The sequence below is a fragment of the Typha angustifolia genome, chromosome 10 (assembly GCF_048772165.1).
Source record: "Typha angustifolia cultivar Huaian chromosome 10, ASM4877216v1, whole genome shotgun sequence".
In the NCBI taxonomy this organism is placed as follows: Eukaryota; Viridiplantae; Streptophyta; class Magnoliopsida; order Poales; family Typhaceae; genus Typha; species Typha angustifolia.
The window spans coordinates 4247632-4306691 of NC_133248.1; the positions used below are offsets into that span (position 1 = coordinate 4247632).

The 59060-nt window shown below is 38.9% G+C and overlaps 1 protein-coding gene across 4 annotated transcripts; it reads right to left on the bottom strand.

Annotated features, from left to right (window-relative positions):
* Window positions 1–1844: 1844 nt before the first annotated feature.
* Window positions 1845–28632, bottom strand: LOC140769328 (snRNA-activating protein complex subunit). 4 transcript variants are annotated; one of them, XM_073110000.1, is made up of 11 exons: window positions 28445–28632; window positions 28311–28360; window positions 28167–28233; window positions 28034–28089; window positions 27256–27460; window positions 24416–24504; window positions 21389–21479; window positions 19250–19345; window positions 5175–5300; window positions 4813–5073; window positions 1845–2304 (listed from the first exon to the last, which is right to left on the bottom strand). In XM_073110000.1, the coding sequence occupies exons 1-11, from the start codon at window positions 28586–28588 to the stop codon at window positions 2020–2022; spliced, it is 1470 nt and encodes a 489-aa protein (XP_072966101.1). In that variant the 5' UTR covers window positions 28589–28632; the 3' UTR covers window positions 1845–2019. The 4 variants fall into 4 exon arrangements, with proteins under 4 accessions (XP_072966101.1, XP_072966102.1, XP_072966103.1 ...); XM_073110001.1 differs by having other exon boundaries at window positions 1846–2304; window positions 28034–28086; XM_073110002.1 differs by having other exon boundaries at window positions 1846–2304; window positions 28167–28207; window positions 28445–28585.
* Between the last annotated feature and the right edge of the window lie 30428 nt (window positions 28633–59060).

Sequence of the window (59060 nt, forward strand, 5' to 3'; positions counted from 1 at the left end):
TGATGATTTATTGTTGTTACAGTTAGGTTGTGTTATTATGTTTTTATGATTTACTATTTTATGTTAGGAATAATTTATGGTGTAACATACTCAATAATGATTTTAGTATTTTTGTTCTAAATATTAATGCAAATTTTTAGAAGATACGTATATTCATTTTGTTAAACAGATGTAGACCTTTTAATTCACGACATGATATTATGTTGTTCTTTAATTTTTGTAGCTAAAAAAACAGATGCAAATTTTTGTAATATATTTTGTGCAATCTTAGTGCATTAATTTCTAGAAGATTAATACATTATATTTTGATCTTTTGTTAATTTTTTTTAATTTCTAGAAGATGAGTGCATTCAATTTGTTAAACATATGCAGATTTTTAATTTGTGCATATATGTGTTGTATAGTATAGTGATATTTTCGTTTTCTTTTGAGTCTCATATGTGTATCTTGTTAAAAATTATAATATACATTTTGCCTAGTTAATAAATATAAGTTACATAAGTAATGTGGCATTTTTTATGAATTTTAAACTTAAGCATATATTTTGCATAGTCGATGTATATAAGTTACATAAGTGATGCATAACATTTTTTATTAAGTCTCAATACATACCTTGTTAAAAATTACATCATATATTTTGCATAGTCAACGTGTATAAATTACATAAGTGATGCGTCACATTTTTTATAAAATCTCGATGTGTACCTTGTTAAAAGTTACAACATATATAGTCGATACATATATATTATATAGACGATATGTAACATATTTTATTTAATCTCGATGCATACCTTATTAAAAATTGTAGCATATATTTTATATAGTTGATGTATATATATTATATAGGTGATACATGGCATTTTTTTATTAAATCTCGATATGTACCTTGTTAAAAATTGTAGTATACATTTTGCATATTCAACGTGTATAAATTACATAGACAATATATTGCGTTTTTTATAAAATCTCGATGCATATCTTGTTAACAATTGCAGCGTACATTTTACACAGTCAATATGCATAAATTATATAGGTGATGTGTTGTGTTTTTGATAAAATCTCAATTTAAAATTGCACCGTATATTTTGCATTGTCGATGCGCATAAATTACATAAGTGATGCATTGTATTTTTATAAAATCTTGATATGTATCTTATTTAAATTTGCAGCATTTATTTTGCATAATCAATGCATATAAATTGCATAAGTGATGCATTGCATTTTTATAAAATTTTGATGATTACACCATGTATAAATTAAACCGGTGACACATGGTATATTTTATAAAATCTTAATGCATACTTTACAACATATATTTTGCAATAGTTGATAGCATATAAGTTACATAAGCAATGTGTGAAATTTTTTATAAAATCTCAATGACTTGTTAAAAATTGCAATGTACATATATAATCAATACATGTAAGTTGCATAGTCCACATATAAAATTTATAAATGCTAATTTATTAACAGGATTGACTTCTATTTTTTTTAATATCATATTAATTTTTTAATTAGTAATTTTTTATTTTTTGGTTAAAAAAAAGACGATCTTTCAAAATATCAAAGAATATGAGTAGTGAACAAGATAAGAGAAATATTGAATGAAGAAGCTATCTGCTAAGATTGTCATAAAAATAGAAGATGGAAGAAGAATAAGAAATGTAAGATTGTCATAACAATAGACGATAGAAGAAGAATAAGAAAAACATGGTAGAATAAGAGAAACATGGCAAAATAAGAGAATAGATAATCTCACAAATCACCCTAAGGAGAAGGCCACAAAAGTCTTATTTTAGTTTATAAGGCTTAAATTAGTAAATAAGATGAGATAATTTAACAAATATTAATTCTCTGTTTTAGGACACAACAATTTCTTTTAAATTTGTTAGAGCTAAATTAGTAAATAAAATACCTGAAATTGCAATTTGATAATAAGAGGACCTATTTCTGCCGATTGAAAAACTTAGGGACATTTTACTCCAAATCGCCCCAAAAGGGATTAAAGACAAATACTTTCTATTCTTCGTGATAATAATCAAATACACTATGCGGATACAATAAGGAGTTATCTTCCTTGTAATGAAGGAGGAAGTAGCATTTGATGCAGAAATAACAAGGGTTCTTCGGGGCCCACACATCATCCACCGTCATCTTTGTCGCAAGATATATCTTGCAAACGGAGCATTTTCTATACCGAGGGCGGAGTTGAAAAGTGAGGAGAGGATAATCTGCCCGATTTTGTGCATCTTCAGGGTGTATTAATCTCATGTCCCTTATCACTAGCATATGCTTGCAATTTCCCTGCACCATTTTATTGCACCATGAATACCATGAGCTTGTTATGACAGAATTGAATATTCATTATTAACAAACTGTAAATAGAAACGTTAACTACTTTTTCTTAGCAAATTCAAACAAAAAGAACAAAGTTAACATAGATTGTAAAAAGAACAGTGTGATGTCATTTATAAGGTCATCTAAAATGGTGTAAACCTATTGGCGACCCAGGATTATAGGTTTAATTAAATAAATCTTCCTATCAACTGAAAATTTTGTCCTCTCAAAGGAAACTTGAAAGTCTGTCGGCCACTTGAAGTAACAAGTGGCCAATGAATTTCAAACAAGCATAAACATACAAGCGGTTCACACAGGATTACAGCCACCGTAGCAGGATAAATCAGATTAGCTTATGATGGAAATCGCAGATCACACAGGATTACAGCCATTTACCGAAGGCCAATGAATCGGACTAAGGTCTTCCCTGATATGCCTCCTTTGAAGTTTATACATTCACTCTTTTGCTACCCTCAGACTTTCCTTTTCATTAAATTATTTTGTTCAATAATTTTTATCCTACTATAAAACAAACAAAGTTTGCAGTAGTGGCATTATCAAGCAGTCAAAAGTTCTCCATAGAACTACATCACACAAGTGGTACAGGTCACAGGAGACAGTGATTGATTAGGTGGTTTCTAGCTATCAACACAAATAGAATGTGTCCCAGTGCACAAGGCTCCTGCCTATGTGGATCTGGCAAGGCATGGACCTATAATCTCTTGGATGCAAGAGATAAGCGTTAACATCACACTGAACCATACCTTCTAGTTAGAAACACAAATATAAATTCAAATGTCGAGCAAAAACAGGGAAAAAAGAGAGGATAGAAATACAAAAAAAGAAGTATTCTGATCATATTCATTGTCCATATGGAAATAAAAGAGTTCCTAATACAAAATTATTGATGACAAAATAGAGATGTGCACCATCTCAAAGTAGGGGGGATCGATAGGATACAAATACAAGAAAGCGAGGATTATTATCTCAAATAATTGATAAAAAAATATGAATTATCAATACAGGAAGTTTCATAATCATCGTTAATTGATTATTGTCTGAATCGAATATCTTCACAAAAGCATGCATGCCCAAGCAAATACCTCCAGAATCTTGCACAGTTGCACCAAGCTTTTTCCTGGGATGAAAACCTACCCCTTGCTTCATGGCCATTACTCTTTTTAAGTTTGATATCTCAACCATAAAAATCATTTTCCACGTCTGTATTGGGTTTACCTAAAATTTTGAAAATTGAAGTCTTTTCACGGACTTCAGAGTTCGGAAGAACTATGAAAATTTCCACTCACATACTTCAGACGAAAATCCTAGTTTATCAGAGCTAACTTCTCTGTTCAAAAGCATGCATGCCCAAGCATATACCCCTAGAATCTTGCACAGTAGCACCAAGTTTCTGCTTGGGATGGAAACCTACCCCTTGTTTCATGGCCATTACACTTCTCAGATCTTTCATACTAACACTTAACATTTTCTAATCCAACCTAGTTGAATACTTGAATTAAGACTTAAACACCATTATTTTCTTATTATTTGGTAATGCAGTCATAGAAACTAATCAGATTTACAATTTCAAGGAAAATTACAATTACCATATCATATGTTTATTATTAGAAAAAAATTACAAATAACGCCCTATATTGACTATATTACAAATAAAGCCATCTGTTTTCATTATTTACAAATAGGGCCCATGTTTGCTAAAAAATACCAAGTTAGACCCTACTGTTTCACAAATAGATATAATTTAACCCAACCATTATCACTAACTTATAGAGCCAAATTAAGACTCCAAAACCACATAACGGCTTGGAGACAAACCAAAACATCAACTTCCCACAAAATAAAATCAATTCAAGCCTCCAAAATACTAGTATTATATCCAAACACCAAATCCAACAAGATCAACAGATACAAAACTACCATTGTTTGATCTCAAATGTCATATTAGATGAGTAAGATAAGAGTAGTTTAGGAAATCGAAAAATATCATTTGAAATGGATGAAATAGTCTAATTTTTATTCCATTCTATCAAGTGCTTGTTAAATTAAACTTAGCTCAAGGTGTTGCTCATTATTATTTAGCAAATAGGAGGCTTTATTTATAAGTAATGAAAAGAGAGTTTTATTTATAATATAGTTAAAATGTAGGGTGTCATTTGTAATTTTCTCTTATGACTATAGTTCATGCTAAGCAGTTTGGGCATACTCTGATCGAGCCATAAACTTTATTTTCAATACCTAAGAGTACCTAAAATACCCTTTTGTTCCTCTGGTAACATTTAGAAAGTAATGGTAATTAGGTCATTTTGCAACTATGGTTAGATTAATCACAAAACTTGCAGTAAAAAGGAAGAAAATAAAGATGCAGTCTGTCTGAGTGAGAATATTACCAGTATAAAACTGTAAAAATTGAAAGAATGTGAAGTTTTACTGCACTGTTAAGAGAGAAGAATGCACCTGATGACAGTATAAATATCCAGCACCAAGTCGAAATCTCAGGTCAGAAAATTGAGTTTTATGCATCTCCGCAGCTTTAAAGTTAGGTATCTTGGATATCTCTAAATCCCCTAACAACTCCTTTTGCTTTTTCTTCAATATACCAGACATTATAACTTCCCACTTCTCTTCTGCCTCAGACTTGCAACTCTTAAGCCAGTCAAATATAGGTTTACTATAGTCAATAGCAGAAGGATTTCTCAAATCATTGCAGAAGGTATCCTGCATTGAGAAAAGAGTGACAAACAAAACGAGCATTAGTAACATTAGTAATATATCTGGAATAATCAATAATTCGAGTTGAACATAAACATAGGCTATACTTCAATGAGGAAATAACCAGAAGGATCATGTTGCCCTGCTGTCTCCATCAGTTTATCCGTCAAACAGTAAATATTGTCCCTTAGCTCCGTAAGGAGTTGGCTACCCAAAACTAGAAATTCTTGGGTCTGCATCAAAATACCACAATAATAAATATTGAGAGATGAAAAATTGGATATGGTTAACATTCAAACAAATGATATGCCATCTAGCATGTAGCAATTATCCTAATCTTACTAGCTATGCAGTTTAGAAGATACATACATCTTGAAAGTAAAAGAAAAATGAGATACTTTTATTCTGTGTTAAATCAGGAATCACTGTCTTCATTAACATTCAGTTTTAAATTTTCTCAGGATCAGAAGGACAGTTTCTACTTTCAACCTGACATATTTTCTGAAATGTAATTAAAATACTATGATGAGCTAAAGATATTAGTGTAGTGTATATTCAGGAGACTTGCTATAGTAGTAGAATTAAAAAATTCAATGAAGTGGAAGCTAGTTTTTTCAGGAATGGACTTTACTTTGTTAACTATCTGCTTCAAGCATGATGTTATGAGTCTCATGACCACATAACTCAAGATAATCAAGTTGTAGGAGGCAATTAAGAACAATGAATAAACATATCCATGATCTGGATTAGTGTCTATTTTGCCAGGCAATATTACAATTGACAAAAATGAAGAGCGAATAACAAGGATGAAGAAGATAAGTTCCAATAAGCCACAGCTCATCACATGATCCAATCCTTTCAGCAGAGTAGATAAATCAGCAAAAATTGGAAGGCTCCATGAAAAATTGATAGGTGTCATCATAACTAAACTCTGGCACATGTAATCCTGGTAAGTAGCCCCAATCTAAACCAAATGAAGACAATCGAAAAGGTTTAATTAGGCAAGGAACTTATTATCCATCATAGATGACGACTGTAATATGTAACCTAGAAGTCTCCAAAAAAGCCTTCAGATATGAAAATAGTTTAAAAAAAGGAGGAACATGATGAAGTTAACAGTCGCATTAAAGGTGTGATATGGACATCACTGATAATACGCGATGGCGTGTGTACCAGCGCAAGAGGCGTCGACAGTTGATGATCCCTCCTATAGAGATCTGGTTCTAATTTTAATTTATTTAGGGTGTTTTTTGTTTATTTTCTATGTAGGGTGTTTTTTGTTTAATTCCATTATAAGTCTATATATAGACCCGTTAGATTTTCTTTGGAGGTTAATAAAAGTTCATGTGATTTTGTTCTCCGGAGAATTTTAGTGTGAAACCATTTCTTAGGGTAGAGGCGTGAAACCCCATTCTTTTCCTTCTTATTTTCCTCTTTCATCTTTCTCCACCACGTTTTGCATCATTTTTGATATCAGAGCAAAGAATCCTAGTTTATGGACGTCCCTCTTCCCGGTTTCTACGTCACTCCACATTCATTCTTTGCATGACCAATCGCTCCACAAACACCGGAACGTCAAGAAATCCGGTGCACGACGAGCAAGAAAATTACCATCGACGAAGAACAAAGAGTGTTGTCATAGAGGAATCACCACCGCATAAGATTCCAAGTCCATCAAAAAATTAATTGTTGTTGTATTATTCAGTGATCTACTATTCCATTTTTATTTAATTTTTATAGATTGAAAAAAAAAAGAAGAAAAAAAGAGAAAACAGTGCTGAAAAAAAAAGAAAGAGAAAACAACACGTCAAAAAAAGAAGGAATTTTTAGTGTTTCAAAATTTTGAAATTTTTTATTTTTGGCTCTTAATTTCTGTTAAATCCTAACCAATTCCTTCTTTCCCTAAACTTCCTACCAAATTTCCTATTTCTTCTCAACATCCCAACAAATCCTATCTTTTCTAAACCTCTACCAAACTGTTTCTTTTTTCTCCCTCCAATATTTCCAATTTTTGAAATTTTCCCTCCCTAACTTAAAACCAACCCCTTCAAATCAGCTCCAAATCCAAACCTATTAACCACCCTGTTAGGTTTTTAGTGTTGGCAATTGTATATAAAATATTCTAAGTATTTTTATACATGTACATGAGCACTTATACAAGTCTAGGAAATATTTGGATTGAAGAATTGCAAGATCAAAGGAGAAAAGTTTTCACGTTCACACCACGTTCACACCGCTTTCACAGCGCATTCGAACACGAGCACTGGCGTTCGCACAGATAGAGACTGGTGTTTTTGAGCGCATTCAAACGCGAGCACAAGCGTTCGCACAGACAGAGAGTGCTGTTTTTGTGCGCGTTCGAACGCAGTCAATAGAACGTTTCCCCCCTGCTTTTTTCTATCTTATTCCAGCGGTATGCCACCGCACCTCGAAACTAGTAATGTCAGTGCTAGGATGATGGTTATCACGACCCGAAATAAGAATCATAATCGGCCATGCATCTCAATATGCTTAAGATACACGAAGCCTTATTAATACTCTCTACGTGTACGATGGAAAAATAAATAAATAAAATGAAGATCTACTTTATTAAATTTTAAAACTAATTGCAATAAACATAAGACAATATTAATGTTTTTGAGTCTTTAAACGAAATAAATAAAAGTTCTAATCTAAAGTATAAAATCCAAAAGAGCAGAAAAGTAAATAGGTAAATCCTAAGTGGAGGTGGAGTCCGGATACATCTCGCTCAGTCACCCCGCTGACTATTACCTGACATAGATAATAAATAAAAGAAAAAAACAAAACCATGAGCCAACAACTATAACTCAGTGAGTTGAATCCACTCGAAAACCAAATAAATTCTAAATTATATTAATACTGAATAAAATTAAACTAAAAGCAATAATATCTATAACAATATGCAATAGGCATGCTCTTTAAATATAACAATGATAACAATATAGAGAGAGTCACAACTTGTAACCTTACACGGTTTCAACATATTAATATCTTTTCAATATTTATAATGTCATATGTCTCAATGGGTCTAAACCCTATAGCATTTGATGAAGAGAACTTGGGAGCCGAAGATAGTGAGAAAGGCGGCCTTGGCTTCTTAGAAACTACAGCTTTTTTAGGCATTCTATAAAGAAAAATAGATCTCATCATTCAACACATGCCCAAAGCATACAAAAAATAACATGAAAACCAAAAAATCCTAGAAACCATGAAAGCCCTAAGTGAAATCCATCTTCCACTAAAAAAAAACAATTGTCACGTTCAATCACTCAAGGAACATCAAGATATAAACTTTATTGTGATCAAAACTCAAAAACACATGAAATCAACAAAGATCAAGAGGCTAATTTGAATAAAACAATATTCACGATCATACCTCGCAAAAAGTGATGAAAATCTTGAAGATTCGACCAAAAAACTCTAGATCCGGAGGAGAAATAGCCTTTGAAAGAGTTTGGAGTGAAAATTTTGGTAAAAAATGTGAAGATCTTGAAGATTTGGGAGAGTGGAAAGGAAGGGGTTTCAGGGTTTGAAAGGAGGAAGATGAAAACCCTAGGTTCGGATGCAATATTTAAAGAACCCCCGAGTGCGTTCGAACACACCAGTCTGTGCGTTCGAACACGCTAATCACTACGTTCGAACTCAAGAAGCCTGCATTCTAACGCTATTTTTTTTAAAAAAAAATCTAAAAAATATTTTTGGAGATGCACTTCTAAAAATTCAAAATAGATTCAAGACATAAAATATGACAATCAAATGAAATAAGTCATACAATATCAATCAAATCATCAAGAGCATATTATGATCAACTATAATGCATCACTCAAATTATAAATTAATCTTGATTGATCATAACAATATACTTATGCAAGTTGAGCATAGACAACATGAAACAATCTTCTTAAACAAACTTTCCTATTTTTTTTAAGAAGATTGTTTAAGAAGACTGTTTCATGTTGTCTACGCTCAACTTGTATATGCATATTGTTATGATCAATCAAGATTAATTTATAATTTGAGTGATACATTAGAGTTGATCATAATATACTCTTGATGATTTAATTGATCTTGTATGACTTATTTTATTTGATTGTTATATTCTGTCTTAAATCTATTTTGAATTTTTAGAAGTGCATCTCCAAAAATATTTTTTAGATTTTAAAAAATAAATAAAAAATGGCGTTCGAACGCAGGCTTCTTGAGTTCGAACGCAGTGACTGGCGCGTTTGAACGCGCAGACTGGTGCGTTCGAACGCACTCGGAGGTTCTTTAAATATTGCATCTGAACCCAGGGTTTTCATCTTTCTCCTTTCAAACCTTGAAACCCTTTCCTTTTCACTCTCCCAAATCTTCAAGATCTTCACGTTTTTCACCAAATTTTTCACTCCAAACTCTTTCAAAGGCTATTTCTCCTCCAGATCTAGAATTTTTTAGTTGAATCTTCAAGATTTTCATCACTTTTTGCAAGATATAATCGTGAATACTTTCTTATTTTTTTTATTCAAATTAGCCTCTTGATCTTGGTTGATTTCATGCGTTTTCGAGTTTTGATCACGATAGAGTTTATATATTGATGTTCCTTGAGTGATTGAACGTGACAAAATTATTTTTTTCTAGTGGAAGATGGATTTCACTTAGGACTTTCATGGTTTCTAGGATTTTTTCGCTTTCATGTTATTTTTTGTATACTTTGGGCATGTGTTGAATGATGAAATCTATTTTTCTCTATAGAATGCCTAAAAAAAGCTACACGCAAATTCCTCACTATCTTCGGCTCCCAAGTTCTCTTCATCAAATGCTACACGCAAATACAAACACAATTTTGAAACTCGTCCGATAATCTATGAAAGGCCTGTTGTTATCTTAGATTTTGCCACCTTGGGGATTGAAACGCTATTCACTAAGCGAGGATGGCTGTCAGTGTGTAGGATGGATGGGACAGCGTATGTGGAGGTTGTCCGAGAGTTTTACACTAATGCCACTATTTTGGAACGGTGTATACAGTCCACAATCCGAGGTGTATCCGTGTACTTGGACGCTGACGTCATCCGTGCAGAATTCCAACTTCCAAATGGCGAGTTCGAGTATCCCTCTTCTGAGCCTCTTCCTGCTGTTCAAAATTATGTTGGTGATGTCTTAATACAAAGGGAAGAGTGGATAGATAACATGATGCCACATGCGAAAGTGACATCTGTGGCTCGCATGTTACATCTTATCTGTTTATATAACATCACTCCGAAGACTCGGCATTTCAGTATCAGTCCAGGAATTTCGATTGATTTGTTTACTATTATATATGATTTCATTGTGACAGCTCTATAAAAGGAAGCCCCTCGTGAAGGTTTGCCGTTTGGAATTTTCATCACCAAACTGTGCACGTAGAGTGGTGTGAGAGTGGACACTACAGAAGCATCAGTTACTGCCCAGAAACCATTGGATCGGATCACAATTAAGAGTCAAGCTCATGATCCACCATCTCCTTACAAGTCAACCTCCTCTTCCACCGTTGAACATCAATCACACCGAGAACTCTCTTCTGATGACAGCTCTAACGATGACTCATATCACCCTGAGGGAGAGTTTCCGCATTTCACTGAACGGTTTGATCATCTTAGCACTCAAGTGCAGGACTTACAGTTGGTCGTGCATGACTTACGGGCTGAGCAAGCTCATCAGGGGACAGTGCTCGACTCGATGTTGTCAATCCTCCATCGTCAGTTTCCTCCTAGTTCTTAGCCTTTGGTAATTTGTGTCAAAAAGGGGGAGAGTTAGTTTAGAAGAGATCGTGTGTTTAGGAAGGAGTAAGGAGTGAGTTTATAGTTAGTTTAGATTTTAGAAGAGATAGTGTGTTTAAGGGGAGTAAGGAGTGAGTTTAGGAGTTTAGGGGGGAGTACATTGTATGTTAATTTGCTTAGTGACTTGACTTGCATTATTATATTTGCTTGATGACTTGATTTGCATTATTGTGTTTGAATTGGTGACATGACTTACATTACTGTGTTTGAATTGTTTAGTGACTTTCATTATTGTTTAGTGAATGTATGATCTTATACTTCAAGTTATTTTCATTTAATCTTGGATTAGTATGTTTTTTATTTACAGGGATTGAAGTGTTAAAACTTTTAGACTTGTTGAATGCTCATTTAGGATTCTTTGTAACTATTGTAAACTAGATGTTTTGTCACAAATTGCTAAAGGGATATTATTAGGTTTTTAGTGTCGGCAATTGTGTACAAAATATTCTAAATGTTTTTATATATGTACATGAGCATTTATACAAGTCTAGGAAGTATTTGGATTAAAAAATTGCAAGATCAAAGGAGAAAAGTTTTCGCGTTCACACCACGTTCACAGCGCGTTCGAACGCGAGCATAGGTGTTCGCATAGTCAGAGAGTACTGTTTTTGCATGCGTTCAAACGCAGTCAAGGACCGTTCGAACACACCCTGTTACGTTCACAGCGCGTTCACACATGTAGAGGAGTGTTCTTGCCCGTTCGAACGCAACTTGTGAAAATCAAGCCGCTGCGTTCGAACGCACTTGGGCTCGTTCGAACGCACCTGAGATTAAATCAGATCGTTCAAACACACCCAAGCCGCGTTCGAACGCACCTACGTAGTTTGCAATTTTTAAACTTTCGTGAGTTTGGATAAAACTTGGATTTGGCTCTATCTTGGATATATATAAAAGCATTGTGATGCCCTAACTCTAGGATGGTTGGTGAAGCAATTTGAAGGAGAATTCTTGAGGCTACATCGTTTCTTCAACCAACAAGGTCCGACTCTTCTACAAGGTTTACCACTTTCGTCTTAAGGGCTATTTAGACAAAAAATCAATCTAGAGGGCTACTGAGGTTGGATATCAATCACAAGAAGCGATGAATCGTGAATTTTAGTGAGCAAGACTAAGAGGAACAAAGTCGTGGGGATCGACGGGTTGTTTTGTGAGTCAGTCTTGTAACTGCCATTATTTTAGTGATTGGTTTTAATCCGAGTTTGGATCCGTGGTTTTTTTTCATTTGAATTTTTCCACGTTAAAATCTTGGCGTTCATCTCTGCTTTCGCTTTTTAGTATTTATTCTGATTTTTACTTAAGCAAACAAGTGATATCATTACCTAGGGTTTAGATACATACGTGTGTCTAGGTGTTCTTTCACACCCAACCCAAATTCACTCACACCCATTAACCCAAACACTTCCAACTCAACCCAATCCCATTAAACCCATTAAACCCATCAAACCTGAACTCAAAACCTATTAATCCAAAACCTAAAACCTGTTAGACTAAATCCTCAACCCGTTAGTCACCATCATCCCAACCCGTTAACCATCTTCATCCCCAACCTCCCCCTCACCTCACACCGAGCCCTAGCCAATTTCCCGTTGCTGCTGCTCCGATGCCACCCCGGTTCAGCCCAGCCCCAACGATGCCATCCGACACCGTCACTCCACCCAACGACGCCGCCCTGGTTCTGCCTCGCCCCGACGACACCACTCGACACCATCGCCCCACCCAACGACGCCGCCTCGACGCCATTGCTCCACGACGATACTGCATCGGCCCGTTCACTCCACCCGACAACGGTGAGGCCGCATCGACGCCTCCCACCGACAACGCCGCTATCAAGGCTTCTCGACAGCGACGCCCACCTTCTCCACCTCCGACGACTACATTCTTCACCGACGACGCCGTCACTTTTGACGCCTACAGCCATCACTCACGACGCCGACGCCCGTGCCTTGATCTCCCGTGCCTCATTCCCCGTCGTAGCTGACTGCAACCATCACCGTCGGACTATCTGATCTATCAAGGGTGAAAAGAAAATAATTAAATTTCAATTCTTTTTTTTTCAGATGGTCAGGTACATGCTCTTTTCATCGTATTAAATATTTTTGGGCCATTCCTTTCTAGTATCATCTCTAAACTTTTATCAGTTCCTGCTGTCCATATATAGTAAGGAAGAGATTATATAGAAATCTTATATGCTTTAATCCTGATATTAAGAGCTGAACTTTGCCGAATAGAATATTAGTATTATGTTAATTTCTGGAAAGAAATTTAAAGGGTTTGGCATTTATTAAATGTGATTTTTGTTTAAAAACCATTAAATCTTGACATTAGTCTTTGAATCTCCTGAATAAAAAATGTAAATTCAATTAAGTACTCATTTTTAAGATTTTCTTGACTGCATAGCATATCATCTCATATCATTTAGATCAAAACATTTGTATTTGGATTAAATTTAAGAGACGTCTGCATTCCATTAGGTTAGAACACTATTTAATTTTGTTTAAATTAGCAAGCATAAAATAAAAAAAATAAAGCAATACCTAACTCATTCATTACATATTAGTATATGCCAACACGTAAAGGTAATACTCATCTCCTCAGTGATTTTAGTGAGTCCAGCGGTAGCAGTATGGATCCCAAACTTATTAAAAAGCTCGACGATATTATAGAACAACTAGGTACCTTAGCTCAACAAGTCAGAGATACTTAGGATACTTTACTTGGGTATTAACGGGTGACCGATCAACGACTATATAGGGTAGAAAGACCCCGTGAGCACACCGCTCCTCAAAATAATCACCGCCTTGACCTTGAACGTGGTAAATCTCCCACTCCTTTACCTCGTCAACACTTTCAAAGAAATGAACAAGATTCTGATGAACGGTATCTCCGAAGCATTAAAATTGATGCTCCGATGTTTGATGGTCGTCTAGATCCACAGTACTTTTTGGACTAGATCAAAGACATGGACCGTTACTTTAAATAGTATGATATGTCGAAAATCCGCAAGGTCAGGTTTGCTGCCATGAAATTGACTAGGAAAGCAAATCAATACTGGACCAACGTTGAGACTCTTCGTGAGATTAGAGGTGAGCTTTCAATTGAAATTTGGGTTGACATGAAAAATGAGCTAAAACGTAAATATCTCCCACCTTTTTATCACCCTAAACTTCTAGATGGATAGAACCAACTTACCCAAGGGAGTAAGTCAACTAAGGATTACATTGCGGCTTTTGATGAATTGCTTGTTCGGTGTAGCGTGATTGAATCAGAAACCCCTATGCAAATCTTGTCCAGATTTAGGGTTGGCCTGCGCGAAGAATTGAGAAGTGAACTTTTTGCCCGTAATATTGATACTTTGGAAAAGGCCTACAGCTTAGTTCAAGACTTAGAGAAGTCTAGACCTAACCACATCTCAAGAAATTACGAAACAAGACCTCAAATTCATAAATCCTCTACAAGTCCTCATCAAGCTAAATTTACCAATCAATCTTTTGACCGATCTACCCCTAGCCCTTCACAATCCAAGGTAGAATACAAGGGTAAGAGCGTCAAGAAAGACTTTCTAAGGTTAATCATCGGGTCAAATGCTATAAGTGTCAAGGCTATGGATATGTTGCTGCCAATTATGCGAGCCCGTATAAAATAAGTTTAATTGAGGAACCCTTCGAAGAAGACTCTAAACAAGACTTTGATGGATATGTTCACCATATAGACGGTGAAGAAGGAGATTTGAAGATGAAGAGGAAGAAAATACCCTAGGATGCCTGAGGCACATAGACTCCACAAGGTTCCATGTTGTTAGATGTGCCCTCTCTCAACCTAAAGTCAATGATGATTGGAAGCGTAGCTCCATTTTCCACACGTTCAAGAAAATTGGAGGTAAAAATTGTAAAGTAATTGTGGATAGTGGGAGCTGTATAAATGCTATGTCCTCTATTATTTCAAAAGTAAACCTGAGAGCAGTTTCTCATCCTAATCCTTACAAGGTTTCGTAGATTAATTCAACCACACTGGAGATAAAAGAGCGTTGTTTGATTCCAATTGAATTCACGACTTATAAGGATAAAATCTGGTGTAATGTATTGACCATGAATGTGGGTCAAATTATCCTTGGATTGGAAGGCCTTGGCTATTTGATAATGATGTGCATATTTATGGTCGTTCAAATATCTACATGTTTGAACACGAGGATAAGATCAAAATTCTTCAATCGCAGCCTAGAAGTGGTAAGATGGAAAAGAAGTATGATCCCATCCACTCGAATAGTAAAGTCAACTTGATTAGTGCGAGAAGCATTGAATGCGAGATAAGTAAAGGAACTCCTATTCTGATTCTTGCTGCTCAAGAAATTTTGAACGAGCCTAGTAAATCGATTCCTTTTGAAGCCACTGCTGTGATTGAGGAATTCTCGGATGTCTTTTCGAAGGATCTCCCGGATGAATTGCCACCAATGAGAGCTATTCAATATGTTATCGATTTCGTCCCGGGTGCATCTCTTCCTAACTTGCCTCATTACAGACTTAACCCAACCGAACATGCTGAACTCAAACGGCAAGTTGACGAGTTATTGAGAAAAGGCTTTTTAAAGAAAAGCCTAAGTTCTTGCACAGTTCCCGCATTGTTAACGCCAAAGAAAGATAGAACCTAGCGCATGTGTGTCGACCACCGTGCTATTAATCAAATAACGATAAAATACCGTTTTTCCATTCCTCATTTGGATGACATGCTGGACATAATGACAGAGGCCACGATCTTCTCAAAGATAGATTTAAAAAGTGACTATCACCAAATTCGTATACGCCCTGGCGATGAATGGAAGATTGCGTTTAAAATAAAAGATGGGTTATATGAATGGACGTTTATACCTTTTGGCTTGACTAATGTTCTGAGTACTTTCATAAGAGTGATGACTCAAATATTCCGACCTTTTATGGGACAATTTTTAGTCGTATACTTTGATGACATCCTTATCTATAGTCGATCTTGGGAGCAACATATAGATCATCTTCATCAAGTCTGCGTTGTCTTGAAGAGAGAGCAATTGTATGCAAACCCTAAGAAATGTACCTTTCTGACAAATAAAATTATTTTCTTGGGTTTCATGGTTTCATCAAAGCTATTAATGAATGGCCTAAACCCCGTACCTTAAGAGACGTGAGAAGTTTTCATGGGCTCGCTACCTTCTATCATCGGTTCATCAAGAGATTTAGTACCATTATGGCTCCGATAACAGAATGCCTCAAGAAAGGTGAATTTGAGTGGTCAGCAAGTGCCACTAAATCTTTCACTGAAATCAAAAAAAAAATGGTGGAAGCCCCTGTCATGCGACTCCCCAATTTTACTAAAGTTTTAAGGTCACTTGTGACACTTCTAGAGTTGGTATAGGAGGAATCCTGAGCCAAGAAGGTCATCTGATTGCCAACTTTAGTGAAAAGCTGAATGAAACTAGATAACGGTATACCACTTATGATAAAGAATTTTATGCTATGGTTCAATCTCTTCGTCATTGGAGATATTATTTGCTTCCTCAAGAATTCGTAATCTTCTCTGATCATGAAGCTCTTCGCTACCTTAACTCCTAGAAAAAACTTAACGCTAGACACGACAGGTGGGTTGAATTTCTCCAGGACTATATGTACACCTTGCGACACAAGTCTGGAGCAAACAACAAAGCGGCTGATGCACTGAGTCGTCGCATGATTCTTCTTTCAAGGATGAATGTAGAAGTAGTAGGGTTTGATAAAATCAAAACTGATTATGAATCATGTCCGGATTTTCATGAAATTTACAATTTATTAAGCGATGGAGCGACTCAAGAAATAGATGATTTCATCTTGCAGGATGGCTATCTATTGAAGTCTCGAAAGTTATACATTCCCAACACCTCGTTAAGGGAATTTTTAATTTGGGAATTGCATGCTGGGGGTTTAGCTAGACATTTTGGGCATGTGAAAACTATTGAAGCTACGAAACATCAATTTTTCTGGCCAAGCTTAAAAAGAGATGTTATGAGACTTGTTAGTTGATGTCATGCATGTCAACTCGCTAAGCAGCGAAAGCAAAATATAGGATTGTACACGCCTTTACCTGTTCCTAATTGTCCTTGGCAAGATGTTAGTATGGACTTCGTACTTGGACTTCCAAAGACCATCCGAAAGCATGATTCCGTTCTTGTGGTGATGGATCGATTTTCAAAGATGGCCTACTTTATATCTTCTTCTCGAACTTTTGACGCCTTTGGAGTTACTAAAATCTATTTTGATGAAATCGTTAAGCTGCACAGGCTACTAAAAACTATTGTATCAGATAGGGATGTGAAATTCACTAGCTATTTTTGAAAAACCCTATGGCATAAGATGGAAACCAAGCTTCAGTATTCAACTGCTTTTCACCCACAAACTGACGGGCAAACTGAAATAGTCAATAGGAGCTTAGGTAACCTACTGAGAACTCTTGTCGACGAGAATCTAAGACACTAGGATAAAAAACTGCCAACTGCTGAATTTACATATAATAATTCTGTTAATAGATCAATAGGTCTGAGTCCAACTGAGGTAGTATATAGTTACAAACCTAGACAACCTATAGATCCCATTCCTATGTCCCATTATCATAGGTTGTCTGAGTCTGCATCTACATTCGCATCACATATTCATGACTTACATAAAAAAATCAATAACATAATTGCTCAAAATAATACTAATTATAAAATTCAAGCTGATCTAAGGAGATTCAAAGAATTTAATGTTGGAGACTTTGTGATGGTCCGGATACGTCCGAAACAGTTCCCACCTGGAACTGTCAAAAAGTTGCATGCACGAAGTGCCGGACCTTTTAAAATTCTCAAGAAAATTAATGATAATGCTTATGTTTTAGATCTCCCCAGTGATTTCGGTATTAGTTCTACTTTTAATATTAAGGATCTAGTAGCTTATAAAGGTCCAAATTTTACCCCAGATAACCCATTAAATACTGAGCCTACCAATGAGCCTGTTTATGAAAGACCCTCATTACCTCCACTTCCCAATATTCTACCTAACACAGCTGACGAAATTGATAAAATTTTAGATGATGAAATTATTTTAACTAGAGAAGGTGGATTCCAACGGTATCTAGTACGTTGAAAAGGACGACCTACATCTGATAACACGTGGCTTGATCGTCACAATTTGGAGGTGCATCACCCTGATACCTTAAAGCAGTATGATAACAGTAGAGCAGCACACTCGACGGAGTTGACTTCTCTCCCACCAGAGAATGATACAGACATCATTGATAGGACGCGATGGCATGTGTACCAGCATTGGAGGCGCCGATAGTTGATGATCCCTCCTATAGGGATCTGGTTCTGATTTTAATTTATTTAGAGTATCTTTTGTTTATTTCCTATATAGGGCGTTTTTTGCTTAATTCTATTGTAGGTTTATATATAGACCCATTATATTTTCTTTGGAGGTTAATGAAAGTTTATGTGATTTTGTTCTCTGGAGAATTTTGGTGTGAAACCATTTCTTAGGGTGGTGTGAAACTCCATTCCTTCCCTTCTTATTTTCCTTTTTCATCTTTCTCCACCATGTTTTGCATCAAAGTGGTTTTGTCCTGTGCATAAGGCACACTCATATGTCTGTCACAAGTTTCCCAAGTATAGACAACTGACATTTTCATGTAAGTTGATGATTTGTTGACTCTTGATAGTTGATAACTATATGCAACTAATAGAAGATTGCAAGAAATGTTTTGTGTTCAAACTTTGGTGTGAATACATGGGAGTCAAAATGTGATACTTGGCATCAATACCGTTAGACATGACCAGAGCATCATTAACTAAGTTCAATTATATTGAGAAGATTCTCATCAAGTATAGTTAATGGCATTATTCCCAAAAGCAGCTGATCTGGCCACCATGGCGGCAGCATGAAAGTTTCACTTTCTTACTGTCATGCTATTATTGTGGCGGTGGGCAATGGCAGATAGGCACATGACAGCCACCATGGCAGCAATTGTTCTAACTACTAAAAAGCATTCGCCAGAACCTTCATGGGACTGCCATGAAAGTTTTCCTTTCTCACCGCCACGCTATTGTAGTGGTGGTGGATAATGATGGATAGCCACATGGCAGGCACAATGGGGACCCCAAGGCAGAGTATGGCGGCTGCCACAAACAATCCTAGCCTACTATAGCACATTCAAGTATGAGTGCGATCATACTCATGCTACTGATCTACTTACACTACTCAACAAGAAAGTGATAATCCACTGGATCTCCCTATCTACTTACAGCATGACAAAACACCTTGAACATAGACTGGAGAAAAGAAAAACAATCCTGCAAATGCATTTCTTGTAAACTCAAGATACTCCTTCAATACCTTTACTGAATTGTTATTCCTGTGATAAATTTCCACACACAGGATAACTTCAGGGCAGTACAGTGGTTTGTGTTCTTGTGATTTCCGAGGCTTTCCCTAGAGAAACAAGAAACAAAATATGCATGAGGCAGAAAATCCTTTGAAAACACCAAACACGTTGCTCTATTTAGACAACAATACAGAGAATATAACTACAATGTTCCTTATTCAAATTATTCGATCCTCCAACAGTTACTTATCAAATGCCATATTTTTATCTTCCAAACCGAAACACTCAAAGAAAATAAAAGGAAAAGTTGATATACCATTAAAAAGTTAAAAGTTGCAAGATGCTAAAAAAGGCAAGACGTCTCAACATTGTACAGAAGCACAAAGACAATGAGAAATAGAATGCAAGAAGATACTAAAGACCTAAATATCAGCAGTGCCTGACTATACGAATTGCTACAATACTGAAACCCAAACAGAAATTTTTCTGGTCTCAGCAGTGATTGAGTAACCCTCTCAAAACAAGGTCAAGGACCTTAACTATCATCTTGGTTGGCTCTATGCGGCATTTCAAAGTCCACAATTAGATGAACACTTTGCTTAGTACTCATTTAAGTATTAATATATGGATTGAGGACTGACTTTGCCATCAAAGAGTCCATGTGATTTTGATTTCCCAAAAAGTGATGAATCATAATAAAAGGACCTAACTCTAAAGCATGCCTTCGCTGATCTTTTCTATAAGCTGATTATCAAAAATAAAATTTGAACACAATTTAATAGTAGGTCCTGTACAAAAGAGATGGCAACCAGCTAGGCTTAGAAGACAAGGTCCATGAACTTCTGGAAATTTAACTAGAAAAGAAATCATAGATAGATGCTATTTAGTTATAAATTTCTCCAAAGCTTCAAATTATCAGATAGGTCATAATTTGCAAGTACAGCTATGCAACATATAAGACAAAGCTAATTCATCTTATTATCATAGGATTATAATCCAGAGTGTCTCCATCTAAAGACAGAAGGAAAAATTATGGAAATTAGATTTTCATTTAATTTTATTTTCAGACGTATTTTTATTTAGGAAAATTTTGATTTGATTTTAGAGTGTCAAATTTAGTTAAAACTCCTAAAAATTTTACAATTTTGATTGTTAGTTTGTTTTAAGTAAAGTTTGTTAAGGTTTGATTACTTTTTAAGTTAAAAGAGTCCAACTTAGTTATATATTAGTTTAGGGAAGATCTGAATAAGATCAATTTATGAGCTGATGTAATCTCATCATCTCCATATCTCCATATATATTCTCTCTTTTGTGGTGGATTTCACGCTTCGTTTGTCTCCCATAATCTATGTAAGTTTGATTTTTTTTCCCCACGATTTGGTGGGTTATTTTCTATATTTCCTATCTATCTAGTCATGCTAGTACAAAAATGGTACTTGGAGATAAATAAATAAATTTACAGAGACCCTATCTTTTCTCTAGCGGGTGGATCTAGGTATCTCCTTATTTGTTCCGTATCGGCATGTTTCTTCAACCCTAGGCCACATTAGAAAACAAAGGAACTCAACACTATGTTTTTAAGCTTTTGTTATTTTATACAATGTGCATTAAAACTTGTAATCACTTTCATGTCAATAGGATGAGGAAACATTTCTTATCTTGGACATAATTAACATTAATTTGACACCAAACTAACCCAGATAATGTGAATGTTCCTAATGATGGACATTGAAAACATAAAATTCTAGGCCAATTAACAAGCACCATAAAACTAGCTACGTCACACAATAACTTAACACCTATTTTCTCCAATTACTTCTAGGTTAACCTACAAAGAATTTTCTTATTAAACAAAAGTATGTGATATTTAGCTCATTGTTTATTTTAAGTCCAACTCTTTGACTAAACTGAAATAGCTCTCCTCAGAAAATTTAATGACCCCAATTTGAATTTGACAGGAAATGTAAGAAGTGATGAGCACCTGGATCCTTCTACATGTAGTTATTATGATGTAATTAGGTAATTGAATAGACAAGTTGTAAAAGTAATCACAAGCAAAGCATGTGCGAATATATGATATAACCAACTGGTGACTTTATTCAAAAAGAATTTGTGCATAGTATTAAGAACTATAAGCTTCCAATTCAAACCTTCAATGGAGATGTTATAAACCTAAGGGATCTCATCTTTTCAATTTTCTCAGAGCTTGTAATTGTGCCTTCAAGAGATTTGGAATTGCCACTGGAACAAAATAAGATATAGATTTGTAAGACGACAAAACATTTCAAGATTCAAATAATATCCATCTAACAATTCTACCCTATTCTCTGGCAGTAGCATGGCATACAGATATGATAATCATTTTCAGTTAACCGCTATCATGCTTAGATCGTAAATCAGCTTTAAAGGCAGTACAAGACCTAGAGATTACAAATTGAGTATGAACAAGTGTGAATACTAAAAAGGAAGAATATTGGGGAACAAGCTGAATAGCAGTAAGTCATGGTATGTCAGTTATCATGCAGAAAATAATCTTCCCCATTAAGGCATTAATAAATGTATTAGGAATCACTGCTTAAAAGGCAGACTAGCATCTGCATAGGTGGTTGCAGTGGATAAGTCGCCTAACATATGCATTTGCAGCCCTAGTAAGTTGTCTGACTGCATATCGGCACATACACAAATGCTCCATATGACCCCATATGCACAAACCCTCAAGAAGCATACACCATATACAGACCTCATAAGTGCATCACTCACCAGTCTCTAGTCCCTTTTAATTATTTAATTATTGCAATATGCCTGGTTATGCTTCTTCATTAAGTTTTTCGGTGATTATTATGTTGTTGGTGATAGTTGTCATTTATCAAGCTATAGTTCAAGGTTCTATAAGGCTGTAGAGTATGTGCGGGCAAGCGATAATGTAGCACCTAGGAACTAGGCAGGTGCAACCAAAATTCAAGAAAGTTAAGAATAAACCAACAAAAGAAATAATAGTTAAAGAAGTTCAAATTGATACGTATAATCTAAAGAATATACTAATGCGTTGTTGTTAAGAACTGTAAGCTATTAGAATCAAGGTTCTAAGCATAGTTCTTAGTTTCTGCTGGGGTATTGGCCATCACTTGATCTGTATCGAACAGGATTGGCTGTTTCGGCCGATCCCGTCCAAAACTGGCGGGAACAAGCGGGATCCGACCCGAACCCCACCCCTCCACTTGCTCTCTCTCTCTCTCTTTTCTTTCTTTCTTTTTTCTCTCTTTTTCTCTTCTTTCTCACTTCTTCTACTAGTGACCGAGTAGATCTCCGACAACCTCGACCTCTAGCGACATTCTCCGACGAAGATCCAACAACCTTGACCTCCAGCGACCTCGGATGAGTCTTTTTATTATTTTTTTTCAAGTTTTAATTTCTCTCATTCCCTCTCTTTTTCTCTTCCTGTACTGAGTAGATCCGACGACCTCTATTGTTGCTACTACGGTGAAACAACAGCACTAGATGCTGAGAACCCGACAGAGAGAGAAGAGGGAAAGAAGTAAAGAAAAAATAGGAACTATGTCTACGTGAGTAATCTTTGAGTAAGTTTGAATTTTGAGAGGAGGGAGGGGGAAGAAAGAGCTTGATATTCATCAAAATTTTAAATTTTAAGTAAATTAATACATTTTTTAAGGTTTTAGGCTCCATACATAAGTTTTCTTTTCCTCTCATTTTTTCTAAATTTTTAGAAATTTATCTATATTTTTTAATAATATTTAAAAATTTACGTAATTAAAATATAAACTAATCTAATATGAGCTGTCGATACGACCAATACGTATCATTTTTCCGGATGGCCGATACCGATCCCGATCTCGATACTGGAAACCTTGGTTCTAAGTATCGATTTTGGGATCGCTTAAAGAAACAATGCATATTGCCCGTATCAATCTTCCATTTCAGACGATTCAGATCGAGGATAGGCCAAATCAGCCAATCCATTTCGGCAATAAGGATAAGGGTCCACTAATATTTCAATTCATGATTAGAATCCACTAATTCATCAACATGTAAATAATTTTGAATATAAAAGTCAAATTAACATACTAACAAATGATACGAGATCCTCTGGCAGGTCACCTATGCGGAACCTAGTTATATTCTAAGGCGGAAGCCTAGGTGTTAAGGCAAAAGTTTTTTAAAACAATGCTATAGCTGTCGTATAAACATGTGCTGGAGCATTACTTGGGTTGTCGTATAGTTATAAACTATAATTCCATTTTCTCCAAGATCTAATGATTTATCAATTTTATACTAATAAAAAGATTTAATGAAATATGTATTTCAAATTATTTAGTATCTTTATATTTGTATTGACTAAATATCAGCTAAATGTGCTTCCACAACCCCATTGTGCAATCAATTTTCAAAACATTGTTAAGGACAGAAGGAAAGATTTGTTTACTGGAAAACAACACAGCAGACAGCATAAACAAAAAACAAAAACAAAAAAAACAGCCCCCATTGTTCATGGTTATCACAAGGGCATCCTAGTCCATGAGGTATGCCAATTTAAGATCTGGGTAGGGCAGCCTTACCGGTTACCATTAATAAAGAGGTTGTTTCATGACATAGAAAACGCTACTAGGGTGTATAGTTGTAAACATACTGGCACATTAAAGGTCATCCTAATACATAAACATGGTTTAAAAATGTGGAAAATAAGCATGAGTTTCTTCTAACTTAAATTTTAGATAGATCTAAACTAACTGAATGTAAATTTTAGATAGATCTAAACTAACTGAATTTTCAAAACCGACAATAATTGAAGATTAGGTAATGGCCAATAATTAATGAAAGACTATAAACTACTTTCATATCAACTTTAATTGCAAAAGCAACCTTGTTAACCTCTGACAACCTTCCTCTATATAAGGTCAACAGTACAGTCTTTAGACAATTTAGATTCAAGAATAGCTCCGCAAGAATTGAACCTAAAGGCTGAACTGAAAATTTTACTCAAACTAGGAAAATCGAAGAGCAGTAGTGCATTTTTGACGCATTGGACCATTGACTTAATGAAGTTCTATTATAAGATCTCAAAATTGAATTTTGTACTCCTACATTGTTGTGTACTTATTCAACATCAACTGCATGCACAAATGGAGAATCTCAAAATGCATAAAACAAAGTAAGCCTACCAGAATGAATGCAGTCTAGCAGCTAATTTGTCTTCATCTTGTTTTTGCTTCACTGCTGCAAGTTGCTTTACTTTTGCAAAATAATTACCCTGATCAGAGGAATAAAATAAGAAATAAGAACACTCATGATATCAACAAAAATAATAGGAAGATGACATAAAATGCATATCACCCTGTAAATTAACTGATAAAATCAACTTATGCTAGAAGGATGGGCAAATCAAAGAGGAAAGCGCAGATAAGATCATTCATAAATGTTCAGTTTACTCCACAAACCAGCATAGTTCCTAAAACTCAAAACAGCGAATTATAAACACAAGCATGAGCATTAATCAAGTCTCTAAGGAATAAAATAAGAAATAAGAACACTCATGATATCAACAAAAATAATAGGAAGATGACATAAAATGCATATCAAGACCCTGTAAATTAACTGATAAAATCAACTTATGCTAGAAGGATGGGCAAATCAAAGAGGAAAGCGCAGATAAGATCATTCATAAATGTTCAGTTTACTCCACAAACCAGCATAGTTCCTAAAACTCAAAACAGCGAATTATAAACACAAGCATGAGCATTAATCAAGTCTCTGATATGGGGTCTTATCTACGGGGGTAGACAAGCCGAGCCTGAGTGAGCCGACTCTAGTTCAAACTCAGCTCAGAATTAATCTCAAGCCTAGCTTGAGATTTAGGCTCGGCTCAGCTTAAATCGAGCCGAGCCAAACCGAGCCCAAGCCTAAAACTAAATATTTTCAAACTAGACTAAATCAAACTTATTATTCAAGCCGAGCCAGAATAAGCCAAAACTGCCAATGCCTTAAAATGAGCCAAAAACTATTCAAGCTGAGCTAAGAACCATTTAAAAATATATAATATTAAAAAATATTATATTTGAGCAAAGTCTAGTAAATAATATATTCCGTCTTAGCCTTGGCTCAAAATTCAAATTGATCCCAAACACAGAGCTTAGGCTCTAACTCAATTTAAACCGACCGGAGCCAAGCTTGAGCTTCAGCCAAGTTGAGACAGAGCCGAGCCCGAGTCGCTTGCGATTTTGACACTCCTAGACTTATCTTCAAATTTCAAACAAATCTTAGTTCCTCATTCAATAACATACTAATCTTTCTATCCTCTTGCCAGCACTTTTTAGGCTTTCTTTCCTTCCTCTTTCCAACCTTCAAGATGTTGGGACCTTCAATATAAGTACCAAAACAGTTCCTAAGTTTCAAAATCCATGCTTCCACTATGTTAAACAAATTCTAAAGTTTCCATAAACCTTCAGAAGTTCATGAATACCTTATTGCTTAATACACATACAGAAGAAGGTGATATACTATCATCTCTACACTCAACAGAACAGGTCTTCCAAGTAAACTCCTTCACATTAATTCTGTGGATGTTATATAGTGTTGCCTAGTGCATAATACCTCACTGATACGTTTTATGATTCTAACAGTTTTCTTTCTCTTCCCTCTTTTCTTTTGATGCAGGACGAGATGCAAATGTCTCTAGTAATAAGCTGATTATAGTGCAGGTCAAACAAGTAAACTAACCATATGGGTAATATACATGAGAAAAGGAAGAAGCTGCAAAACATACTCGTGTTTCAAAGAGATATAATGACAAATTGACAATATGAAATCGTAGTAGTCAACCTAGTTATTGAGGAAAAATCATAAGGTGAGGCAGCAAAATTAATCAACCACCAATAATATATATGTCGCTAATTCATTTATCCAAGAAAATAATAACCACTATCAGTTATTAATCCCTTTCAGTATGTTACGCTTAGGTGGAAAGACACTCTATAGAACATGTTTAAGTATGATCTGCATGTGAGGAAGCTCAAAAAGGTCATGTTAATTCTTATGAATTAGGACTCCAAACAAAATTGTGTCAAAGATTATGAAGTTGAAACAAGGTTGTGCTAGGGGATAATCAAGTTTCGCTAGGGAATTAATTAAATGTTCTTAATAATGAAGGTGAAGCCCTGAAGATTTAGATACAAGTAACAATAAATCAAATAATTGAACTCTAACAAGAAGAACAGCATGATAAACAATCATGTAACTGTGCAATACAACCAACAGTAGAAACCCGGTTGTTACCAGTAAGAATAAGATAACTGACAGATAAGAAAAATGATGTCATATTACTGACAGCACAAATGAAAAGGAAAATAAGAGAAAAAAGCATCAAGAAACAACATAAAAGAATAACTAACAGAAAGTATTTGAAAGAAGACAGGATTAAGACTTGAGGCAGTGCATAAAAAGAGTCTCTTGGTAACATGAGATAAAAGGGAGCTAAATGGCAAGAATCCAATTTTGACTACCACCAAATTGATATTTCTTTCAGATATTAATTGAGTTAACAATCCTGTAGTTATTATGGTCCTTTGCAGAGAACTTTGTAAGAGAAATTTCTATAGAAACATCATTCCCAATTTCTTGCCTAATAAAATAATCCATGAATGTTTCCAGTTGCTATGAACTTCTGATGTTTATCCTTGTCTTATGCTACCAACTGTTTATCTTTCCTACCAAAGACTGAAATAATGATGTGAACTTATGTTCTCCATATCACGCTATAAACATTAAGAAGGAAGGCTAAAAGTTGTCATGACAGTTGACAAGTGGCGACATCTATGAATTGTATTGTATCCTAGTGGAGTAGTGGTTGATAAGTACCAAAGGAAAAGTTGTCCCTTTATTTACTTCTCAATGCTATCATGAGGATTTGACAACTGCTTGATTACCAAAACAAGAGTACATCTTCTGGAAAAAGAACTAAAGGAAAATCAGATTTTTTAAGCATGGCAGAAATAAATTAACGTACTTCCAGTTCAGCAGCTCGACTATCTCTATCAAAGCATCTTCCTCTTTTTCTTCCTTTTTGTAGTTTAGGCTTTTTCCTTGAGGAATCACATCTCACAATGGGAGGACCCTCTTCAGATATCTGAGATCCTAAATTGCTGATTTGGAGTGCTGAGTCTGATGAACAAACAAGTTCATTCCCTGAGATGCAAGAGTTATTGTCTTGTCTGCATATATCAAATAGAAAGAATGAATTTTAGACCTCACACGTTAAAGAAGAAAGGAACAAAAAGATAAGAACACTCCCTTAAAAGTTAAAACAGAAGAGCCATAAAAATGAGTGTACATCCACATAAATAGTAAAAGGAAATTGCACAAAAGTTTAAAGATGTTCTCAAAGAGATCTTAAAGCCTGATATGTAGGATGTAACCAAACTACACTATCATCAGGAAATTAGGGTGTGTGTCGCTTTGTATCCGTGCACCCAGGGAGCTTGTTTGTCCAGTGTACCCATTAACATATTGATGTACATTTCACCTCGATGATACAATTCTCAATTGATAAGCATGAAAACATTGTTTCCCATGCCAGACAGAGTCGATTATAAAGCATAAACTCTCATAAATATTGTCTTTTTCATTACAACCAGGAATGAACAGAGATTTCACCTCCGAATTATCATTAACAATATTAAGCAAGTAAAACCACTATTCGGAATAATCCACCTACATTGACCTAAAGCTAATTTCACCAATAAAACACTGGACTACTTCAAATATAAAAGAAGAAATTCATTTACCTTCCATCAGAACAATCCATGACCTTTATCTGATCATCATCATCATCAACATCCTGCTACAGACAATGACCTGTGTCAAAAATTAGTTCATCTCCCTAAAGAACCAAACCCTCAAATAGAGGAAGAAAATTACATCAAAGTTCTCCCGAAGCGCTCGTTCCACCAGTTCCTCCTCTGTAAACACGTTAAGTTCGTCAACCCTAAGCAATTCCGACCAAAAAGCACGTCAAGATTCAATAGCTTAATATATACACCCGATTAAAGCGAGAAAACGTACGAGAGCTCCTCATCGAAATCTCCCAACGAGCCCAGATCAGCTTCTAAGCCCTGCTCAAAGGAGAAGAAGGAAACATAAAAAGATCACTTTGGAAAGATGAAAGAAGATGGTATAGATGCGCTAAAGAGGGATACCTGGACATCTTGGAGGACGGAGGCTTTGAAATCGGCGACGGAAGTGAGGGGGCTGACGAGGTCGGGGACGTAGATGGGACCGCCGAGGGCAAAGGGAACGCGGCTGCCTTGGTCCTGGAATCGGAATTCCTCCGCTTCCTTCATTGCAAGCTCGCCGAGTTCAGGGCTTTCGAGCTTTAATAGGAAGCCTTTTGAACCGCGGTGTGTCATGGGATGCAGGGGTAATTAAGCCTCAAAAATAGGTAATTTTCACTTTCACCCCTCATCTTTTTTACATTTAGAACTTGACCCCCTACCCAAAATTATCAAATTGGCCTTTCATCGGTTCACAGAGATCATTTTGGTCAATGACGAGGTCAGTTAGACGGACTTATGGAAACACCTAACGACGAATCAATGAAAGGCCAATTTGATAATTTTGAGTAGGGGTTCAAGTTCTAAAGGAAAAAAAGATAAGTGGTGAAAGTGAGAATTACCTATTTTTGAGGCTTAATTAACCCTGCATCCCATTAGTAAATACACACCGCAGTTCAAAAGGCTTCCTATTAAAGCTGGCCTTGAACTCGATGAGCTTGATAACGGAGGAAGTAGAGGAATTTTGATTCCAGGACCAAGGACCCTTCGCCCGCGGTCCCATCAACATCTCTGACCTCGTCAGCCCCCTCACTTCCGTCGTCAATTTCAAATCCCCCGTCCTCCAAGATGTCCAAGTATCCCTCTTTAGCGCTTTTATACCATCTTCTTTATTTATTTTAGTATTATAAAATAAGTTATATAAATTATAGCTGCAAGGGCATTTGTCTTAATGAGGTGTATTTAGGACTTGTTGTGGCTTGCGATATCATGGACGCCCATTAGCTTGTATTAATTGGTGAAATATTAAGTTTTTACTCTGTATATTGAGTAAAAATATTAACCAACAGGTCACATAGAAATCACATAAGTATGAAGGGCACGTGTATTTAGAGATTAGTGTTTCAACCATCCTCCTCTGTGCTCCACATGAATAGCATGCACTCTCTCTCAAGTGAGAGGTGACCACAGTGCGAGGGACAGCGACTCAAGTCATAGAGGAGGAGGAAGATGATAAAAACAAGAAAGAAACTCAACTAGCGTTGACGGAGAGGAGAGAAAGGAGAGACGATTGAGCTTGGTTGTAGCAGTGGAGAGGAGGAGAAACGAGAGAATAGTGATTTTAGGGGTTTTTCTAGAGGAGACGGTAATGAAGTGCAAAGTGAATATTTGGAGGGATTTTGTTTTTTGATCTAGATCTAGATCCGAATCTAGGTATTGATTAATATTCTCTCCATTTGCATATATATATTTTAAGTATTTACTAGCATTTTATAAATGCCACTAATTATTTGGGGTATTCCAGTATTTGTTAATATTTTTCTCTAACCACACAGACTGCTTCACTGCATTCAAGCTTGATCTGGTAACTAAAGTCAGTTCATAACATAAGAACTTATGCGCCATCTAACGGAAGCATAATATCAAAAGGATTGCCCTGTTGACCGAGCAAGTTAGTGTTGTACTTGAACATAAAATTCCACTTGATCCCGGATATCCCACCATTAATTGTATTATAGGGGAGCAAGATTTCGAGCAAGCCTTGCTCGATTTAGGAGCAAGTGTGAATCTTATGCCCTATTTGATTTACTTGTAATCAGGGATATGAGAGATCAAACTCACATCAATAGTACTTCAACTAGCTAACAGATCTATAAAAAAACTAATAGGGGTAGTTGAAGATGTTTTAATCTAGATTAAAACAATTTATTATACTATTAGTTTTTTAGTATTAAATACTTAATCTGTGGTTAACTCTACTTCACAAATTCTTATCGGTTTAGATAAACCATTTCTTGCTACTACTAATGCTATTATTATTTGTAGGAATGGATTGTTAAAATTATCTTTTAGTAACATGACCTTAGAAGTCAATATTTTTAGAATTGGCAAATAGTTATTTGATGATGACGAATGTCAACAGACTTTTCTACTTAACACTCTTATAGAAGAGGAGATTGTTGCATAATGTAGAACTAATCCCCATGACTCTGAGTTTAGATGCATCTATAATGAAAATATAGCTATTAATGATAGCAAGTTGTGTAACACCCAAACCCTAAATACGTGCATGGCATGAGCTCACACAGCACATGCAAGTTTAACTGTCAACAACATATAGATAACTCTAATAAGATTCCACACAAGCCACGACACATCATTAAAAGCATCTCACTATTACATATACACAATAATAGTATATACATAATACAATAAATACAAAGTCACCTACTATTGGAAAAGATAAGGATAAAGACACACTCTAAAATGTTAATTAATACATCATATAACATAACGCATGTAGCGTAAAACACTAACTACACTCTACTCTTCACTCGCTAGTGAGACCTCTAAGGGAGTATTCAGCTGCACTTGCTCACTTAGGTTTTTGAAAAAAAGAAAATAAATAGTCATGAGCTAAAGGCTCAGTGAATAAACATAACTCCGAAACAGTAATGTCAAATAAAGAGTAAATCGTATACTAGATAATATGAATCAGAAAGAAGTATCATATCAATAATGAGTATATAAATATATCCTTAATATTATATAAATAAAATATAGAAATCATGTCATAACTGATCAAAGTATATAATTCTCGATAACGTATAAACAATCTTTATGTCATACTTGTAACAACCTAGCCAAAAAAATTAAAATTAACTTTTGCACACAACATGATCGCCCCAGCACTATTGCAAGCAATGCCGAGCTGTCAACCCAACACTGTGGCAATAGTCTTATTTGCAATTTTTCATTTTTTTTATTTATTTTAGCTAGAATGTTATGATCCGGCTTAATAGCGATGCAACTGAAGATCAAGATCAACTCAGATTCTACCTAGGGCAGAACTTTTGAGGAGAACTATAGATGATCTAGCCATCCAATAGATCTATAACTTTGGCAAGTCCCAAAATCATGTTGATCGGATGTGTTGATCAGAAGTTATAGGGGAAATACTAAGCATTGGTCAAGTGGTGGCATGATGGACTTGATTAATGGAAGAGGGAAATAATGGTTAGGTATTGGGGAAGACAATAGCAGCGATGATGAGGTAGAGCATTAAGCTAGACAAATGGGAAGAGGGTGACTCGATCGTTGATAGGCAAAGGGGCACGATCAGATTGAAGGAGGAAGGAGACAACGTCCAAAGATGGATACCATTGGAGGAAGGAGATAGAGGTTTTGGGAAGGAGAACTTTAATAATTCATTAATAATGTTCAATTAGGTTGCCTTCCACATATTTAGAGCTATTCGAATAAGCAAAATAATCAAAAAATAACACCATTACAATATAGATGCGTTCGAACGTGCTAAATTCAAATTGTCTTTGAGAACATGTGCAGGCGTTCTAACGGCACGTTTGAACACAGTCGAACGCGTTCGAACGGGCTAAACATGTTCTTTGTCTTTGCAACGTGTGCAGGTGTTCGACACTCGTGTTCGAACGCAACTACCAAAAATCTTTATTCTTCCAAAACTAAAGTCAGGCGCAAGTTATATCTAGCTAAATCATAACAGCCCACCTTGCTTCCCCCACCTTGCCCTCAAGTTGTGAAGTCGGGAAATCAATCGACAATCTTGGACTCGAGCTCCCATGACGCCTTGTCGGATAGTTTGTCCAACCATTCAACCAAGATCTTAGTCTCTAGCCTCAAGCCATGTCGCCTCTATCATCATGCTAGTACCCGTATCGACTCCACCTAATGCAAATCCTCCTCGGGTTCGGGTAGAACCGACCTTGCCACTTGATTTGGCCCAATCCTCACTTTCAACAATGAAACATGGAACATTGAGATGTACTCTAGTCCCCTCTGGTAGCTCAAGCTTGTAGGCGACTAGTCCAACATGCTCACAAACTTGAAATGGACCAAAAAAATTTGAATGTCAATTTCTAGTTCTGAATAGGGCGCAAGGTGACTTGACAATAGGGCTGGGCTCGTACAAACACCTTGTCGCCCACATTAAACTCCTTCTCGCAATGATGATGATCATACATTTGATTCTCCGATTCTAGGCTGCTCTCATATGCACATGAAACTCCCTAAGAATAGCATCATGGTCCATCAATGCCATATCAACCTCAGTTCGCTCCGATGAACCACCAAATCATACTCGCGTAACGCCAGTACTACCCGTTCGTATACTACCTCGAATGGGGTTATGCTGGTGCTGCTGTGATAAGAGGTGTTATACTACCACTCAGCCATGGAAGATACTCCAACCAGCGTTTAGGACGATCACCCATGAAACACCGAAGGTATTGCTCAATTCCCTGATTAACAACCTCCGTTTGCCTGTCGGTTTGCAGGTAGTATGCTGAGCTCAAGTTCAGTTTTGTGGCCTGCAACCTGAAGTATTCAATCGAAAACTTGCTGATAAATTGATAAGTTATGGAACGATTCCTTCAAGATCTGGATTAATTGCAGAAAGCAATCCGAACCAATAGAGAGGCAAGAAACCAATATTCTAATAGCAATATGATCTTGGTTGCTATCCACACCTTTATAGAAGCTAGCCAATAAGCCAAAATAATAATTATTAACCCTAATTCTAGTGGACTCTCGTCAATCGCATTCGGACACGATCGATTGCGTTCGAACGCACCCGATCGCGTTCGAACGCATAAAAGAAATTCTCTGTGGATGCAAACCTAATGTAGATGTTCAAACGCGACATTTGAATGCACTTGATCACGTTCAAACACGTATTTCGCGTTCTTTGTTTTTGCGAACCTAATACAAGCATTCGCAAAGGCGTTTGAACGCGCCCCCCAACCGTGTTCGAATGCAACCCACAAAAATTTTATTTTAAAAAAATAAATAACTAATGTAATAAAAAAAGACTCTAACAAAGTGTATCAGCCCACCACGCTTCCCCCACCTTGTCCTTAGGGTGTAAAGTCGGGGAAATGCTCCAAGATATCTATCTCCAACTCCCATGTCACCTCATCGGGTGGCTTATCAAGCCACTCAACTAGAACCTTCATCTCTAATCTAGTACCATGACGTTGTCGGCGCCTAGCAAGTACACGAACTAGCTCTATGATCTTGGTCTCCTCCAATGACTCGGATATAACTGATTTAATGACCTAATGATCTCTAATCCGCTCCCTCAACAATGAAACATAAAAGATAGGATGCACTCTCGACCCCTTAGGCAACTCTAAACGATATGCAACCGGACCAATACGCTCTAACACCCAAAACGGATTGAAGTAGCGATGTGCTAAATTTTCGTTTTGCATCGGACACAATGTCACCTGTCGATACGGTTGCACTCTCACGAACACTTAACTGCCGATGTCGAACTCCTACTCCCTATGGTTGCAATTATAAATTTACCTCATGCGACTTTTAGCAAGTTTAAGATGGGTACGCAATCTTCTTAATGTGACGTCTCTATCCATTAAAGCTAAGTCCACCTCCATCCGATCAGTAGATGTAACTAGGTCATAGGCGCGTAATGTCGAGGCTATGTGCCCATACACCACCTCGAACGGAATCATGCCAATGCTACTGTGGTAGGTGGTGTTGTAAGACCACTCCATCCACGGTAAGAACTCTAATCATCGTCTCAACATCTCTCCAACAAAGCACTTCAAGTACTGTTCAATGTCTTGATTGACCACCTCGGTTTGGCAATCCGTCTGTAGATGGTAGGCCGAACTGAAGTTCAATCAAGTCCCTTGTAATATGAAAAACTTTATCCAAAAATTGCTCATAAATACACAATCACAATCCGAGATAATCATGTGTGGCATACCATGTAACCGAGCAACATCTCTAATAAAAATTTTAGCCACTAACTTGGCTAAAAATGCATGTGACAATACAGAAAAGTGCGTATACTTGCTCAATCTATCAACTACCATAAAAATAACGGAATAACCACATATCAGCAGAAGACCCTCTATGAAATCTATAAAAATGTCTTTCCAAACACGGTCCGGTATCAATAGAAGCTGTAGTAATACGGTCAGTTTCAATGTGGTTGCCTTAGACCTTTGACAGATTTCGCAAGTACGAACAAAAACTTCTCACATCTTGCCTCAATCTTGGCCATGTGCAACTCTAAGTTATCCTCCTATAAGTTCTCAAGACGTCCTCATGACCAGCCTCTGGAGTTTGGTGGAAGTGCTCCAACAATTTCTGCCACAATCCATCATTTGCGGGCACCCGAATGCATCCGTAGTCCAGCAGTAAACCGCCTCGATTCTCCAACTCTGGATGGCGCTCTAGATCATCCAACACCTCTTGTAACAATCTCAAAACATCTGTGCCAGATATACATGCATACCTCAGTTCATCAAGAAAAGAAAAAATGGAGAAGAATAGGCTGCAAGCTCGGCGGTATCGGGTTGGCGTGATAGTGCATCCGTCGCTCTATTTTTCATTCATTTCTTATATTGAATTTCATAATCATACCCTAGCAATTTGGTGACACATCTCTATTGTGTTGAAGTGTGAATACGATGTTCCATAAAATATGAAAGACTTCTTTGATCAGTTCGGATGATGGATCACCTACTGATCAAATAAGGCCTCCACTTTGGTACTACATGCAGAATTGCCAACATCTATCTCTCTCCTAGGTCGATAATTGCTAAGATTTTTGTCATAAACCTTACTAAGAAAGACTATGGGATGTCCTCCTTACATTAGTACTGCTCCTATTCTAACTCTCGATGTATTACATTCCACAATAAACTCTTTGGTGAAGTCCGGTAGAGCTAGAATAAGCACCGTCGTCATTGCTGTTTTTAGTTTTTTAAAGGTTGTAGTGGCTTTATCCGTCCATCTAAAATAGTCATTCCTCAACAAAGAAGTGAGAGGATCAGTGATCTTCCCATACCCGACGATGAAGTTGCGATAATACCCAGTCAGCCCTAAGAATCCTCACAATCCTATGGTGGTAATAGGGATCGACCAAGCGATCATGCATGCTACCTTTTAAGGATCCGCCGCTACACCTTCCGCTAAGATGATGTGGCCTAAATACTCCACTTGTGGTACTCCCATAGGCACTTGGACTTCTTAATCTTCAGCTAGTTTTGCTTCAACAAATTCAGCATATCTTCTAAATGTTGCCAATGCTCCATTTTAGTCCTGCTATACACCAAAATATTGTTTAGCGATACTGGTCCTTGACGGTGATATCATTTAGTGCCTGGTAGTCGACTCACAAACGCCTTGTCCCATCCTTTTTCCGTACTAATAGCACGGGCGATAAGTAAGATCTATGACTTGGTTGTATGAGGCCTTACTCCAACATCTCGGTTACCATCTTTAAGATAACTTCCTTTTGCACATGTTGATATAATAGGGCTTCACGTTCACCGGTGCCTAGGATAATGTCCACTCCTTGTAGCGCCAATGGATATAAGTCCATAATAATGTCGTGTTCCTGCACCCGTATACCGACCTAGTGACACAAGCTCTCTGCCTAAAGCTTTGTGCTGTCTCCTATAGCAATGTTAAACACCCTGGTCGGTTCAGCATCCAAGCCCAACTTCCTCACTAACCTCTCGCCTACAAAGTTATGTGTACTCCCAAAATCGATGAGGATGTGCACATAATGCTTTTTAATGAGTCCGTCCATTCGTAATATCCTCGGCATGAAAGTACCCGAATATGCATGCATCGATATTTCAGCTTGGATATCTTCCTCCGCGCTCTCCTCTGAACACTCTCCATCGCCAACAACCTCATCGTCCTCATCGAGACCGTCAATGAGCATCACACTCCCAATCGGTTTGGAACACCGATGACCGAGGGTGAAATGTTCATTGCATCAAAAGCAAAGGCCCTCTGAACCATCTTGCTTGGTACTCCAATACAGTCGTCCTCTGAACCATCTTACTTAATGTGGCAACAAAATCTTCATATACCGCTATCCCAAATCTGCATGTAATCATTCTACAAAAGTCAGCCCAACTGGTAAATCTTCCACCACGAATAGCCAATTTATACTAATGCAATGCCGTTCTCTAGAGGTGAAAGCTTGCCATCTAGATCTTTGTATCCTCCTCTGTCCCTTGACAATCAAAGTATTGTTTCACTTGAAACTCCCAATCTGTCGGATCACCGTCTTAGAATTTTGGGAAGTCCAAGCATGTGGTTCTCCCTCGGATAGCATTGTCGGTTTCGCGAAAGATTCTTGGTTCAGGTCTAAACCTTCGCGCTTATTGATCTTCTTCTCTAAATCCTCGAGCACGTCTATCACCATCTCCAAAGGGATCAACATCATTCTCTAAGTGCCAATCCTCTTCATCGATGAAGCGCATCGGTGCCGCACACCTCTCATGTTCCACCATCACCGGTCTTAGGTTGTGTATCGGAGGTAAGGGATGATGTGTACGAATAGGTAAAAGAGAATCATTGATATTAACATGTCGCGCTTAGACCTCTGGGGTATCAGTTCGATGTGGTCCCACTACTAGTCCTTCTTGAGGCATCGATCTTCATCAAGGAGATGATGAAGTGATACGATCTCCCCTTAGGCTAAGGTTCGACCCTTCCAATTCTCTGATTTGGACTAGATCTGGCAGGGAACTTTGTAATAAGATGTCGAAAGATACCACCGTCAGATCGATGTGAAATTTGGATATGTTGTAGCCCCAGAAAAGATCTTTCTAACAAATTAAGTTTCAGGTGAATTGGATGTGGGGATCTTGAGATATTGTTCAATTAGTGGACGAACATCAGGGTAGTCTGATCAAGATCCGTGGATGGAGACACGAGATCCTAGATGATGATGGTTGGAGGCAGAGCGGCGTTAATGGGGTGGCATCGGTAAAAAGTGATGGTGGAAAGGTTATGGTTGATGGAAGGGTTAGGGCAAGTGTTGGATAGATTGGAAGAAGGGGAAGGAGAGGGCCGCTCTAAGGGTCTAGGGTGATTGGCCGATCAAAAAAGGTTAGAAGCGGCGTCACCGGGGATTGAGAGAACGAGAGCAAAGAAGACGAAGGAGGCAAGGCAAAACTCAATTATTCAATAATGACTCTTTGGTTGCCATCCACATCCTTTAGAGGCTAACCAAATAATTCAAAATTAACCCTAAACAATACATTTTCGCCGACCACATTCGAACGCGCTCGATCGCGTTTGAACGCACCGAGTTCGCTCTTCTCTGGATTTGCGAACACGATGCAGGCGTTAGAACGCACGATCGAACGCGCCTATTTCCCACTTCTCTGGATTTGTGAATGCGATGCAGGCATTCACAGTGCGTTCGAACGCGCCGTTCGAACGCATAATACACACTCTCACAACCACATTCACAACCGCGTTCGAACACACTCCACCCGTGTTCGAACGTGACTTACAGAAAACTTATTTTCTTAGAAATTAAACATTAAAATAGGAAACCAAGATACTCCTAAAGTGTATCCATGCTCGAGACGACATCGGTGAAGTCCAAATCGTATCAATCCACCACGCTTCCGCAACCTTGTCCTTAAGGTTTGAAATTTGGGAAGCGATCCATGATATCTGACTCTAGCTCCCATGTAGACTCGTTAGTAGGTTTGCCCAGCCACTCAATCAGCACTTCAGTCTCCAATCTGGATCCATGACGTCTTCTCCTGCGGCCTAAGACTCGGACCGGTTTAGTGGAGCCATCTTCCTCCATTGGTTCGGGTAAGGCCGAACCCACCACATGGTTAGGCCCGATCTGCGCCTTCAATGCCGATACATGGAAGACCGGATGTATCCTAGTTCCTTCAGGTAGGTCTAACAGGTAAGCTACTGGACCGATTCGTTGTAGCACTCGATACGGACCATAGTACTTATAACCCAACTTTTGGTTCAAAATTGGCATCAATGTGGATTGCCGGTACAATTGAGCTCGAACGAACACCCATTGATCCACCTCAAATTCTCGCTCACGCCGGCCTTTGTCATGAGCTTGCTTCATATGGTTTTGGGCTGTTGCTAGGTGAATCTTGAGCCGTCTCAATGTTTCATCTTGATCGGCAAGTTCCAAGTCGAGCTCAGTTCTATCTCCTACCGTGAATCTATCGTAGGTACGCAAGACCGGGGGAATGCACCCATAAACCGCCTCAAAGGGGGTCATGCCAATGCTAGAGTGATAAGCGGTATTATATGACCACTCGGCCATGGAAGGAATTTGACCCAATCCTTTGGTCGGTCCGCCACAAAGCATCGCAAGTATTGTTCCAGTCCGCGATTCACCACCTCGATTTGTCTATCCGTTTCAGAGTAATAAGCTGAACTAAGGGTGATTCAAGTCCCTTGCAATCTAAAGAACTCAGACCAATACTCGCTGATGAAGATGCGATCCCGGTCTGACACGATCGTCCTAGGCATCCCGTGCAAGCGCACCACTTCCCGAACAAAAATTTCAGCAACCTTTTTCGCTGAAAACGGGTGAGACAATGCTATGAAATGAGCATATTTGCTCAGCCTATCCACCACAACAAACACCACCGATTGTCCTCGGACCTCCAACAGCCCTTTGATGAAGTCCATGGAGATGTCCTCCCAAATATGCTCCGGTATAGGTAGTGGTTGCAACAGTCCGCTGGGTTTGAGTATCTCCGATTTGACTCGTTGGCAGGTTTGGCATTCACGCATATATTTCTTCATGTCCGACTTCATCGTTGTCCATGTACAGTTTTAGGCCAATCGCTTGTAGATACGTAAGACCCCTTCATGGCCTACTATAGGGGTATCATGGAAGTGGGCCATCAATAATCTCCGTAACTCCTCGTCCTAGGGTACCTTGATCTGCCCGCGCTCGAGTACCAACCCATCGCGCTCCTCGTGCTCGGGGTGGCTTGATGGGTTCTCTTTCAGCTCCTTCATGAGTTAGACCAGTTCACTATCCCCTGCGCTGGCTTTTCACAGATCTGAAAAAAAGAGGAAAAGTGGGTGATGAGAAAGAGACGAGCTCACTTCCATCCCCTACGCTTGGAAGTTCCTTCAACTGTTAATTTCCATCCAGCAGCACTCTTTGGTCATTCTTCCAAAATGTCATGGAGAGGTTTGTAAAGTCAAATGTTATGGGCCCCAAGCTTTGAAGCCATTAGGTCTCCAAAACCATATCGGCACATCGCAAGGCCAACAGATAAAGATTCAATGTGAAAGTTTGGCCTTGGACCTTCAATTCTACACCTCCACAAATAAAATCCGCTCGCAATGTGGTGCCATCTCCAATCGTCACAACGAACCCTTCCGTGAGTTCCGACTCGAGCCCAATCTTCCTAAGGAGCCTCTTGTCGATGAAGTTGTGGGTGGACCCAATGTCGATCAGGATTCTCATTGTGGTTTTCTTGACTACTCCGTTCGCCCACAAAGTCTTTGGCACAGCTGTCCCCTAATAAGCGTGGAGGGAGATTTTGGCTCTCATGTCCTCCACAGGTTGCTCCTCAGCTTCTTCTCCTTGATGTCCAGCCACATCTTTATTTTCAGTTGCAAACTCATCCTCAACCTCCTCCAATCCGTCGATTTGCATCACCGATCCTATCGATTTAGCGCAGCGATGCCCGGGTATAAACTTCTCATCACAATGAAAGCATAGGCTTTTGGCTCTTCGTTTCTCCACTTGAGCAGGTGTGAGTGCTCGTCCCGGACCTCTAGGTGCATACTTCACATCTTGGGATGGCTTTAAGGGTGCTCAAGGAGGCACCATCGTAGCAGCGGTTCTTGGTACTCTAGTAATATTTCCCACTGCTATGGTTGGTTGAGCTTGATTGCGGCTTCCTTGGCTCGTCCAACTCTGTTTCAGGTGTAACTTCATAGCCCTATGTTTGTCTTCCATAAGCACTGCATCTTCGAAGGCCTCCTTTAATGTTCTAGGCCTTAAAGCCCTCATAATGGCATGTATGTCTCCCCGTAGCCCGGAGATGAAGGTGCTGCGTAGTTGCTGATCCATCCATGGTGGATGACATCGACTACTTATCCTCCCAAATTCTTCTTGGTATGCCCCAACCGTGATCTTTTGCATCGTCTTTGAGAGGAGAGCATCGAAGTCTTCATACCCCGACGCTTCAAATCGCCACGTGATATCAGCACAAAATTCAGCCCGAGTTTCGATAGTCTTATTGGCATTGGCTGCTCGAAACCAATGAAGCACTACATCCTCAAGGTGGAAGCTCGCAAGCGTCATCTTGTATTCTTTCGCCATACCTTGGTATGCGAAGAATTGTTTTGCCCTATACAACCAATCGATTGGATCGCCACCTTTGAACTTAGGGAATTTGAGACACACGATTTGTCCATGGATGCCGTTGTCTCATTCTGGATCATGTCCAAGTCCTTGTCTAACCGGAGGAGGGTGCACCAAGAAGGGTTGATGATCCCTCCTTCGGTTTTGATTAACTCGCCGTGGTTTCGGATTGTATTGACCCGCCCACGAATCTTGATCCCTAAGATGATCTCCATAATGGTTCACTCGTCAGATGGGTTCACCTACAACTGGGCCTGGTGGAACTATTCTTCTTGCCTCTGCCCATAGGGTGGTGGCAGTAGTGGCTTTTGTGGTTGTAAATTCTGAACCGACAGCGGTGGGTTCATGGAAGTGGACTGGCGTCGTGAGGTCGATGGTGCGTTCCCGTTCTCCATGGCTTCCCTTGTCGCCCATAATTCCTGCATCATCTCCATCATCATCTGGTTGTTTATGGCCATTTGTTCGGAAAGAGACCCCAACATAGCTTGAATACTAGGTTCCTCCGTATTCCGATTAGATCGGGCAGTTCCGTGAGTGGAAGTCCCCGTAACTGTTTCCCCCTCCTCTATTGGAAGAATCTCTTCTTTCTCATCTCGCCATGCAGCCATGGCTCTGGTTGTCGTCATAGGAAGCGCGCATCCGAGGAATGGTAGCTCTGATACCAACTTGATACGATCTTCCCTTAGGCTAAGGTTCAATCTCTTCCAATTCTCTGATTTGGACTCGATGTGGCATAGAACTTGCAATAAGATCCCAAAATATGTCGTTGTTGGATTGATGTGAAATTTGGATATGTTGTAGCCCTAGAAAAGAGCATTCCAACAAATCAAGTTTTAGATGAATCGGATGTAGGAATCTCGAGATATCGTTCAATTAGTGGACGAACATCAGGGTGGTCTAATCCCAAAGAAGAGTGAGGACTCGACAGACGAGGGAGATTAGAAATTAGGAGAGACCTTACCAACGATTGAGGTGGTAGGTTGGTGAAGAGGGAGAAGGAAGATTATGGTAGAGAGACTAAAGAGAAGATAGAGAGGCAAGAAACTAATATTCCAATAGCAATATAATTTTGGCTACCATCCACACATTTATAAAGGCTAGCTAATAAGCCAAAATAATAATTATTAACCCTAATTCTAATGAACTCCCATCGATCATGTTCGAACGCACTCGATCGCGTTTGCACTCATAAAAGAAGTTCTTTATGGATGCGAACTTGATATAGGTGTTCGCAAAGGCGTTCGAACGTGCCCCCAATCGCGTTCGAATGCGACCTACAAAAAATTTATTTTAATGAAAAACTAATGTAATTTGAAAAGACTCTAATTAAGGGTATCATATATATACGATCACAATTTGAAATAATTGAGCGAGGCATTCAATGAAGTTTGGCGACATTTTGCATGAATGATAAGCTCTAATACCAAATGATAAGCTCTGATACCAAATTGTTAGGCTCTGATATCAAATTGATAGGCTCTGATACCAAACCATTAAGATCTGTTATCCAAAAATCGGCTACGGAATAATTCCTTAATATCTGAATTTATTGTAGGAAACAGTCCGTACAATCGTAGAAAAATATTCGTCAGATATTCTTTAATAGTCATAAAATTACAAAACCAATTGGGTTGGATCCGTATCTTCCTGATCTACAACTTATGTATTTACACTCTTCACAGATTCTAACTATAGTAGGGACGAAAACATGGAATAATGTGGGGTGATGGTGGTGGTGATGGGTGAAGTGGATGTTAGGGTTATGAATAAGTATGGAGATGAGGGTGGATTGTGGAAGTGATTAAGGGAAGTAGACAAAGGGAACGAAGTGGTCAAGATCCAAAAGAAGAGGGGTAACTCGACAGATGAGGGAGATTAGAAGCAAAGAGAAACCTTGCCAACGATAGAGGTGGAAGAATGGTGAAGAGGGAGGAGGGAGGAGAATAGAGAGAAGATAGGAGGCAAAAAATCAAGAATCCAATAGCATAATAAAGTTGGTTGCCATCCACATATATATAGAGGCTAGCCAATAAGTCCTAAAACAATATAAAATCCTAATTCTAGAAGATTCATGTTGATCGCGTTCGAACGCACTCAAAAAGCCCCATTTTTTGGATTTGCGAACGCGACACAGACGTTCACAAGAGTTCACAAGGCGTTCACAAAAGTGTCTGAACACGACTTCACCTGCGTTCGAACGCGACCTACATGAATTTTATTTTAATAAAAATAAATACCTAATGCAATAAGAAAAGATCCTAACTGTACCACCCCAAATTAAAAAAAAAAAAAATTTCCCTGACTGACGCACGTGCCGAGCACGTGCGTCGGCCTGCCACCCTCCCTCTTTTCTTTTCTTCTTCTCTTCCCTTCCTTGCTGTGCACGCCACCCTCCCCCCATCTCCCTTATCTCTTCCTTCCCTCACCGCAGCCTCCCTTCTTCTCTCTCTCTCCCTCGTGGTTGCCGACAGCCGCCGAAGCCGCCGACTCGTCGACCTCCCCCCCTCCGGTAAACCTCCTTCCTTTCTCCCCTTTCTCCTTCCCCTCGGCCTCGCGCCGTGCCGCCGCCGTCCCCGCGCTGCGCCGCCGGCCTCGTGCCGCGCCGCCGCAGCCCCGCAGCCCATCAGCCTCTCCACCTCCCCTTCGTCTCCTCCCTCGGTTGGGGAATACCGAGGGAGGGTAGGTGGGTGGGAGGGGGGTTTGTTTAACCCCCCGTGCCCTTCCCCTTCCCTTTGTGGGCTGCGGTCATACCGCAGCCCACTGATCCCTGGGTGGGCTGCGGTCAGACGCAGCCCACTGAGCCCTTGGGTGGGATGCGGTCAGACGCAGCCCACCGAGCCCCTTGGTGGGCTGCGGTCCAGACCCCAGCCCACTAGGCTTGGGTTGGGTGGGCTGCAGACCGCAGCCCACCAACCAAGCCTTTGGTGGGCTGTGGTTGGACCCAGCCCACTTCGGCCAAACTTGTGGGCTGCAGTCCAATTGCAGCCCACCTTGGCCCCTTGCCTATTAGGTTAGGTTTGAGCCTACCTATTGCCTCTAGCCTAGCCCATTTGGGTCCATTTGGACCCTATAACCCTGTTTACCATTTTCACCTAATTTGATTAGCCCGATCCTTAATTTTGGGATAATATAGGATTCCTAGGATACCCTTGACTCGTACCAAACATAAATGTGCTAATAAGATAATTAATTCTATTAGTTCGCTAATGACTTTAGTTGCGTGAATTAATAGGATTGACACCGCGTGAGGAAGATTTTGGGATCCCGGACTAGCGGACGAGTTTTACCTTACCGTGGAGACCCCCCAGGCGAGTAGAGTTATACAAATCTAGAATAACATGATACAGTAGGAAATGTCAGTATTAATGCATGCAGTCGATACTCCCTGTTATATCTTTTGCATATGTAGTTATTTATAACCTGTTCATCATAGTATCATGAGAATGTTAATGTGTATGATAATGTTTTATATGTGTCCTGTATGATATACCGTTGCATAGATGTATGATTGCTGTGAATATGGAATGTAATGATCATGATGACTATAACATGCTTTATACACGCATAAACACTGCACCACTTCCACCTATCATTAGTAGTCGAATTCTGACTAGGCAGTACCCCTACTCACTCAGCCCAGGGTTAAGGGCAGAGTGTATCATATATGTCTATACTATTAGCGGCCTACACCTGAGGTCGGGAAGCCTGTGTGGCATTCAGGTAGTTATACTGCATAGTTAGGACTAGATTATGATGATAGAAGAACATGATTGTGAGGCGGGGATATAACTCTAGCGGTACCCGACGACGCAGGGTTAGGACGTCTGTTGATGAGCCGAGGGCTCCTGATTCTTCAGCCGAGGGCGGTGATGATTTAGAGAGAGTGAGATATGGGCTTACGACCGGGGTCCTGAGTCTGATGGCCACAGACAACTGGTCACATGAAGTGTCGCCATACACGTGTAGGTGACATTACCGCTAGATGTGTATATATCCCCCCCTCGATGTATGTGATGATGGATGATTATTTCGTAAGAGTATTTACCATGTGTGGTGAATAGCTCGGTGAGCGATGATAAGTATGATTATTGTTTTGGTAGACATGAGATGACTGAACTGCTATTTTATTGCTGTGCATAACACGTAAACCTATGATTGAGATGTGTACGAATAAGAGATTGTCTCAAACTTTATATCTGTGTGAACTGATCATAATATGTTTAGTAAACTAGCATGTTCCAAGATAGTGAATAATCTTTATCAACTGCATTGACTTAGTAAATTGTGGTAAGTCATTTTAATAAGCATGTCGTTATCGTTAGTAAATTTAGGCATACATTGGATATACACCTGTGATGTCATTATTTTAGATTGTATGAATCCTACTCGCTGGGTTGTAAGCTCACCCCTCGTGGCGTATTATTTCAGAGCTAGGAGACGCAGGTGCGGGTACCGAGGAGTAGTCGCTTTCTTTCTTTTTAGTACGTATGTTAGTTGTATTAAGCCCCTACAAGGGTATGATGATGATATTATATCTTTTTGGACTTTAACTTAGTATTTTGGATGTATATTTGGAAGGCTTGTTGTGGCCTGTGGACTTGTATCCGGACTCTTATAATTGAGTTTATTTATGGTGAAATTGTGCTGTTGTGTGCCTTGTGAAATCCTTGTACTGACAGGTCATGTGATACACCGCGTGGGGGGATTTACTCACGCGGTTTCCACGTGTATTTGGAGGTCTGGGTGTTTCACTAACTTCTTTTTACACATGTGGATACCGATATGGCCTCACGTTCGCCAGTGCAGCCCCGGGTACAATCTCTATGCGATGGTCCACCACTCTCCTTGGTGGCAACTCCTATGGCTCCTCAAACAGTCCAGAAAAGTTATTTAATAAATTAGACAATTCAATGGTAGTACCTGAACTCGTTTGAGGCTCATATCCTGCTGGTCCTAACTGAACAAGATAGGCCAAATCATATGCACCAAGCAACCCCACCATAGGCTGCATTGCAAGAATTGGCGAAGTCCTACCATATCAAGCTGCACATCTTTATTTCCTTGTTTATATTTCATCTACATACTCCAGAAATCAAATGTGATAGGTCCCAAACTTTGTAACCACTGAGCACCAAGGATAATGTCCGCTCCTCGCAACGCCAATGGATACAGGTCCACAATGATGCCATGTCCTTGCACCCGTATACCAACTCAGCGACACAAGCTCTCCGCTCTAAGCTTCGTGCCGTCTCCAATAGCAACGTCAAATCCCGTGGTCGGTTCGGCATCCAAACCCAATCTCCTCACTAACCTCTCGTCTAGAAAGTTGTGTGTACTTTCCAAATTGATGAGGATGTGTACATAATACTTTCTAACGAGTCTGTTTACCCGTAACGTCCTCGGCGTGGAAGTACCCGAATATGCATGCATCGATATTTTAGCTTGTATATGTTCCTCCACGCCCTCCTCAATGATCTTCTCATGGGTCTCCTCTGGACACTCTCCATCATCAACTACCTCATCATCCTCCTTTTAAGCATCGATAAGCATCACACTCCCAATCGGTTTAGAACACCGATGACTGGGGGTGAAACGCTCATCACATCGAAAACAAAGGCCCTTCGCTCTTCGCTCATCCACCTGGGCAGGTGTGAGAGTTCGAATGAGGGGTCTAGTGCCTCCTCTAACATCTGAAGAAGGTGGCAAAGGTGGTCATGGTCTAGTAGACGCAGTCGTTGTTTTTGAAACCGTATAATTTTCAGTGTTCTAGGTGCAAACCACCCATCTCGGTTGCCCTGGTTTTCGCTACTATATTTGGAGCCCAATACTTTTGTTCCATCCTCACGGCCTTCTCAAAGGCCTCCTTAAGAGTAGTAGGACATAGAGCACGAACATCCGCTTGTATCTCCTTTCGCAGCCCTGAAATAAATATACTAATCAATGTACGTTCGGGCCACGGTGGCTCACAACGACTATTAACTCTTTTAAACTCAGCTTAGTACTTCAATACGGTAGAGGTGGAAGGATGGTGAAGAGGGAGGGGGGAGGAGTATAGAGCGAAGATAGGAGGTAAAAAATCAAGAATCCAATAGCATAATGAAGTTGGTTGCCATCCACATATTTATAGAGGCTAGCCAGCAAGTCCTAAAACAATATGAAATCCTAATTCTAAAGGATTCCCGTCGATCATGTTTGAATGTGCCTGATCGCGTTCGAACACACTCAAAAAACCCCTTCTCTGGATTTGCCAACGCGACATAGGCGTTCACAAGCGTTCACATGGCGTTCACAATAGCGTTTGAACGCGACTTCACCTACGTTCGAACGCGACCTACAGGAGTTTTATTTTAATGAAAATAAATACCTAATACAATAAGAATAGATCTTAACTAAGTGTATCAATGAAACATTTGACTGCCGATTTGGCAAAAAAAGAGTACGGCAAGGCTAAGAAATGAGCATATTTACTCAACCTATCCACCACCACAAAGACAAACGAATATCCACGTACTAGTGGTAATCCGTCTATGGAATCCATAAAGATGTCCTCCTAAATACGATCTGGTACGGGCAAGGGTTGTAGGAGTCTAGCCAGCTTTAAGATCTTCATCTTCACTCGTTGACACATCTCGCACGCCCTCACATGTTCCTCGACGTCCTTCTTCATTCTGGCTCAGGTGCAGCTACAAGATAGCCTCTTGTAACTCATTAGAACACCTTCATGACTCACTTCCAGAGCGTTGTGGAAGTGTTCCAATAGTTTAGATCACAACAACCCATTTGCGGGCACTCGAATGCACCCATGGTCAAGCAATAACTCGTCTCTATCCTCCAACTCGGGATGGTTCTCCGAATCAGCTCTAATCTCCTGCAATAACCCTCTTATGCATGGTTCAGCGGCACTTGCGCTCCTTAACTCCTCGAGGAAGGAAAAAGAAGGCATTGAAAAAGGCACCAATTCAGTTCCAATTGGTTGGCGTGAAAGAGCATCCATTGCTCAATTTTCCGTTCCTCTTTTTTATTGCATCTCATAGTCATTCCCCAACAGCTTTGTCACCCACCACTGTTGTACCGGCATGTGTATTAATATGACAAACTGCTTTGATCAGTGCAGCTGATGAAGTGGCATCCCACTAAATATGACCTCCATTTTGTCACAGTGTGAAGAATCGCCAACATCTCTAGCTCATAAGTTGAGCGCTGTTGTGATATGTCAGACAAAGTTTTACTCAAAAATGTTATAGGTCTGCCCCCTTATATTAGGACAGCACTTATTCCCACTACGAATGTGTCACATTCAGCAACAAACTCTTTTTGGAAATCCCAGAATGCCAAAACTAGGGCTTTAATCATAGTAGATTTTAATTCTTCAAAGGTCGTTGTCGTTTTGTCACTTCACACAAAGGAATCCTTCCTCAAAATGTGCTGCAATTTTGCCATATCTAGCAATAAATCTATGATAGTAGCCTATTAACCCAAGGAACCTTCGTAGCTCACGAACAGTCCTCGAAATTAGCCAATCACTCATGCTCTTCACCTTGCTTGGATCGGCCGCTATACCTTCTGCTGAAATGATGTGCCCCAAATATTCCACATTTCTCTCATACCACAAATATTTAGACATCTTGACTTTCAAAGAATTTACTTCAAGCAGCTTTAGCACTTCATGTAAATGTTTCAAATGATCTTCAAAACTTCTACTATATATCAGAATATCATCGAAAAACACCAACACATACCGACGCAAGAGTAGCTTAAATAGGTCATTCATTAAGCTTTAAAATGTTGCTGGAGCATTGGTCAATCCAAAGGGCATGACTCGAAACTCATAATAGTCATCATGAGTTTGAAAAGCGATCTTGTGCATGTCTTCGATGAACTCGAATTAGTGATATTGTTACGATCCTGACCGATGAGGGATGGGGTTGGTTATTTGGATTGAAAGGAGGTCTTTATGGTGATGGAAGGGGAGGATGGAAATGATATGTGGATATGGATATTTACGATTGAGATGGAAATAGAATGAAGGGAAGGAAGAGGTTGCTCCTAGAAGAAGTAGGGTCGCGATAGATGAGGAGAAGGATCTAACCAATAAAGGTTAGAGGATGATAAGAAGATAGGGCAAGAAGGAAGAAGAAGAGAGAGAGAGATAAAGAGAGAGATAGGAGAAGAAGATATGATTTCAAAATATAACCCAACTAGAATGCACTTCACAATACTTAGAGGCTACCCTTTAGACTCAAACAACAGAATAAAATCGTTAAAGCAAAGTGTTCCCGCCACGGTGCGTTTGAATGCGCCTGAGACCGTTCAAATGCAAATTTCTTGTTCTTTGTCTTTGTGAACGCGTGCAAGCATGCGTTCGAATGAGCTTGAGGCCGTTCGAATGCACAAATCTCGTTCTCTATATTTATGAACGTCTTCAGGCATTCGCATAATGCGTTCGAACGTGGTCCCCGACGTTCGAATGCCCCCTGACAAAAAGCTTTATTTTCTTCCAAAACAAATTTATTTTCTCCGACACAACTTGATCTAGCTCTACTTGTATCAATCCACCATGCTTCCCTTCAAGGTGAGAAGTTCGAAAAGCATTCCATGATGTCCTCCTTAGACTCCCATGTCGCCTCGTCAGAATGCCGTCCAATCCACTCCACTAAGATCTCTGGATTTAGTCAACCTTCTCAAAGATGCCTCTATCTCGCCAACACACACCGGCTCGTATGCCTGTATCTCCTCCACAGGATCGGGTATCTGTGTGCTCACTACCTTATCCGCCCTTACTCTCCCCCGCAGTAGTAATACATGAAACACTGGATGAACCTTGGTAACTCCAATCTATACGCAACAGGTTCCACTCACTCCAATATGCGAAACGGTCCAAAATACCGATGCGCTAACTTAGGATTGCGTACAAGACATAGGGTAACTTGCTGATATGGTTGGGCTCGCATAAATATAAGGTCTTTGACCTCAAACTCCAACTCTCGGTGCCGACGATCATACACTTGCTTCATGCGGTTCTGGACCATTATCATGTGCTGTTGTAACCTTCGTAGAACCACATCCCAATCTACTAACTCCATCTTTGTCTCTGTCCTCACTGCTGAGGCCTCAGGGTCATATGTCCTCAAGATAGGTGGCAACCTATCATACACTGCCTCAAATAGTGTCATCTTGATGGTGTTGTGAAATGTAGTATTATAGGACCACTCCGCCCACGATAAGTAGTCAAGCTATCTCCTCGGTCTCTTGCCCACAAAGCACTGCAGGTACTGCTCTATGCCCCGATTCACCACCTTAGTTTGGCCATCTATTTGTGGGTAATAGGCTGAATTGAAGTACAACCGAGTTCCATGGAGTGCAAAGTACTCAGTCCAAAAGTAACTGATGAAGACTCGGTCTCGGTCGGACACAATCGAATGCAACATTCCATGAAGCCTGGCAATGTCGTGCACGAATACTTCTATGACCATCCTTGCTGAATATGGGTGCGCTAGAACTGAGAAGTGAGCATAGTTACTCAGCCAATCTACCACCACAAATATGATCGAGTATCCCCTCACAAAAGGTAAGCCCCCAATAAAGTCCATGGAGATGTCCTCCCAAATCCTCTCTAGTATGGGCAATGACTAGAGTAGTCTAGTTAGCCTTAGTGAGTCAGACTTTGCCTATTGCCATACCTCGCAAGCACGTACGAACGCCCTTAACTCCTATCATACTCTAGGCCACGTACAACTTTGTAGTAGTCTCTTGTGAATCCGTAGGAGTCCCTCATGTTCTACCTCAGGGATGGAATGAAAATGTTCCATCACTCTTTATCATAGGCCTACGTTCACAGGTATCCGAATGTGCCCATAGTCCAAGAGCAATTCGCCTCGGCTCACCATCCCAGGATGACTAATGGGGTCATCCTCCTTCTCCTACAAGATTCTCAAGATATCTAGCTCAATAGCTCCTGCTGCTCATATGTCATCTAAGAAAGGAAAGACAGGCATAGACAGGGCCACCAATTCGGCCGATTTTGGTTTGTCAGGATAGTGCATCCGTTGCCTTATTCTCCATTCCTTTCTTGTATTGCAGCTCGTAGTCATACCAAATAGCTTAGTGACCCACCGCTGCTATGCGGGCATGTGAATCCGTTGCCTTATAAAATAAGGTAAACTCCTCTGATATATCCGGATCATAAATCGCCTCCCACTCAAATAGGGTCTCTACCATGTCACAGTATGCAAGATAGCGAGCATCTCTCGCTTGTAAGTGGATAACTACTGTGATCTCCCAATTAAGGCCTTGCTAAGGTAAGCAATGGGCCTCCCAATCTGCATCAAGACAGCTCCTATACATGCGCTCAATGCATCGCACTCAATCACGAATTGCTCGGTGAAGTTGGGTAGTGCCAATACTGATGCGGACCCTGTTGTTATCCTCAACTCCTCGAATGCCTTTGTTGCTACATGAGTCCATTCAAAGGCATCCTTTTTCAGCAAGGCTATCAATGGTGCTACAATCTTCCCATAGTTGGCCAGAAACCTGTAATAGTAGCTTGTTAAACAAAGAAAACCGTGTAGCTCTCGTACCATCCTTAGTTGTGTCTAGCTAAGCATGCACGCCACCTTGCTTGGGTCGATCGTGACTTCCTCGACTAAAGTGATGTGCCCCAAGTACTCCACTCATCGTTTGCCCCATAAGCATTTACTTTGCTTCACCTTGAGGGAATGGTCCCTCAAGAGCGCCTACACGGACCGTAGATGATCCAAGTGCTCCTTCCAAGTCTTGCTATGCACTAAAATATCATCGAAGAATACTAACACATACTGTCGTAAGAGTGGATGGAATATGTCGTTCATTAGCCCTTGGAAGGTCGTCGGAGTATTCGTCAACCCAAATGGCATCACCCAAAACTCATAGTGCCCGTCATGAGTTCGAAACGCCATTTTGTGGACGTCCTCAGCACGCACTCAGATCTGGTGGTACCCTATTATTGTACTTAGTTAGAATATTTTCCTATTACATTAGATGTTTATTTTTATTAAAATAAAATTTCTGTAAGTCGTGTTCGAACGTACGTGGGGTCACGTTCGAACACCCTTATGAACACCTGCATCAGGTTCGCAAATACAGAAAATGTATATTGTGCGTTTGAACACGGTCGGGCGAGTTTGAACGCCCCCGTTCGAATGCCTGTATCGCGTTTGCACATCTAGAGATGAGGTTTTTTGAGTGCGTCCGAACGCGATCGGGCACGTTCAAACGCGATCGACAGGAATCCTCTAGAATTAAGGTTTCATATTGTTTTATAACTTGTTGGCTAGCCTCTATAAATATGTAGATGGTAGCCAATTTCATTATGCTATTGGATTATTGATTTCTTATCTCATATCTTCTCTCTAGACTTCTCCCTCCTCCCTCTTCACTATCCTTTCACATCTACCATTGGCAAGGTTTCTCCTCACTTCTAATCTTTCTCAACTATCGCGCCACCTCTCTTCTTTGGGATCTCGACCACTTCGTTTCCCTCATCTACTTCCCTTAACCACTTCTACAATCTACCCTCATCTCCATACCCATCCATAACCCTAATATCCACTTCACCTGTCACCACCACTATCACCCACGTTATTCAAATCTTAAGGAATTGTTCAATAGCCGATCTTTTGGTTCCAGATCTCATCAAATTGGTTCAGAGCTTATCAAATTTGGTATCAGATCCTATCAATTGGTATCAAACCCTGTTAATTTGATATCAGAATCCATCAATTTGTATTAGAGCTTATCACCTACAGGAAGGTCGAGCTTGTTAAAGTATGATGCTCTAGTCAGCTCGTCCAACAACTTTGATGCTTGGTATTGGGTACCTATCCTTGACGATTATAGTGTTCAGCGCATTGTAATCTATGCAAAAATGCCAACTACTGTCCTACTTTCTCACCAACAGAACTGGTGATGAATAGGAACTCCGGCTTGGTTGAATAATGCCTTGCTCCAACATCTCTGCAACCAGCCTCGATATTTCTTCCTTTTGGATGTGTGGATAGTGGTAGGGTCGTACATTTGTAGGTTCAACCCACGGCATAATCTCATCCTATGATCAACATCCTTGGCAGGTGCCACGTGGAGCCTCAAAGAGTCCAAAATAGTCAACTAATAAGCAATCCAAATCATGACAAGTACCTAAGTCAGAGACAACTCTAGGTCCTATGGGCGCCAACTATAAGAAGTATGTAACGTCATGATACATTTAATTAGTGTATTTTCTTATTGCATTAGATGTTTATTTTTATTAAAAAAAAATTCATGTAGGTCGCGTTTGAACACGGAAGGGGTTGCATTAGAACGCCCTTACGAATACCTACATTAGGTTTGCAAAAACAGAGAACGCAAAATGTGCGGTCGAACGCCTGTATTGCGTTCGCACATATAGAGAACGTCTTTTGTGCGTTTGAACGTGATCAGCGGGAATCTTCTAAAATTAAGGTTAATAATTATATTTTGGCTTGTTGGCTAGCCTCTATAAAGGCGTGGATGGAAGCTAAAATTATTATGCTATTGAATTATTGATTTCTTGCCTCCTATCTTCTCTCTATTCTCTTTACCCTAATTTTCCTTCTCCCTCTTCACCAACCTACCACTTTTACTGTTGGCATGGTCTCTCCTAGCTTCTAATCTCTCTCATCTATCGAGTCCTCCCACTTCTTTGGGATCTCGACCATTTCTTTTTCTTCGTCTTTATCACTTAAACAACATCAACCATCCACCTTTATCTCCATTACCATCTATAACCCTAACTTCCACTCCACCCATCACCACCACCATCATCAGCACTAAATCATAATTTTATCCCTATTTCAGTTCGAATCTACAAAGGGCATAAATATAAAAAATGTAGATCAGGAAGTTATAGATCGATTCCATGTTGTTTCATAATTTTCTGACTACGAGAGAATATTTGATGAATACTTTCTCTCAATTGCCCGGACAACTTCATACAATAAATTCAAATATTGAAGGAATCGTTCCATAGCCCTATCATTGGTATCAGAGCCAAGCGAACTCAGACATCCATTAATGGTTGAAACAAGAAAAATGACGTCAACAAGGAGACCAATGGAGAGCATACTGATAAGGGAAGACTCAACCCATGATAACCCTAACTGTGAGGTCGATTCCTTTGGAGCGACCAAGGTAGGACCGAGTTAACCAACATCCATGAGTGTGAATATGAGCTTGACGAATGAACTTAGGGGCATGTTCCAAATATTACTGCATAGAGTTGACGCAATGCAGAACGATCATAATGTTTTAAAAGAATATGTCATGAACTGATCAGCTTCGTCATCTACTTGACAACGATCGGTGCCTCAAGAAGGACCAGCGGTGGGACCACACCGAACTGATACCCCATAGGTCTAGGTGTGAGTTTCAATGATCCTCTTTTACCTATGCCTACACATCATCTCCCATCTCCGTTACAAAATCCAAGACCGACGGTGGTGGAACCCGAGAAGTAAGCGGCACTAATGTGCTTCGTCGATGAGAAGAATTGGCACTTTAAGGATGAGGTTGATCCCTTCGGAGATGGCGATGAACGTGCTCAGGGATTTAGAGAAGGAGATCAACTTACACAAAGGTTCAGACCTGAATTAAGGATCTTTTGCGAACCCGACAATATTATTCGTGGGAGAACTACATGATTGGACTTTCCAAAATTTTAAGGCAATGATCTAACGGATTGGGTGTTTCAAGTGGAGAAATACTTTGATTGTCAAGGGACAGCGGAGGATACAAAAGTCTAGATGGTAAGCTTTCACCTCCAAGGAACGGCATTGCATTGGTATAGATCGGTTATTTGTGGTGGAGGATTTACCAATTAGGCTGACTTTTGTAGGAGGATTACACGCAGATTTGGGATAGTGACGTATGAAGATTTTACTACCACATTAAGCAAGATGATTCAGAGGATGACTGTATTGGAGTACCAAGCTGAATTTGAAAGAGTTAGTAGTCATTGTGAGCCACCTTGGCCCGAACCGACATTGATGAGCACATTCATTTCAGGGCTGCGAGATGAGATACAAGCGGATGTTCGTGCTCTTTGTCCTACCACTCTTGAGGAGGTCTTTGAGAAGGCCGTGAGGATAGAGCAAAAGCATAAGGCTCTCAAGATGGCAGCAAAAATAAGTTGGGGCAACCATGATTGACAGTTTGCGCCTAGAACGCCAACTAAAGATTCTGCAGAGTTCAAAAACAACGATTATGAGTACTAGATCATGACCAACTTTAAAATCTTCGCTTAATGTTAGAGGAGGCACAAGACCCCCCTTTCAAACTCTCATACCTACCCAGGTGGAGGAGCGAAGAGCGAAGGGCGAAAGGCCTTTGCTTTCAATGCGATGAACGTTTCACCCTCGGTCATCGGTGTTCCAAACCGATCGGGAGTGTGATGCTCATTGACGATCTCGAGAAGGACGATGAGGTTGTTGGTGATGGAGAGTGTTCAGAGGAGGCCATTGAGGAGGGCGCGGAGGAAGATATCCAAAATGAAATATTCGGGTACTTTCGCACCGAGGACGTTATGAGTAGATGGACTCGTTAAAAAGCATTGTGTGCATGTATATAATTATAGTGTACTCATGTATTAGTTGTTTAGTTGTATCTTGATGGTTTGTCGTGGCCTATGTGGATCCTGCCAGATTATGTAGTGGTCTAGTATATATTATTGTAGATTTGGATATTCATATGTTAACATGTTTATTTGGCTGATAATATGATTTATTTGGTATTAGATTATGTAAGCATGGATATGTTAGCAAGTATTATTTGATAATGTTATGATTATATGTGTACAGGAGTGTACCTGTACGTGACGAGCCCTGCCCAACTTGTCACGTGTGTCGCGCGTGTCGTGTGGGCGCGTGGTGGTGCACGTACTCGTGCCGAGCGGGGGCATTACAGTTTTCCTAACTTTTCACCTCGAAGACAAGGTGGGGGAAATGTGGTGGGATGATACATTTAGTTAGAATTTTTTCTTATTACACTAGTTATTTATTTTAAATAAAATAAAATTCTTGTAGGTCGCATTTGAATGCAGAAGGGGTCGCATTCAAAAATTAGGTAGAAGTCTCTTATTCATATGACATGCTGTTGAGCACATCACTTATCCTCTTTATTTTAACTATTGCTATATTTGAAAATAGGAAATTATCTTTTTACTAATCACATGCGTTTGTTTATGATTTTATTATCTTGCATTAAGTCTATATTCCTTAAATTCTTTGCTTTTTTAAAAATATTTGTGGATAACATTCTGAAAGCCCTCACGAAACAACACTTGTCTACTAGGGTAACATAGGAGTTTAACAACTTGTTGCATCTACCAAATGCAATCATAGTTTTTATGAAAGTGGCATAAATAGTCTTTAGTTTTTATAATTTTTCTTTAAAAACTATTTAAGAAAATTATATTTTATTGCTAAATGAAGTTTAGATCAATTGTGCTAGGTCTGAATGTGAAGATTGCATTCCATCGTGGTGACCTTAAAGAAGAAATTTTTATGTGTTTTCCTCCTGGTGTGACGAATTCTTCTCCTAATGATGTTTGCTGCTTAAGAATGTCTCTTTTTGTTTAAAGCAAGCTTCAAGAGTGTCTCTTTTTGTTTAAAGCAAGCTTCAAGAGTGTCTCTTTTTGTTTAAAGCAAGCTTCAAGAGCTTCGCTTGAAATGTTTAGAAAGACTCCTTTGTCACTTTCCTATATGCAAAGGCAATATGATTCTTCTATATTTCTGCACAAGAGTTCGATGGGTATTGTAATCCTTCTTTTGTACGCCAATGTTATCATTATCATTAGCACTAATATATTTTTTATTGGTCAGTGACTCACGCTCAAATATACCCTATAAGTACGGCCGTCATTTATAATACAGTTGTCAAATTCATAGGGAGATGGTGGCAAAAATACACCAAAATAATATAAAGAAGTACGAAGTAGATTACTTTTGTTTTAAAAAGTTAAAAAATAATAACAAGCCAATAAGATAAATTAAAAATAAAGAGTGAATATGCTTGAGAGCTTTCTTAAACTATTTATATTTTATCTATTTTTAAATTCAATGCTTATAACTCAATTTGAAAGTTTCACATCCAAAACCTTTTATTAGTTTTCTTATCACTTACTAAGCATATAGTTAGTTCTATTTAGCCTAGTCTAAGGTTGACAATGTATCTACTAAATAGAAACTAACTTATTCAGCCATAATTATGTATATTAATTACATAAATATCAAGATATATATATCATAAGATAGAATAAATAAATCTCTAAAATTATATAATTATTTTAGAATTACAAGATTAAAAGTAAAATAGAAAATAATCTAGATAAGAGAGGCATCTCCTAGCCACCCTAGTATAATTAGGTACTCCTAGTAACTTCTTTCTTTCTTTTTATCTCTTTTTGTTTGCTCCTATAGAGACACAAACGCTTTGTGTCTGTCCAACGTTTCACGTGGCGAAGTTTAACATAATAAACCCATTTACTACCTATTATCAGAAGATGGGTGCGAAACTATCTCCCATATATTATTAGTTTAAAGAATATTGAGTTCTTGTTTTGTTTTCTGTCAAACTCATGTTTCACAGCCTAGGAATAATTAGGCACAAAAATAATGGACAATGTAGCAACCAATATATAGCTGGACATTCGTACCTCTCAGGAGGATGAGATGGTTGAGATGACTTTCAAAGTCATTGATGAACAGGTGCAAGTTCGAGTATTGAAATAGGATCTCGTCGTAGGCCCTCATGACCAACACATCTTTTGTACACAGAACTTGATATAAACCTTGTTGTAGAAGGAGATAGGCTGTCACCAGAAAAGTCTGGCAAGAAGGACATGGAAGATAAGAAGAAGACTCATTATGAGATATAAAAGAGTGTTGATTAAAAAAATAGCATCCGTAAAAAAAGTACGATCATTGAGCATCTTCATTACTTCACTATTACTGTTTTACTTTGAAATAAGAATCATGTTAGCTGAAGTTCCTAGCACATAAAGCAATTTTTATGAAAAGCATAGCCAAGGAAACCACATGCAAGAGATTGAGCTAAAATTTTAGTGCATTCACAAGGAGTTAGATGTACAAAACATGTTAGGTTTTGTAATTGGCAAATTGATAACTAAACAAAGTTAGTAGTAATGTACTTTCTTTAATTTTTACTAAATGAGTTTTAACATAATGTATTATAGAGTTTGGACGATAAATGAAGCTAGTACGACAAAGATTGAAGTTTTGCTTGAAGCTTGTTGGAAGCTTATTTGAAGTTTGTTCGAAGTTCATTTGTAACTTGTTCAAACAATTTCGAATGAAAGTCAACCGAGAGCTCCAAAAAGTTTTCAAAGGAAAATCGAGTAGTTTGTTCGAAGTTGTTCGAATAAACTTTGAATGTTCGAAGTTTGTTCAAAATTATTCAAACAAGACTTACCCACACAAGCCACAACAAATATTTATCGACATAGGTCATAACAAACCATTTAGATACAACTATTAAAATACCGTCCAACTTGTACAACACTTACTATTAGACAAGATAGGATCTAATATAATGGAATACGAACTATATATCAATACAACTCAATATCTAGATAAACCATCTTCTATATCATCTCATATCTATAGGTCATATCATCTTTGCTCTAAAATATCTTTTCAGGATAACTCAAGTAGCTATCACGTACCACATATCTAATAGTATTAGAAAAGAAATAAAAAGAGTCATGAGCTAAAGGCTCGGTGAATAACCCTTAACTCGAATTAGTGATGTCAAATATAGAGTAAATTATGTACTAGATAATATGAATCGAAAAAGAATATCGTGTCATGCATGAGTATATAAATGTATCCTCAATAATATATAGATGTACAGTGGATATCATGTTATAACTGATCAAATATATAATTCTTGACAATGTATAAGTAAATCTCTATGTCATGCATGAGTATATAAATGTATCATTCTTCAGCAATGAAGTGAGGGATGCCGTAATCTTTCCATAGTTTGCCACAAATCTGCAATGGTATCTTATCAGGCCAAGGAACCCTCGTAGCTCACGAACTATCGCCAATTGCGGTCACCCAAGCATACACAACACCTTGCTTGGGTCGACTGCCATGTCCTCTACTGATATGATGTGGCCGAGATACTCTATGCTCTCCCAAAAGGCATTTGCTTTTCTTCACCTTTAGGGAGTGACCTGCTAATAGCCCAAACACTAAGCGCAAGTGAACTAAGTGCTCCTCCTAGGTCCTGCTATACACCAAGATGTAATCAAAAAGTATTAACACTACCGCCTAAGGA

Excerpts from the sequence above, each read along its gene's own strand:
- LOC140769328 (XM_073110000.1), bottom strand. The coding sequence starts at position 28,588 with ATGAAGGAAGCGGAGGAATTCCGATTCCAGGACCAAGGCAGCCGCGTT. Across the intron at positions 28,234-28,310 it reads GATTTCGATGAGGAGCTCTC|GGTTGACGAACTTAACGTGT; the intron begins GTACGTTTTCTC and ends GGAATTGCTTAG. Across the intron at positions 27,461-28,033 it reads ATGGATTGTTCTGATGGAAG|ACAAGACAATAACTCTTGCA; the intron begins GTAAATGAATTT and ends TGATATATGCAG.